Source organism: Pempheris klunzingeri, chromosome 5, assembly GCF_042242105.1.
Source record: "Pempheris klunzingeri isolate RE-2024b chromosome 5, fPemKlu1.hap1, whole genome shotgun sequence".
Lineage (NCBI taxonomy): Eukaryota > Metazoa > Chordata > Actinopteri > Acropomatiformes > Pempheridae > Pempheris > Pempheris klunzingeri.
Window position 1 is genome coordinate 7,407,469 of NC_092016.1, and position 52,718 is coordinate 7,460,186.

Below are 52,718 nucleotides of genomic sequence, written 5' to 3' on the forward strand. Positions count from 1 at the left end.
AATGAAAGCCCACTAATGGAAAGGCTGTTTTTTTTTTTTTCTTGAATCATATTCAGTTATCAAGCAGAATTTACCTACATTTGATTGATTTTGCCAACTTTAATCCACTAGAGGTGAGGCGATATACATCACCTCTAGTGGATTAAAGTCAGCAGCATAGCTCACTTCTAGTGAGTGGCCCAGCCCTTTGGATGTTTTTCTGTATGTGGCCCTCAGTGAAAAAAGTTTGGACGCCCCTGTGCTAAAGCATCAGTTATATCTTAGCTGGAGAGTATTTGTTGTTTGAAAAAAGACCAAGGAACACTTCTCCCGAATGGCTTCAGCAAAGGTTTTTAAAAGCTTGACAAACAAAAACTCACTTTCTTGCAAAGAGTTAGAGTTTGAAGATTAATACCACTCATATTAATGCGATGAATATGAAGCAGCTTAGCTTAGCTTAGCACAAAGACAAAGTGCTATGCTAAGCTAAGCTACCCGCCTGCAGGCTGTAGCCTCATCATACAGACATGTGGCAGTGGTATCAATCCTCTCAAAGCAAATAACTCTCTTTTCCAAAATGTTTAAGTTTTTCTTTGAAGATAAGTATGGGACGCTGGATATGTCCTACGATCAACCTTTACTTCAAAGCTACACACACTCACAGTAACCTACAGATTGCAAAATACTGGTTCAGCTCTGATTAATTAATACAAGTATTCTGGATGTTGGTTCATTGGTCCAGTCATTTACAATAAAAGTCTAATTGTGCAACTATCCCCTTGCTTCTGAACGTTATGCTGGTAGCTCTTCCAGAGCCATTGTCATGCTTGCAAATTTCCATGGGACACAGATTAAGGCGACAGAAGACAAAACAGCAGAAGGGGGCTCCCTAATGAAGTACATTTCTTCATTCTCTCTGCAGCTTCCTGTTGTTCTGTGGCTGCTGTGCGGCTACAGGTCACTGCTCAGATTGCAGTCTGTTTGCTCCAAAGGGTCCTTCCTGTCTCTTCACATCAAACTCAGATGTGCTGGTTAAATTAAATGTGCGAAAGCATCTGGTTTATGGTCCTCTGGCAAGAAAAGTTAAAATGTAATCCACTGCTGGTCAGACATTCTGTGGGCTCAGTCACAGGGCTTGTTAATGATTCATACTGGACCCTTTTTTTATCCTAAAGGCTGCATACATTAAATTACATCGGCTAACTTGTGGTCAGTGGAGGAAAACTACATTAGATATTTTCATTTTTTTGCATGCTTGGAAAATCAAACTTCATGTTATACAGAACGTGAATTAATGACCATTAATATGCATCCACTCTTAACCTCCTTTTTTTTTTTTTTAGGTTTCTGCGAAATCAAATCATCAACTGGAACATATACAAATATTTACTCAAAGAGGTCTTGACAAATCCTAACAAACTTAAAGTTTCTTACATGACTGCTCATATCTGGAGAGACATTAAGTCACTAATAACAAACTACTAACATTCGTAAAATGCTCCTTCCTTTCGTTTTGTGGTGGAAAACTTTGGCCTTTGTCAAACGACCAAGGAGAAAACTGGCCATGGTGCTAAAAGTAGGTAATAGGTGTGTACACAAAGATTACACAGTGTGTCAACACTGTGATGACAGATTTGATCGGATCAAACTCGTATAACCTTTCAGACTAAAGAGAGCTCAGAGTTCACCAGACAATTCATGTTACAGTCTGCCAGTATTCAGCTGTCCGTTCTTTTAAAGGTGAAATCAGCAGAGATTCAGCTGTCACATTAAAGTTTCAGTTATTTACAAGAATAACCATGACATAATTAAAGAGGGCTTTGCTGCAGTTGTATTTTGCTTTAATTTTTTTTTTTTGCATGAAATATGTTCTGATATGTGTGATCATGCTTGTTGAAATGTGTTATTTATCATGCAACTGATCTTTAAGTTCATAAAGTGAATAAATGTAGTGCAGTAAAAAATATAGAATTTCCCTCTGAAATGTAGTGGAGTAAAAAATATCATCAAATGGAAGCACACATGTGAAGATGGTCTGGACAGTTTTACGTAGAAACGTGTAGCTTTGTGGAAGCTTACAACTCTAATGCAACTTTTAAGATAATGAAGCCATAAAATTAATGACTAATTATTTCAACCAACCAAAACTGACTTGGTTATGATTGTTCTACTGTTTTCATACTTCTTTTTCACACGCATGTGGGACATGTCAGTGAGAGAGTTTTTCTTTGTCATTCCCAGATTTGAGGCGCCCATTTCTGAGAATTTATCTTATAGCTCTTTATCAGAGTAAATAACAAAACCCGCCCCTCTGTTAGGTTATCACAAAGATGCCTTAATGCCTGCAATGCCCATTAACAACGTCCCATTTATGTAAACAGTTTGGCTTATATTCAATCTGACCTCTTCATTCTTGACACAGTGTTTTGGTTGAATTTTGCTGGTACATGCTATACATACAGCACACATTTGCTCATTAGAATTACACTGAAATGGCAGTATGTTGCGTTTATTCCCTCATGGGCAGTATGTTTTTCATGTACTCACAAGATTGATTCTTACTTATTGACTGTCTTAGTTAATTTGATAAACATAACAAATCACAACAGATGCTGAGTCCATCCAAGCATTGGCGTGCAGCATAATCCATACTGATTACTGTTCTCATGTACTCCTTTGCAGTTACAGCTGTCAAAGATGTTAAACCTCACCTCCAAACAACATACGGTATGTAGATATGTACACGTAGATGTAATTCAAACTTTATTTATGGAAACAGTTACATTAATCAATTTCAAAACAGTAGTAACGAAGGATGGATGAATGAAATATTCAGCTTCACACATTTGAGCTGTACAGCATAAGAACCTATTTGTCTTTTTCATTTACTGTGAACTAGAGCCCTCTAGTGTTTAGTATGGAAATGCACCAGTGTAGCCCAATGCTGAAAAGAGTCCATGTCATAAAAAAAATGTAAAAATTAATAATCATCATGAAATGGGTACTCTGGATGGTCACTCCACCTGTGTTAAAACAAAACAAGAGAGTTTCTGAGCATGATGATGAGAATTTGATTGTCTTAAAAAAAAAAAATCACACAATAAAAACAACACAACACAATAGATTATATTATTATAATACAAACTACATCAGTGCAAATGTGCACTAACTTTAGGTACATAATTAGGTTCAACTCAGATTGGATCACTATCAAACTTTATACTTACATCAGCAGCTCCACAAAACGAATATTTTTGTTCAGCGCTTCAATGGCCCTCATCTCTTCCTCAGTGAGTGAAAAGTCAAATATCTGGAGCCAAATATGTTTTGAATTGATATCATTGAAATGAATGTATAAATACAAACGTGTAAATACAAATGCATTTACTGTGTACACTACATCATGTGCCTTATGATGAAACAAGCGTTTTGGTAAACCCACCTGGAAGTTGTGTTTGATCCTCTCGGGGCTGAAGCTCTTGGGGATCACTACAACTCCTCTCTGGACATTGAAGCGCAGAGCCACCTGGGCAGGACTCTTGTGGTACTTTTTCCCAATGGAAACAAGCAGCTCGTCCTCCAGCAGGGGAGGACATTTTAAATTCACCCTGAGCCAGAGACAGAAGGAAATACAAATGATGCCAGGACAGAGACTCTTATTAAAGCCTTTATATTTAACACCCTCGTGTGTTGAGGGTTTGGTAACAATAGTAATGCTAGGCTGACATGTTTTTACTTCATTTTGGACATTGCCAAATGATAACGCCAGAGGTTATGTGTCATGCTACCTTCGTTGCAGTGCTCATATTCACTTGTCTGTTCGATTTTGTTACTGAACATTAATTCCTCATCTTAAAGCCTAATGAATCCCTGCTTTTGTGTCACAGAGCTTTTAGATTTTAGTGTCACATGATGTCTAAAATGCTTTTTTTTTTTTTTCAGCCTTCCCTGACTGAAACATTTCAAAACACCAGCTGTCAGCGACATCTGTTCAAAGAATATCACATCGGTTATTCAAAAAGTGCACATCTATTAAAACCAACATACCAGGATGCATCTCTGGAGGAGCCAATTGGACAGTAGCCAACAATCACGATGTCATTCTGACGACAGAACTCCAGAAGCTTGGGTTGTGTGAAATATGGGTGACATTCAACCTACAGGTACAAGTAAGAAGAAAACACACAGTTGGTCCAAAGCGGCCAGACATTATATTGGCACTCTGTACTCTCATTAGCTAGAATAAAATCCAGTTGGAATGGACAGGAAAGATCCATTTCAGGTCCTTTCAGGTCACCTGGTTGGATACAGGTTTGTGTTTGAGGCCGGGTTTATTCAGCAGCAGCTCCAGCTGTCTGCGGTTAAAGTTGGAGACTCCCAGAGATTTGACCAGCCCTGCGTCTTTGCAGGCCTCTAAAGCCTGTTGAGAAAAGATTTCCTGTCAAGGACTGATAGCGATTGTCTTTACAGAGTGACAGAGATAGGAGAGGCAAGTATAACGCACGGTGGAGTGGAAAAAAACACTTCTTTGAACACAGCTCGGCTCTTTGTGAAGCTTAGTTCAATCAGGAAGACTGTCTTTATGCTGCAGTCATTCACATCTCTCTCTCTCTCTCTACCTACTTTCTTCTTAATCAGCTGACGCCACCAGTGTGTCGACTCCATCAAGGGGTTATCCTACACTACTCATGGCTTTACGACCCCCTTATTATATGATGACATCACACTCACTCCTAAGACTCTTCACATTTCTCATCTTTGTCGTGCACATATCACAATATATCACAATATATGTCAATTGGTTCACTTTTACTGAATGATTTCCTGATTGAAATGACACTGTCCTTGACAGTGTCCTTGAGCTGCAGCAGAGAATGCTCTTTCAACATTCAAGTATGATTATATTCTGGTAGGAAAATGAATACATGCCAGTTTCAGAGTAGTTTCTCTTGGTTCGTTATTTCATTGCTTTCGCTTTCATATTTTCTTGGATGAAAAGTACATTACAAGCACCACGAAAATGCACAGAAAAAAAATAGCAGAACCTTCAAGTTGGAGATTATATTTAATTTGGTAAGACTGTGTCTAAGCAGCGACACAGATTCACCTCTATTGTAGTGTTGAAATGCATTTCATCGTATTGAAAAGTGTTTTTAATATTTTTTCTGTCCTCACTAACATGCATGTACATGTGGTCTATAACTGTTTGATGTAATCAATGTTTCTAATTATACTTGTATGAGGGGATGATGCAGAAGTGATTCAAACAATTAATGAATATATATGTCATGCAAAGTCATCAAACAGCTGGACCATCCAGGCCAGTAACTCACCTCCCATGTTGCACAGAGGTCTGTGTGGTGATAGATGTATTTTCCATCCTGGTCTTTTGGGTAGAAGTCATTTCCAGGCTGACATTTAAGAAAGAATTCAACAATTTGTATTAACAGTTGTCAGTTAGATAGACGCCTGCTGTGGTGGCAGGATCATGGTAATAAGGAAATAGTGTGATGGTGTGCAGGTGCAGTTCCCTCCAACTAGACTGTGTTGGTTAAGCTGAGTATTGGCCACATTTGTCGACAGATATGTTCTTCATTTACTTTCTTTTGTTCAAAATAGTTTTAAATCAGCACATTTAATTTAATCACCTTCTTATTTCAAACCATCTTGTTTAACGGGACATCGATAAGAGCGTTATCCAAATTAAATGCCATGCTGCTAAAGTATCTAAAGGTCAATGTCCAAGCTCTTCATGGCTACCTGATAAGTAAACTGCCATCTACCGTGTGTGTGTATGTGTGTGTGTGTGTGTGTGTATATGATTATAGAAACCTTGAAGGCCATAGGAAGCTCAACAATGTAGAGATCCACATAGTCTAGTTTCAAGGCTTTCAGTGTCCTCTCCAAGGTCGGTCTCACCAATTCTGGTGGATGGAAGGTATTCCAGAGCTGTGGGAGATGACATGGAGCTGCTTACACATCAAAATAAACATTACAATGAATTTAACATGGAGCACAGCACACGTTTCTGCATTTCGAAACTGTTTACAGAGTTAAAATATCCAATGAATAGAAAAGCAGAAAAACATAAATTCTTAAACTATAGGACATGACATATGACATATGACAAAATGTATTACCTTTCCACAGTAAAAGATGTCCTCTCTTCTTACGGTTCCATCAGCAATCTTCTCTCTGATGGCTTGACCCACTTCGTGCTCATTGTAATACACCAATGCCCCATCAAAGTGCCTGTAGCCCACATCTATGGCCATCTTGACACACTCAAGCGCTGTGCCTTTGGATGTCTATTGGAAATAAACAGAAAATGCAAACACTAGTTGACCTAGTTTTGATCCAGTTGTACTGTAGTTTGTGCAAATATCCATTCCCATTCGAAAGACACGTCCACATTTTGCACTGACATTTAAAACACCTATTAATGTTTATTCACTCACTGCAAGCAATAAACGCGAAGTCCACCTGCTAATGCGATCCTTATCGAGCCTAGGTCACATTAAAATCTAGAAACACACACATTACAGTCTTCTCACCGTTCGAGGGTCCCCATAGGTGCCCAATCCCAGCAAGGGAATATGGTTCCCATCGCTGAGGGTGATACTGTGGCTCTTTGCGGTCAGATTCATGTGTGAAAATGTGGATAAACCGAGCTGCTCTCCACTCTGCCAAATAGGTTATTCATAGAACGAACGTGAACCTTGAACCTTGCAACTTTATCTCGCATGCACTTACGTTCGTGGCCTCTTTCTGCGAGCATTTGCAGACAGTCAAACCCAAACAGGCGAACCTAATGATGATGATAAGTGTTGTAGTGACTATTACTGCTGCACATTGTGACAGGCTGCGCTCTTTCACAGGTTTTTACCTGTGTTTTCCTCACATGAGAGAAACTTGTGAAGTCAAAGGGTTAACTGCACTAGTGGGCTGTTGTTATTGTAGCAGTTCAAATTTATGCATGATTCAACTAGCACATAAATAATTGGACTCATGCATGTTGTTTTTTTAAGGAACAAAAGAGATAAATCAATAATTTTAACAAAGTGAGCGATGATCACATTTCACATAACAAAAATACATCCAATCAACAAAAATGATAGTAGCTATGCCATTACAATGCATTTGTAATAAATGGAATTTAAGTAGATTTTTGCAGGCTGATATAAATCATTACTTTTTAAGAGAATAATTTACGTATTTTAACTTTTTGAAACTGATTATTGTCTGAGCAGATTGCTGTGAACGATCACCAGCAGTAACGTTAACGTGAACACAGGTGCACTGCGGTCTGCTGCTTCCTTCAGTAACTGGTCGGTGGCACAAACTTTCACGGTCACAAACATCAGTCTAACATCAGTCTCCTCTCCTGCAGACCGACTCTGTCCATCACGCAGCCAGCGGCCACGATCGGCACGCGCACACCGTTTGACCCCACCCCTCTCGTGCCGCAACGAGCGCGTGCGGAGCAAACTGAGCAACATCTGCGGCACGCGAGCGTACGACAGCCTCACGCGGGGAGCTATTGTGTTGCGTGTTTGTGCGCCAGTCGTTTTACGGTTTTTCTATCATGTGAGCAGACGTGACAGAAGGAGCCAGCTGAGAGCGCGAAGAGGGAAAATGCAGGTGTGAGAAGATGCTCGTTGACTCTCGGTCCGCTCACCTGAGTGGAAAACAGCGCGTGGACACAGACGGAATCTAGCAGTGAAGGATAGAAAAGTGCTGCAAATGGACGGACGCGTGGAGAAACAGGAGACGGAGGACGCCGCTGTCATCGTCGTTGAGAACGAAGCAGAGAGCATGCCGGTAGAAGAGGAAGAGTCCCGGGCAACCGACGGCCAAAATGACCTGGACACCTGCCCCGTTTGCCACCTAAACTTTCACAGTCGAGAGCCCCAACTTCTGCCGTGTCTGCACTCTTTCTGCAAGAAATGCTTGCCTCCGCCTTCGAGGAATTTGGCCATGGTGGAGCCGCCAAACTCGCAGGTTGACAGGGCGACCAAACCACGTGAGTCTGTTTACAAACAATGACAATTCCTCCATTTAAGTGTTTCACCTTCCCAGCATGCAAGAGGGTGAAAATCCATTGTGTGTCTGTAAGGCTGATGTGTGTTTAAGATCCTGCATCTTACACGCGTCTTCTGTCATGTGTCAGTCTTTTTTTCTTTTTTTTTTTCTTCCCAAAAAGCACTCAGAAACCCAATTTTACTAATTTAGACCAATGTGTGTGTGATTCTCTTTGGTTCCAGTGAATGTGATCCGCTGTCCGGTGTGCAGGCAGGAGTGTATGGAGGTGGATGTGATGGAAAACGTCTTTGTGAAGGACTCAGTTGAGGCTCCCAGCAGCACAGTGGAGAGGACGGTCCAGGTTAGTGACAGAGTGCATCACCATGTGGGGGCAGCCTTGTTACTAGTTTTTAGTGTTATGGCTTTGATATTCCTGACATCATTTTTACATGTTAGATTTTATTTAATTTGCTTGTTCAAACGAGAATCAGCATGTGTCCTACACTTTCACCCCTTGTGGATGTATCGGCCTCTGATGCCTGTCTCATCTCCCTGTAGCTCTGTATGACCTGTGACGACAACACTGAAGCTGCAGGGTTTTGTGTGAACTGTGTGGAGTACCTCTGTGCCACCTGTGTGGAGGCCCATCAAAGAGTCAAATTCACCAGAGACCACACCATCAGACAGAAGGCAGAAGTATCTCAGGGTACTCTAATCTCGTTTGTTTTGTTTCCATAACAAAGTAAAAAGCCATAATGGGATCAGTGCTGCAGATGTCACAGGTTCTGTGTGCAATTTACGACCTTCTCACTCAGTTACATAATGGAACATGTGTGGAAATCCTCATAAAGTGCAGCAGAATTCAAATTAGATTAAAACATTTAAATGTATAGTTTACCAAAGGCTTATTATCTTAGGCGTCAGAAGTTGCTTAGTAGCAGGAACCTGCAAGAGAAAGATTGTAAAACATACAAAAAAAAATGTCATTTCTCATTTCTTTGCAAGCCTGTGTCTTGGAAATGCACATTCTATGCTGCACTTATGCATCCATTGTTTGCTAGTTTATATTCAAGTCTTTTCCATTCCACTCAGTGAAATCAGTAAAATTCAGTCACATGGAAAAAAAAAAATGCCATGTACCCAGAACGAAGGGACCAAATGATGAACCTTCTGATGCTTTCCAGAGGTCCACGGTGTGCCGACTCGCAGGCAGATGTTCTGTGACATCCACAAACAAGAGCCGCTGAAGCTGTTCTGCGAGACCTGTGACCTCTTAACCTGTCGCGACTGCCAGCTAGTCAAGCACAAGGACCACAAGTAGAGTCACATTTTACGATATAACATAATGCAGTATCATTATATCATATAAAGTTTTATGCACCTGTGTGTAAATGTCAGTGTTGTTTGATGCTACACTAAACAATACAACAGTGCAGCTACATATGTCATAAATGTAGCTATCTGACATTTCCTTTTGCATGCAAAACCATATATTGATTGTATGAAACAATCCTTTTGTTTCTCAGGATGTTGCTCTTATTCAATCTGCAGAAATGTAACTGAACGACTGTTATTTTTGAACTGTTGCATTATATCCTGTCAGTCGAATCACTGAGTTGACGAGAGAAAGGGATTAAATTACAGTAGTGGAGCACTACTACTATGTAATCAACGTTTACTTTTTATGTTGTATGCACTGACTTAATGTTCTTTTTGGATCAGTTACCAGTTCCTTGAAGATGCTTATAAAAACCACAAACAGCACATGGAGAACATGACCCGTCAGCTGCAGGAGAAAAAGAAAGTGATTGAGGAGGTTTCAAACTCCATAAACAATGGGTATGTACTTCCACATACCGCAAGATTACATATATCTTGTGTGCAAAATGTAAGCAAAAGCTGAATGCACTCATAGTTTATTGAACTGTTAAGGGAAAAGTCCATCTTGTTCCTCAATATGACTTCTAACTCTCATAAACAAGATTGGTTAATGGTTTGAGGATAAAACAATGCATACACTCACAATGTGTTTTGAAATAGGCACTGTTTGATTGAGCATATCATTTGTCAAATTTGAATTGTTATTGATAGTTGCAGCTTATGTTTTTCAGCCTTCTTCAGGCTGATCAGAACCGCACATCCGTCCATAATGAGATAAAGAAATCCATCTGCAGTTTGATTCTCGAGATAAACAAGAAGGGCAAGATGCTAGTTAATCAGCTTGAGGTATGCCAAAAGCTTTTGAATATGTTACAAATATAGCAATACGACATCATTTATTCGTTTCACCATATGCCGTAGACCTGTAGCTTGCTGTGGTGTTGTCTGCTGAACATTACATGCTTGCAAGCTCGGTTGACTGTTTTACCCCGAGGCCCAGAGCGCATACCCGCAAGCTGTTTGAACGCTGCAGATGTTCACTTATTCATGTTTTCCAGGCTGCAACAAAGGATCATGAGAGCGTCTTGCGTAAACAACAGGAGGACATCGGCTATCTCTCCAGACACCTGGATCATGTCATCAACTTCACCAAATGGGCCGTAGCCAGGAATGGGGGCACGGCCCTCTTGTACTGTAAACGTTTGGTGAGGTTTCTCTGATCATTTATCCACTCAGCAGTAACTCACCACAATCTTGCTTTCCCAACATGAAACTCGGCTCAGCTCTGAAAGCTGCTCAGGAGTTTGATCTGTGTTGATGAAGTGGGAACATATGCCTTTTGTAACACATAAATGTCCTTATCTAAGAATTATTAATAACACCCCTTCTGTTGCAGATTCTGTTCCAGATTGGAAACCTCCTGCGGGCAAAATGTAGTACCTCGTTTATACCACAGAGCACTGTACGCTTCCAGTGTCGGTCCTCCTACTGGGCTTCAAATGTTGATCTGGGTAAGACAAAAAAAAACATCTCTGCTACAAAAGCCAATCTAGAAACCTGGGTACGAATTTCTTTTAGTCAGGACACTGTTTTTATTGTCATTGTCTGGCTGGCTGATTTTAAGAATATTGTTCAACTGTTATATCTGCCAAAATATAAAGGCCACACTGATGATTTCCACAAATGTTTCAACTAAGGTGACTCTTTATGGAAACAAGGATGACTATAAAGATTGCAGACTATATTAATATGGCAAACCTTGCAGAAACTGCAAAAAGCTTGTACCATCAGTCACACACCCTGTTAAGATTATCTATTCCTCAAGAGTCTTCAGTTTTATTTTCAAAGCTCAGTTCTGATTCAGTAGTCACTCTCTGAACAACATCAAAATGAAATAGTAATCACCTTTGTTCCTTTTTTATCTCACCGTTTTCCAAAAATCCCTTTTTTGTTATTAATGCTTGCATACAGAGGGTTGTCATCTCATCCACGGAGTGGGTAATGGATGATTGATTCTGAGATGGAATAAATCTGAAATATCACTTGGCTGCCATTTTCTTCACGCAAATCACACCACTTACCAGAGATTTGCTGGTTCTCCCTCATTGTTTGGAGGAAAGATGCTGAACTGGGAAGAAAGCTCCGAAGGATTTAGGGGATCCAGAGCTTAACAGAGGCCCAAAATACTGGGCATTTGCAACTCATGCGAACCTGACAGTTGAGCTGAAATATGAGATGAATTGATTTTTTTTCCCCGAACATTCAGCCAACAGAAAATTCAAAACAATGAATGTTTAAGTCAAACAGATTTTGGTTTTACCAAGCAGAAATCCCAATATTCAGGGTCCAGCCTCTTCATTGTGAGGATCTGCAATATTTTTGCCAGGATGCTTAATCTAAAACATTCAACAGATTAATTGTTAACTTAACCGGTGTCTTTATCGTTAGTTACATCCCTTTTTTTTTCACACAGTTCTCTGCAGAAGTTTTGTCTATATTGTGTATTTTTCCTCACCACTTGTTATGCTCATCTTGTTTCTGTGTCTATGTTCCCGCAGGCTCTTTAGTGGTGGAGAGTGTACCAGGCCACCAGCTGGGTGGTTTTCAGGGTATACCTCATCAGCTCTCGCACCCTGGGCAGGGCCCCTCAGGCTCACCCCACAGCTTTGCCCTGGGAGCACCCCATAATACTCTGGCTCAGCTCCAGATGCAGGTGGACAAGCTAAACCCACAGGCCCACTGGCAGCCCCAACCACATCCTGCACCCTGGACGTGGTATCAGAGCGTCCGACTACAGCGAACCGTCCCAGGGCCCCTGCAAGGAGGCTCTCCCTCCCACAGTTTGCCACCCCAACCAAGCCGCAGATTAATGGTGCCTCCTACCAACCACGTCAGCCCAACCAGCAGCTTACCGAGCCCTGGGTTTTTGCCCCAGGTTAGTGTGTGTTCCTGTGTGTGAGTGTGCACGTGTGCCCGTGCCAGTTTGACTGACAAGCCCTCTTAACAAGCACCGACAGCAGATGGCATTGTCCTAAATAGAGCTGACAGCCTTCACATCCGGGGCAATTTGTGTCTGTCCTTGTCAAGATAGATTTTTAAGTGTTGAACAAGCTTATGACTCAAAAACGTAAAATAAAACCGTGCAACCGCAGCCAACATGTGACAGAGGGCGGACCTAAGTTTCCATAAGAAAAGGTTGATAATATCTCATCATCCAAGTTGTTTAGTCTAGTTCACAGGGTGTTTTGGTTCCAACTCTGAAGTATAGGCTTATTCAGGACAATACTAGTGTGTTAAGTACACACATGAGTTGTGTCATACTGATGTGAGCAAGCTGTTATAGTTGTATAAGGAACCCTCAAATGTTTGCCATAGTAAAGAAATATATCAGTACTTTTGCATATTTTTCTATAAATCGTGTAGATACATGTATAAATGTACTGCTGAGTATTTTTTTTCAAAGCATGCTGTTGTAGGTTTTTAGATTGTGTTCTGGGCACTGCAGCTGCTGTTTTTCTTTATACTCCACTATGGCTCAAAGAGATTTAAGGATAGCTGACAAGTCTACAATTTTATGTTTACAGCATGTCTGCTTCTATTTTTCTCAAGAGTTATTTTGTTATGTTGTAACGCAGCTTTAAGTGCAGATTAATTTGTGAAATTACCTCATAGCGCTCTCATAGCCCTCATAGCAACTTGATGAATAGCAATGCTGACATGATGAGGCAAGTTTCAAGTCTTTACATACTCATGGTTTTGTGGAAAGATTGCAAAAACAGTTGTATTTTATAAAAATGGTTAGTATTAAAACCAACACACTTTTTTCAAATCAGCACTTAACGGTAACATTAAATAACATTAAACATCCGTGACTCTACTTAACACTAAAAAAATCATTACATTACATTTCATTGACATGTTAAGTCAAATAGAGTAATGAAAAATGTTCTAACTCTGGTGGACAATGATCTTATCATCCATAAAAGGCTTTCTGGGCCTAAAAAGAAAGTGTATGTTATTGGAAGAGGTGTATTTTATAGTGTAGTGTGTGTTAAAACATAGAAAATATGGGTATGGTCCTTTAAGTGTACCTGAGCTGAACTGAATTAGCCACATGTATTTAAATATTTTATAGAACTGCTGTCTTTTCATACATCTTGTAGGAGGTGAAAGATTAGCTGCACCTGCTATCTTAAATCTGCAATAGATCAAAAAAAGGTCTGAGGCAGATCAGCATGGAACTTCTGAATGTTTTGCTTATGCTTTATTCCTCTCTGTTCTGGTTGCTGCAAGGGAGCGTCGACCCACACAGCCAGGGACAGTAATGGAAGCGCACCGTTTAATCTCCACCTCCATCATCACATGCTTATAGTCGCTGACAGGAATGTAGCATGAAAATGATTGCAGCATTTCTCTCCATCTGTCATTTGCAGCCTCTGAGGGGGATGGGAAGCAACTCCAGTTACCAACTCAGACACACGGACGTATTTTCCTCTTCACCCTTCTACACCCATATGACACCACTACCAATCAATGGTGGCGTCAGCTTGCCTCAGTCACAACACACGGTAAGTGACTCCATCCATTAATGTAAACTAGAGCCGCATCATGTTTGCAGTGTAGTTAACAACATGCAATGTTGTGTTTAGAATGAGCCCACATATCTGAATAGGAGGAATGATTCAGATGGTCCAATATACATGCTGAAACCAAACTATCCCCAGAGCCTGCCGCCTTCTTTGCCACACAGAAATGGTATGTCTGTGCCACCAGTGTCATTTGTATGTTTGCAGAGCGGTTGTATTGCTGTAATTTTGATAAAGCAAAGCATTTTTATTTCCCGCAAGTGCAAGGACAGCAGAATTCACCAGGGTACGCCACTGTATCCCATGAGGAGAAACCAGGGTGAGAGACATCTGCGCACACACTGATTCTTTCTCTCCCCCTCTGAATGTTGTGTAGCTTTCAACCGTACTGCCTTCATATGTCCCTTTGTGCCATTGCTTTCTCCAGTGACTTCTGCTTCATTCTAATTGGTTCCTTCTTTGCTCCAAAGGACGGTTTCTTGCAAACCTCCGGATGCACAGCAGGCTACTGGAGCAGTGGGCTCAGCTGTCAAGAAAAGACGAAGGTCGTCCCCAGGGCCCATCATAGTCATCAAAGATGAACCAGATGAAGACAGTAGCTTTGTAAGGAGACAATGAATTATTATTACTGTCCAAGGAGGATTCCATATATAGTGTATATTTGAATTTTGGTAGATTTTTTAATCTAAAACTTCATGACTACATTTTACAGTGCACTGGACTAACACAGGAGGAATGTTGAATGTGTATATAATGGATAGAATTTAAAGGAACATTACTGAAAGTTTGGTCAGACGATGAGACAGGTTGTAAACAAGCCAACAGCATGGCTAGATTCTCTAAACCTCTATATTTGGAGGTAAAACCATAAGTGAGGACAGAATCCATTCATACATATCAGTCGCAATATTTTCAGGACTAATTTTTCTCTCTCTTCATGGATTTTAGATACAAGCCAACCAAAGAGCCAGCCTCCCTGACAGCACAGGTGACCAGCCCCAAATCAGAGCTCAAGGTGAGGGGAACAAAGCCCTAACTCCTCTTCAAAGCACAGACGACAAACCCCACAGCCTTTCACCGCCTCCAAGAAGCCCATGGGACCGGAGTAAGCCTCCTGCTCACATCCATCCACTGGGAGGAGAACAGCAGGTAGACCAGCACCAAGCTCCGCTGGAAGACTCTAATGAAGTCTTGTGCACTGTGTGTCAAACTGGGGGAGAGCTGCTGTGCTGTGATAAGTGTCCCAAGGTTTTTCACCTTTCGTGCCACGTTCCAACTCTCCACAAATCTCCCAGGCAAGCTCTGTCAGGGGATATTTATTTATGGCTGGTCTCAGATGGAACCCCCATAACTCAGGTCTTTGTTAAAATTTCATGATTATACTGGAATTAAGGAATTATGGTCCTCTGTGGATTGAAAAAAAACAACCTTGAGCCTTTAAGAATGAGGCTGTTTTTGACAAGTTGTTTTCGCATTGTGGAGGTATGAGGTTTTCATCTGACAGCAGCATAATGCACTTTTTAATGTATGGTCCTGCTCACTGGCTTTTGTATTGAGTCTCTGGGTTGTCTCTTTTCAGTGGGAAGTGGTTTTGCTCTTTCTGCCGTGACCTGTTAGTGCCTGAGATGGAATATGAAAGCAAACTAGAAGCCAAAACAGTAAAGAAGGAGCCAGATTCTGATGGAGGATTTTCCCCTGTGGACAAACGAGTCAGTGCTCTTTTTTTTTTTTTTTTTTTAACTATAACAATGTATAGTTATAGAATTATAGTAATTATAACAGGTTTTTAGATCTCTTTTTATTGTTTTATATAGCAAACACCTGACCTCTGTACATTTGAAAGTCTGTAGTTTAATCTGTGGCAAACATATTTCCTCATGATTCGGCTAAATTCTGTCACTATATTTATATGTACAACCTTTTGGAGGTTGTTCGTAGGTGTGCACTATAGTTAGCACATGTTTAAGAATCTGTAGTACATGGAGTAAAGCAAAAAAGTGTCTTTGTAAGTTTCTTTGCATGATTTCTTCACTGTTTGCCTAGCAGCCACATTGTTTTTACTATTGTCCGGCAACTATATTGTGTAGTAGTAGTAGGAGAATATATTTTCTCTTTTTAATGCAATGGCGTGTTAAGCGAGCTGCTTGATGTCGTGATTTAACACCAGCTAAGAATCTGTGTTAGGGTTGAGACAAAGCTGATCAGTGTCAGTGTTCTGTGAGGCAAACATCACCTGTACGGTACTTGTGTCAGGTTCACAGGATTCACCAGGCAGATGCAATAGACTTGACTGGAGATCTGTGTTTAGTTTCACAGTTGTCAGCTGACATGTAATGTGCCTGATTTCTTCTTCTGCAGAAGTGTGAGAGGCTGCTGCTGCACTTGTTTTGCAGTGACCAGAGTTCAGACTTTCAAAAGGCTGTGTCCCCCTCGGTGAGTCTGGAAGCACTGCTGACCACAGATGGAAAGGGATTAATGTCACATGGAGTTAATGTAACTGTAACTTTAATTATGTTTAATATGTAGTATTTATCAGTAAAGACAGAGAAATTATGAATCTTTCATTAGGCACTATAAATAGGCTATGTGTATTTGTCTTGCTGACACAGGTCTTACAGTATTTGTTGTTGCATTAATGGATGAACAGTAACAATTATGACTATAAACTGTCATGTAATACTACATAAGTATGATATATTAATCGTGATTTACCGCAAGGTCTTCCCATGAACTTTTATTGTTTGATTATCACTCCCTTTCTAAATACTGTAGGTATGTGCTAATAACAGGCTGACTATAAAGGGACCAAAGCTTTCCACAGTGAAAAAACGACTGGAGTCTAAGCAGAGTCTGTGCTACCAAAGCCCTGCAGAGTTTGTATCAGACATCAGGCTTCTGCTTGGGAACTGTGCAGTCCTCAGTGAGGTACTACAGCAAGAATTGTTTACAAGAAGCCTGTTTTTCAGTTTTATTCACTTCATGACTTCCTGGTTATAAAATGTTTAACCCTCATCCTCGCTTTTGCTTGCACGGCAGGCTGACGCAGAGGTCATCGTGGCAAGCAGGATGTTTGAAGATCACCTGAGGATCATCTTCCCTGATCAGACCTTTCCAGAAATCAAACAGGAGATGATAGCCACTACCCCGCCGGATTCTCAACTCTCATCTCTTGACTATATTTCCCAGCCTACAAAGCGCCAGCGCACATGTTCTGACTCCAAAGATGCACCAAGCTGTCCCAGTGGAGTGGAGGGAGGAGTATGAAAGTATAAATCATCTCAATCACTTAGATATTTGAACACTGCCATCACCAGTGTGTTACACTTTATTACAAACATTGATGATGCACAATTACCTTCAGGTCAGTTAACAATCTTTTATATGTTTAATGATTAAGTTGTACTGCAAGGAAAACAGCTAGGGCACCAAATTATTTCTATTCTCTGACCTAAACTGCATTATAGCTGTTTGCATTTACTCTAACTCTTAAGAACTGGCTTCTTTCTCTGACTAAAGATTGTGTGTGACTTAAGATTGAAGAAGTAGGATTCATGCAAAAAGTACTTACATGCAGGACATTTAGGCATTTACAGGGTAACGCTAAGTGGCTATTCTGGTGAGCAGTCTTTTGTTTTGGTTAAGTTCTCAGTGATCAGTTTGGTCTCAGTCTGCTCACAGTGGATACACCGACTCTGAGCTAAGACATGGTGTGTTCTTCCTGTCTACCTTCCCATATGTAAATATAGCAGTGATCGGAGGAAGGATGATAATCATGGGCTTTGATGTTTGCGGTCTGTCTTGTGTGGAATAAGGTGTGTTACGTTCGAGGCCAGTGAAACGAAAACATCAAAGCCATTGGAGAAAACCACAGACTGTCTATTTTAACATAGTGCAGAACTGCAGATTTAATGTTGTAAAGGTAAATATTATGTGTGATGTTATTTGTCTATTTAATTATGTTGAGATTTTCAGATTTGATTGTGAAGAGCTGAAGACAGTGCCAATGTTGTGTGAGACTATTTTTCTAAGATAATTCTAATTTGGAAACATTTCTTCTACACACTCACCATTGTGCACTGTTTTCTTATGATATCCAATATCCAAGAACGTTCAGCCTTAAACCTGCGTGCATGAAAGTCAACTTGCAGGTGTTTACAGGGTACAATAAAACATGAGAGCATAATTCTGGGTAATGGTCAATGTTATATTCCTTCTGCAACCTCTATCTGCATGTTTATGGAGTCTATTACTGCCCTTTTTAATGAATTGCAAAGCATTATTACTCTCATTACAACTTACTGTACTTTAACTTGAAGTGAAGCAAAGCCACTCTCCCCTTTAACAAGTTCCTACAGCTGTGTTGACTAATAATGAACAAGTCCTCTGACTGCCTGGCTGTGTTAGTGACCCTCTGCTGATTGACACAGACGTGGCAAGACAAGCTTTGTTGAGCTTCAAAGGAACTGTACTTCACCCCCCACAACAAGATTAACACTGTTTGAATGCGACCTCAGCCACTCCAATTTCCTCCACCTATGAGCTGAAGGTCAGCTCCCGCTGCTGTTTCTTGTTAAAGTAAAATGTAGATTTGAGGTGGAGAGGAGGGCTGGTAGTTTCTGGAAGGCTAGCAGGCACGAGAAGCTGCCCACAGATGTTCAGTGTGCTCAAGCCAGCTGTGGTCTGGCTCTCATTTTGGGCATTCTTCATTCCTTATATGGCTTCTGAAGGCGTATTATCTCTTTTCTACATTTCACCAAGGCAAAGATAAGATTAAGGACAGGCCAGCAGTAAAGGGGTGCTCTTTGTTGTTCTGATGGCTGTTGCATTACAAAGGGGTTGCCACATCCTTGACTGATAGATTTCTGTATTTACAGTATTTGCTGCTGCTTGTGTTTGCTACAGCAGCACATAGTGTATATGCAGTCTACTCTTTACTCTTTTGCACAGTTTAAATATGTTTCCAGGAGCGTAAAAGTGTTTTGCATGTTGTGCTTTATGTACCTCAGCACTTAGTATCACCTTTCAAGGTACGCTGCAGCGTTGTCGATCTTCCCTACCTTCCACACACAGGTTTTCATTTATTTTGCTAAGGTATCAACATCAACTTGCAGAGAACCTGAAATCAGGTAATACATTACAATAAACACCAAGTCTGCTTTTGTTGTTGCCAAGGTTAAATCGCTCGACTGTAGCGTCACAACATGAGTGCAGATTGATTCAAAATAATCTTTGAATCAATCTGCAACCGCAGAAAGACAAAAATAAAAGACTAAGCTAATTTTTACACCAAAGTTGGAAGTTTTTCAAGTAGGTTTTATTAGAAAAAGTGGAATGCAGGATACCAATACTCAAGATAAATAACCACAAGCCACCTCTTTAGTAGAAGCACAATTCAATGAATGGATACAAGTGACATACAAATAACATTTATAAATGTATATTGTGCATTTTAATGGCCCAAAACATTCAAAACACTGGTGTGGTCTATTAAAGTGTGGTCTTTTGTTAACAGTGTACAATTACCAACAGAAAACGTGGACTGTGGTGGACTGAAGAGCACAGACTGAGACAGGATTTGTCACACACTACGCTCAAACAGTGCAGTTACCCTTTTATAACTGCCATATACTTGCGGGGTTTCCTGTATGCCTGTGGTATCCTGATATCAAGTCCTTGGTGATGTTTCTAGACTGGCTAGACTGGTGGTGGAGACATGTGGCTCTGATTAGACGATCATTTAACCTCTCTCTGTCACCATGCCCAGAGTCAGTAGACTGATTGAATTTGCAGAGGGCCTTAGTTGGTACAAAATGTTTATAATGCAGTCTAGCAATTATTTCTCCGCTTCTTGCCAATTCTGCCAGACTGTGTCTGTGTGTGTGTGTGTGTGTGTGGCTTGTTTATACCCAGCTCCCTTCAACAGTTCCTGATCACTTTGGCTGAGAGTGAGCCCACATCTGTGGCACTGATACAAAAGCTTTAATTCGTAAACTTTAAGGGGAAAATGCCTCATTTTCTTTGGTTCAGCTGTGAATTGAAAGTAGTCTCTAAAGAGAGAACTGGGCTCAGCAGTGGGCCTGCAGGGCCCTTTAATACCTCTGTGCATGCACTCTCAATGGGAATAAAACATACTGGAGGATGCAACAACACAGAGCCAGGCTCCATAAGGTAGCAGTGAATAAATGCAGTTAATTGCAGATAGTGGCTGCGAAAATATTCAATTTTCGATTCCCCATATTTCCAAGAGCTTTCAAGACTTACAGTCAGGACACAGCCACAGCAGATTTTTAAAACACCCCCAAACCGGCTCCAGATGTTGAGTAATCAGTACAGTCATTAGTCACAGGCAGAAACAGCCTGCTCTGCCATTGATGGGGAGACAATTTCCATGTGTGCATACATATCTTACAGCACAGTAGCCTGAAGACACTTGCAATTCCTCCTGTGGGCGATATAAATTGTGGCAGCCCACGTCTCCCCAGGTAGTATTTCAGGTCTTATACTTTCCAACGCGCATAAATGCATCAATCAAATAAAGCATTTTTAGAGGGAGAGGCTTTTTCTACTGTCAGAAAATAGGAATAAATTACAAACTTAACTTTTGACTAACGTGATCACAGCCAATCTAAAACTCCCCAATAGACTTGTTCAACCAAATTCTACCTTTAATTGTAACACAATAGAAAAGGAGCTCACGTTTTAATGCTTTCATTTGGAGTTCATATTGAGAGAAAAACAGATTTGATTAGCAAATAAGTGTGCGTCCGCGGCCCCAGCCCGCCCCTCACGGTGCCATGATTAGACGCTCAGTCTAGTCACGCTGCAACTGCGACTCACTCAGCTCCATCACATCCTCTCCTTTGCCTCGGACTCAGCCTTTTTGTGTTTTTCTGAGGGAGCACTGCTGCCTACACACACACACAGGTCCTGCAGAGAAACCAGCATCGGCAGCCTCAGAGCTCACCCTCTTTTTTTTTTCACTTTTTGGTTGAATCTCTCTTCATTCAATGGGTCCGTGTGCTGTGCTGCTTTGCTCTCTGTTCGGAGTTCTGCTCGGTCAAGGTAAGTTACCTTTCTGTTCACATCACTGCCCACTTCTGACGACTTGTAAATCAGGAGACATCGAGCCGAACAACGGTATTGTCAGGCCTGTTTGATACCAGATGTGGCCGCATATTGTGATGGGAAACACCTTAAAACATGAATTTGTAAAGATATTTACAGTGACTCAAAGCGGTAATAGGCAAAGAGTGAGACGGGGAGGTGATGAATTTGTCATAGGACTAGTTGGGGCATGTGATGAAAGCACAGTTTACAGAGCTTCAAAGTGTTCAAAGTATCTATGTGCCAAAATGTCATTACTTATATGCAAAAAAACCCCATCATAATTACTGCTTTAGAAGGAAGACAGTTTTTTTTTTGGTGCCCTGCAATGTAGGTAATGATATGCAAAATCATCTCTAGTAGATATAAATTCTTTGCAAACTGCATTGTGAAAGACAAAATCCAGAAACTACCCATTTAAGTAACTTGAAAATGTCATACGAAAAATTAAACTGTGACTTAAACTCTCTTTTCATTCGCCGTTATTGTTATATTCCAAATCTTGGGTTTAACTTGAGTGATAACACTTCCAGTCACATGACACGGAGTGTGTTAAAATACAGTTTGAAGTAAGTTGTTCACATAAGAATTCTCACTGCCCTGGTTTCTTTACTTTCTGCCCTGCAAGTCAAAGGCCAAGTGCCTTGGTATGCTGTGACACTACGTCAGACCGACTGGTGTCTCACCAGGACACAACCATCCAGACAGACGGGTGATTTACACTTGAGCGTCCACAGCAAGGTCGCCCAGGTGTTGGATGAGCCATATCCAAATGCTCACGGTCCCCTGGTCACACATCGGGCAATTTTCACAGTCAGCAGGGCCACTTTTCTCTAAGCTGCCTTCCCAGTGGGGGGTCGTTTCACGGGTCAGTCTGGAGTAAAACTCAGTCTGCTATCTGCTGGACTAGTTAAATGACCAAACATACCTATTTGTGCCATGTAAAGACCTAATGGAAGAGTGTATTTTGCATTATTATTTTGATGTTTAACACAGACAGAGAGAGAGAGACTAAAAAAACATGTACCAAACAGCCTTTTCATATCACAAAGATTGACAAAAACCTCCAAATAAAAGCCTGGAGTGCAGCCTGGTAAAGAGATGCACACTGCCGCTGTGAAGGCGAACTACTCTGTCTGGGCGGAGCTCCGCCAGTGGGCTCATTAAGCCTTGTTTACATGAGGCGTCTAGAAGCAGGCAAGCCATGTGCTGCTCTGCCAAGACAGAATGGCCCTCACAACCAGCGCCGTCATCCAAGATGGAAATCAGCCGTCTCCAGACAGACAATGCATCACAGGAGACAGCAGACAGCAGGAGCAGACATCATCTAGACCGGAGCATGGCTGCGCCTGGTTTGCCTCTTTTGATAAAACAGCAGCACACAGTTTTAAGGCACTTCTGGTGTTTCGATTTAGGTTTGCAGAGCAGCAGACAGTGGTGGCGTTGGAATGACAATGTGATGCCTAGTGGGTTAGAGTTAGTTATCAGCAGAGAGCCACTGTGGGAGAGAAATATCTAGACCAGAGCAGTGGGAGCAGTTAGAGTGAGACCGACTATTCCTGCCATTTCAAATATACATACTGCTGCTCTGGAGACAAAAGATTATTAGATTAGTTATTTTGTGAATCTAGAAAAGGTGATGTTTGGATTCCTTTCCAGTTTCACTACAAATAGGGTGTTTTGGCAAGAGGATGTTAATTACTGGCAATGGTCAGACATAGAGAAAGAAAAAACTTGGAGAACTTCTACAGAGTTGGGAGAACTGCTCTATGAGGGTGTTTGACTTTGACACCTTTATATGAGGTGTTAAAGTTGCTTCTTGCAAATTTATATCCATATTATCATTTTTGTGCAAAATATTTTCTTATGGTCTTATTGCAACATCTTGGTGTTACTTTGCAAACAGATAGAGGTCTTTAAAATTTAAAGACAGAGAGAGTTTTAAAGGGCCTACTTGGTAGGCTCGAAGTGAAAAACTTTTAAAATGCCATCTCATTTCATCCAGCTGCTACAAGGTTTATTGGCCAGAGGACTCTGGGATGTGCCAGACTTCCAGAAGTCAAGTAGTGAATCAGCTAATGTGGCTGCCTACTAATAAATCGTCTGCCCATATTCATTCTTTTATGCCGGGTTAATCATCCATTGTGTAGCAGCAGTGGTCACAATGCTTTGATTCTGTGCTTTGTTTTTTCTGTAGCTTACACTGGAGAAATGACTTCCTTTCTTCAGAAAAACACAAATGTTGATTTTTAATAAACTCACTGTTATACTTTGCCCAGGTCTGGGCAGCAGAACTGGGTTCATAGAAGCAAAATATTCTTAGAGAGTTTTATTGCAATGCTTACACTGTGTTGATACAAAGATTGTCACCACAAAAAAAAAACTGTTTGTGATGATGACTATTCCTGCTCGTGCTTCATCTTTGATTTAATGGTTATAATAAAATTCCTCCTGCCCCTCCGGGAGAAAGGAGCAGATCTATAAAACTGAGGACTGCTATTCCAGACACTTGTCCTCCCTACCTAATCTAACTTATTATCTGAAGTTGCTGATTCTTGCCAGACTTCTCACGGCAGACGCTGTGTCTCAAGCAGATGGATTTGCTCAGTGCATTTCACAATCACGATTGCCTGTAATACAGAGCATTCAGTCACTAACCAGCAACAACTCGTATTCTGTTACAATGGATCAACAAAACTTATTTCACAGTGAGTTTGTTTTCTCTTTTTTCTCTCAGGGGACTTATAGCTAATAACAATTTGGAGCACTGATCCTGGTTTTAGCCGAATGCAGAAAAAGTCCAAGCAGCGATCTGCCAAAGCTATTTCACGTTTGGCAAATCACACAAACCACAGGCGAATGAATGTACTTGATGTGATTGCGACGGCTGATTGTTTACAGAGTCAAGGCATTCCACACTCTCTAATCCACATGAATAAACAACCAGATCACCACAGAGTTGGTTGTGCTCCAGTGAAAAAGCCTCTCTTGTGTCTGCAACAACATATCCATCATTCATTGTCTTTGGCAAAAAATTGCCTACAGGCAGTTTAAATTGCCAGACAGATTTTGAATTTTGTTTTTCCATCTTTTAGAGAACGCTAGGGAATTTCCCTCGAGGACAAAGGCAATATCCCTGTTTATTTGGGTTAGGTATCCAATATTGATTATCGTAACTCATTTAGCAAAAACAGTGCGTCAGTTAGCATGTTATATTTTAGCCAAAAGAAAGACATGATACTCAATATCATAAGACAACATGCTATTTGATTTTGCTTGTAATGAACAGCTTATGTACAAATACGAAAACCAGCCTCGAGGCGTGTGTTAACCACCTTGTGTGTAATCAGGCAGGTGTGTGAAGTGCAGATGCAGCTGTACTCCATCTGGGGTCTACACATCTGCAGTAATTATGTAGGTGGGGGTCCCCTCACTGCAGCAAACCACACAATGCCAGATATGAAAATGTCCTTCTGACGGTGCACAGTAAATGGAATGTGCGCAGATTTATCACCTTTTCATCCGCTCACATGTGCACAAACATACCTGGTGTTGACTTTAATGTTCGTAGGAGCGGAGCAGATCTCCAAAGAGGACTGCTGTGCTGATGGCCAGAAGCGTGGCGGTGATAAGGAAGACTGTGCGTCCCTCCCTCTCATCTCAGGGTCAGCCACATGCAGGTAAGCAGGTGCTATCTGCTACTTTGCTCTCGCTCATTGCAAATATATTCCCCACAAGGCTTAAGGGAGCTGGTGAGACGACTTGCCTGCACGAGGATTACTCAGATTTACAAGTCATTAACTGCTGCACCTTTTGTCACAATCTTACATTTTCAATCTGTACCACAGAAGCCCTTGCAGGATTGGACCCAAGGGATTTGGCCCGTACCACGTATGGGAGAAACGACTGCTGGCCCTTAATATGAAATTGCTTTACCTTACTCCCATAAATCTCCAGGCACATTATTCACTTCACGTGAGAGCAGGAAACGCTAATAGTGATGGGATAATAACAGGTCTGCCAGTAACCCAAGAAGGTGTGCTGCCACAGGTTCAGGGCCCATAAGCCAGGGAGGTCTGCTGCTGTGAACACTGATGGCAAACACATTTACCGTAGCCACCCTAAGTGATCCCAAATTTGTCTAAATTATAGTGCGAGGGGGAGAGAGGAAAAGGGCAGAGGTTTGTGGGGGAAACAGGGTGGAAAAGGGTGAGGGGGGTCAGAAGAGGGACTGTTTCAAAACCCAGGAAATACCTTAGAGGTGAAACGCGACATAGAGGGACGATGGGGAGAGGCAATAACAGGAAATCTGAACGATTACTTCAGACACCAAAGGGAGAAAAGTATGAGAGAAAAAGAAGGGAGCGAGGAGAAGAGAAAAGAAAAACAGTGCGACTGTGCCCTTAAAAGGTTCTGTAGAGGAGGTGTGCGCCTTGACGTGAATTTGAGATCTACAGTAGTTTATGTGGAAAGAGACTTCTGGTAAGAGTTGATAAAGAGGCTTGTTGGGAATGAAAGAGGAGAGGTGAGGGGGCGGCGTTTTATGCGTTCTGTCTTGTAAAACTGCAGTGAGACGGAGATCACAGACAGACAGAAACAGTCAGCAATACAATGAAATCTGATCAAACAGGAACATCAAGTAACTGATATTTTGACACTAATGTTCAAATGTGAGGGGATGTGCTTGTTCCAAATATTGCTTTTGGCATTTGAACAGTCCTCATAGTATTTGGCTGTATTTCATCGATCCCTTCAGAGATATTTTATGATCTCCGTGTGCCGAGAGCTCGGAGGTCAAGGTCGGCCGCATGACTTCCTGTACAAACATGTTACTCACTCAATGCTTGTATCAATGTTTTGAATCACAAGTGCTGCAACAAGTCATCTCTGATTTCTAAGGAAAAACCAGGACGATTCTGCTCTAGTGACGTCAAACCAGGCGAAGTGTTCATGCTGGCAACTGTTAGTCACCAATTAGAGGCTAACTTTTCTCCCTTTTCACAGAATGAAGCATGCTTATCTTAAGGGAGTGGTTTGTTTTAGTGACATTATAATAAGAGCGATGCTGTCAAAAAGCCACAATCCCACAGTGAATAAGGAGATGTGGAGGTGGACAGATGTTCCACTTGGGCTGAAATGTTGGTTTAACTCATGTCTAACACAACAAAACAAAGGTCTCAGGGAGTGATGTCAGCATTGCAAAACTCAATAAACCCCTCATGCCTTTCTCTGAATTCACATTGGACTTACTCAACCCACTCAACCGAACATTTATATCGTGACAATGCTGAGATCCCCATCAGGCATGCCTAAGGCTGATTTTAATGGGCTACACTTTAGGGCAGAGGTGTATTGCACCAAGGAGATTATTAATAGAGCTGAGAATAAATCCACCTATGTTTTGTGTTTTTTTTCTTGCTGACAGGATAGTACAGGAGCAGTGCTGCGTAGCAGTACTTGAGGACAGCATGTGCACCAGTGGTATCAACGTGGCCAAAGAGCAAGGAGCCTGCGATTCTTTATTCACCAGCACCTGCGAGACCAAGACTACAAAGGTGTGTTTGCACCTGCACGCGCACATACATATGCATATGTTTGTGAATGTGTGCCTGAAAATACTGTAAATAGACACAAAAAGAAACAATTAATTCACTGTCTGCACCAAAAATCTCCCTTTATTCAATCATTGTACAGTACATCACTCTGCTGGACAGCCAGTTTGGAAGCAAATGATTGATGGCGTGCATTTGTAAGTGTGTGTGCTGTGAGCAGGATGAGGCATGTCACTCCAGGGAGGAATGGAGCTTGTTGCTGTCAGACAGATTATAAATCCAGCTCTGACTCCAGGATCTTCTGCAGGCTCAGGTCCAAGCACTTTTGAGGCTCTCTGTCTTTTTTTTCTCTCTCAACTCAACCCTCAATGTGTGCCTTTATTTTCACAACATGCTGCAAATCAACATATCACAAAGATAATGCTTGGTAAAACGTAGAAAGGTGGCAAAGCAAATGGTGCACTTTCTTGGAAGGATGAGATAATTGTCAGAGAGACAGCTTGTCTTTACTTGATCAAAGGTGGTAGTGATTCACACTATGATATGCCCAGGTAATGTAAATAAGACAAAACCTCTAAAATCAAAGTGTGAAAACAGCAATTTGCGGTTTTGTGGGAGTTTGTGTGCTTGACTATGGTTGTGTCTGAAATCATTCACTCACTCACTACTCCCTACTTACTGTCTAGGGAGGACAATAAAGTGAGCTCATCCACAAAATGAATAAATACTTCAAACTTTTTTTTGCAATGCATGATGGTATGTAGTGCTTGGTTGGTGACCATCGATTGTGCACTACTTTTCCCAATGCATTTTGGGATACTTTGAGTCCCCTATGATAATTCTCACTATACATTCGGACAGCACTACAAAATGGTGAACCCGCTATGTAGTGGATAATATTGTAAACAGTGAGAGATTTTGGACACAGCTGGGTGTCTCGGCTGGGTGCGGTGACATTGGGAGTTCCCTGTGCCCGAGCCAAGAAACAGTTAAAAACACATAACCTCACTTAAAACCACAAACAAACAAGACATAACACGTTCATTAGAGATGGTGCAGAGATGCCAGTATCCAGATTTTGTTACCTTTTGACAGAGTCAGACTATTTGTTTTCCCATTTCTAGTCTTTATGCTAAGCTAAGCTAAGCTAAGCTAACTTGCCTGACTCCAGTCTGATGATCATTTTTGTGTGGAACAGATTCTTTAATGAGGTCAATTGCTTTTATAATGCACATTATTTATTATAACACACGTTTTTTAGAATGTCATTATAGTTTTGTTTTGAATTTTCCATGTACTCTGGTTGGAAACAGCTAGCTAAATGCTATGTTAACCGCACCGTTGCTAACTTTGTCTGTCTGCTGTTCTGTCTGCTATGTAGAGCTGAGGGGAACTGCAGAGTCGGGGGATAATTCCCTTTTGGCTCACGACTGCAAGTGATCCCTTTTAAACATTACAACACATTACACATTTGACTGGCATTATTAAAATACTTCAAATCAGTTTTATGCATTTCAACTACTTTTTTTGAGACTGACACACAGCAAAATGTGACCTTCCCTGATAATTCAGTTAACCTTGCTCATATGGACGGATTACACTGTCTCTAAAATGTTTCCTTTCATGAAATTTCCTATAAACTTAAACGTTTTTAGGACATTGTCAGTGCCACACAGACGTGCACCCATGCATACAAAACAAACACAGATGGACAGAGTAGAAGAAGTAATCTAATATTTGAAAGACGTGTTCAGCCATGCTATCACCATCACTGCACACACATATGCCAGACATGCTTACATTTCAGGTATATACCGTCATTGCCCCAACCTACCCATCCCCCACACTCGACACCTTTCATCTCTCTCCCCGACTGACATTACCTAACTGCCATAATGATTGATCGAGCGTGCTTCAGCTGGAGGCTATGATGTCATCTCATCACTGTCTGTCTGTCTGTCTGTCTTGCTCACTGACTTACTGCTTTTCTTCTGTCTGTGCGAAGCCCGTCAGTTGGCTCGTCTTCTCGATCAACCTTCTTTTCTGCCTGTCTGGCTGATTGAGAGGTTTCTGTCAGAATTGCCGCCCCCCCCTGTCCACCCATTTGTCACTGTAAAAGTCTGTCTCATCTGCATACAGTATTTTACCAACCAACATCATCCCACAATCCTTGCCTTCAGTTTTGGTTTCCATTCCCAGTCTGGTGATAGTTCTCTGCAGCATAGTGTTATATGTTGTTGTGTTTGTGAGGTCAGCCCCGTGCAGCAAAGGTTTCTATAATATATTCTGTTCCATGTTCAGATGTGCTGTGACTGCTGTCTTCTGGGGAAGGTGGCCCAGGAGCAGGGCCTACCCTGTGACCACAGCCTGTCTGTGGGCTACCAGTGTGCCCTGGTGTCCCGGGCCTGCTGTGCGGACGGAGCCCCAGACAATCAGACCGCACCCACGGGACAAACTGAATGTGGGTTAAAATAACAAAACAAGCATTAAGTCGATTAAATATTACATTTAGTCTGTTTGCATCAAAGCTGGCAAAGTAGCTTTACGGTAAGGGTTGAAAAACAGAATACACCGTGGGGACGCTTGTGCCCAACCACATTAAATAGGAGAAGCATGAAAGGGAGGAATAATGAAGTTTGGAAATCAAAGCTCTGCTGTGTGGTAAAACACAAGACCATACTGCCCCCTGCTGTATATATGTGGTCATTTGTTTTAAGTTTTCAATGAAGGTGATTACACCCACAGGTGAAATTCATCTGTGGGTCATTAACTCTGGAGCTGGTTGGGACTTAGTGTGTTGCTCATGGGCAAAAGATTTGCATGTTACAACTTCTCAGTTGTGAGGATTTGCAGCTTTGATCTGTCCTACTGAATAATAAATTGAATATCTGTGGCTTTTCGGACTAATGGATAGACAAAACATGACATTTGAAGATATCCCCTTGTCTTTTTGGAAATTGTAATGGACATTTTTCCTTGTTTTCTGACATTTAATAGACATTTCAGTCGATTATAGTTAAAATAAAATCTAAAAATAACAAATAAAAAATAACATGCATATAAACATATTAGCTGTTTCTTCTCTCACACAGTACCAAACAAGGATGGAGCCAATGACAATGGAGATAATTCAGTATTAAGTGATCTATGCAACGGTATAGTATAATCTGCCAATAAACAAGCTTTTCTACACTTCGACTTAATCGACTTAATCTCGCAAATGAAGCGATCATCTCTCAATATGTTTATACGTGTGTCTTTTTAGGGAAATGTGCTCATCACTGTGTGGGCAATGACACTTGCGCCTGCTTAAAAGGCTACAAACTCAAACCAGATGGAAAGAGCTGTGAGGGTAAGCAGTAATCCCCCCCTTTTCAATTTAATATTGTAATAGTGTCATTTGCCAACTATTCAATTTGTGTGGGGAAAGAAATTAGAGCACAGACAAAAGTTGTGCTTGTGAAAGTTTTTTTGATCCAAAAACTAAGTTTCAGTATCAGAGGGATCAGCACAATAAGAGAATCTCTGCTTTCAAACATTCAACTCAGATATTAACGAGTGTTTGCTGGGAGCCAGCAACTGTCGGGCAGGAGAGCGCTGTATCAACACAGAGGGCTCATTCCGTTGCCAGAGAGAGGTCAGCTGTGGGACTGGCTATGAACTCACTGACAACAACAACTGCAAAGGTCAGTCAAACTGCCCTCAGTTTGCCTCTGCCACTGTGTATCTGAGTCATTTTTATAGGTATTGACGGACGCACTTTTCCTGTGACTTCTTTACCCAGACATAGATGAGTGTGAGACTGGTATCCATAACTGTGGGCCAGAGTTCAAGTGCCAAAACACCCAGGGCTCGTTCCGTTGTCTCCCTAAGGTAAAATGTGGCATCGGCTTCATCCAGGATGCGCTCGGCAGTTGCATTGGTAAGCCCCATACCACAGCCCCTAACGACAACAGCCATTGGTGCAGAACACGGTATTGACCTAACTTTAATATCTATTTGTTGACATGAGAGACCCTGAGACCTTTTGTCAGGATGAAAGTTGCTGGGCAAGTCCAGATGAAGAGTAAATGCACATCAGTATATGAAATCTTAATGTTTTTTTGTGGCTCTCTGGCTTTTCTTCTTGCACCACCATTTGGCCCTACAATTTCACTCATACACAAGGAATAATACAATGTAACTGGCAAATTAGCCTGAAACATATTTACTGAGCACAATTATGTTCCCTAAAAGAATGGACCTTTTCCATTTCAGATACATCGATGCTCACAATGGAAAAGACTTTGACCTTATAAGACCTTTTTCCAGAGTCACCCACAGACCAAAGTTTACATTTAGAAATATGTATATTCAGTTAGATTATTTAAGATTAAGTGGAGCAATCTCTTTGTAATGTCATCTGTCTGTGTTTTCAGATATTAATGAATGTGTTACCGAGACAGGCGCTTGTCACAGAGGGCAGATGTGTATCAACACAGTTGGCTCCTACATCTGCCAGAGGAACTCTCTTAACTGTGGCCGAGGATACCACCTCAATGAAGAGGGCACACGCTGTGTTGGTATGGCTTAAAAACGTGACCGTTCTTAGATAACAAAGCATCCTACTAACCTACCTGAGGTGCATATCGTGGTGTCGTCTTTGGTGTTTGCAGATATTGATGAGTGTAAGGGCCAAGAAAAGGTCTGTTCAGGTCATGGTTGTATCAACCTGGTGGGCTCCTACCGCTGTGAGTGTGAGACTGGCTACATCTTCAACAGCATCAGTCGGACTTGTGAGGGTGAGTGGTTCATAGATCTCCCTTGATGTTCGATTGATGATCTAATTCTAAATCCAAGTTTATCTTCTGCATGTGAATAATGCATGCACACATACTAGAACTGTGTAAAAGAGAATTTTGTCAATTTACTGAGACATATTTCAACTTTGTGTTTAAGATGTTAATGAATGCAGGCACTACCCTGGCCGCTTGTGTGTTCATAAGTGTGAGAACACTCCGGGATCCTACAAGTGTAGCTGTACCACTGGCTTCAAGCTAGCCAGCGATGGCAGGAATTGTGATGGTAAGACAAACACAGAGATCAGGAGAAAACTGTATTTCCGACTGTTAGATTTCAGGCCATTCTCAGTAACCTGTTCACATGCAAACCAATTGGTAACTGTGCATGCAACTGTTTACATACTACATGTTCAAATGGACAGGGGGGGCATGCATGTGCATGTGAAGGGTCTTTGTTCTTCTTCTGAGGTGTACTTGTTAGTAAACTCATTAGTAGGATAGAGTTCATAATGGTCTGTAATATATATTTTTTTCTCTATGTAGATTTGAATGAATGTGAGAGCAACCCATGCAGTCAAGAGTGTGCCAATGTGTATGGCTCCTACCAGTGTTACTGTCGCCGAGGCTACCAGCTTAGCGACATAGATGGCATGACTTGTGAAGGTAAAATGGAACTATTTCAACAAGCACAAAGATCACGGTATTTTGGCCTGTATTCTGCAAGTTCCTGGTGTTGTGGTACTTTTAGAGAAAGCAAAGTGTAGTGTAATATATACAGTCAGCATTTGTAAAAGCATACAGTATAGCAGTATAACAGCATAATGATAATATTAATAATAAACTGTCTATATAGCTCATTTCTTAACAAGGTTACGGATTAAGGTTAAGGATCAACTAACAGAAAAACTCAGAAACACAAAGTGGAAAGATAAAATCCAACAATGTATTACGCTTTACCTCTATCTTCTTGTCTGCGGGCTCCAACAGCAAAGGCCTAGTCACCTTTAGTCGCAATCAGGGATCTAGAAACAATCAGTAGAACTGCATCTCCCAATCTCAGAGAGCAGCTGGGCACATAGGGATTCAGTAAATCCTTTATATACTTTGGACTGTGGCCATTTACTGCTTTAAAAGTGATCAATAAAATGTTTAAGACAACACAGGCATCCAGTGTAAATTGGCTAACACAGGAGTCATGTGCAGTAGCGTAGTCCAGGAAAAAAATATAGGCATTTATAACCTCGAGCAAAAATTCGAAAGGAGGCTAAAAGATCTGATTTAGAGATTTTTTGAGCTGAAAGAAGCTGAAACATCATTCTTCAAAAGCAGCATCAAAACCAGAGATTAGCCTAAAATATTATGCCACGATTTCTAGCTGCCTGCTTCAAATTTTGTGTAAAGGGGCAGAGCTTGCTGTGAAACAGGCTGGTAGAATTAGTTGGACCAATGGCTGTAATCTCAGATTTAGTTCCACGGCGTCCAGCATTTAACATCCTTGAGGCAGGCAAGGAGCTGCTTGTGTTACTGGACTTATGAGTGATATATAACTGTGTGTCGTCTGCATAACAGTGGTGACAGAGACCATGGTTTTGAGTGATCTGGCTGTGAGGAAGCATGTAAAATGAAAATAGAAGCAAAATCTGTTATTTGTCAATCATATGCAGTGTCTGGTTTGACTTGTTTTTATCTGTCTCTGACATTTTTAGATATAGATGAGTGTGCCCTGCCCACTGGAGGTCATATTTGTTCCTATCGTTGTCACAACACCCCTGGCAGCTTCCACTGTTCCTGTCCCGTCAACGGCTACACCTTGTCAACCAATGGGCGTAGCTGCCAGGGTAAGCTGCCGTTACTGTAATGTTACATATGATTATTGCATGCTTGGTTCAGTTACAAGTTGTTTTTGTAAATGTTTTGAAATCACATTTTTCCTCTTTTCATTGTTTTGCTCACAGATATTGACGAATGCTTGACGGGAACGCACACATGCACAGAGAATCAGAGCTGCTTTAATGTGCAGGGAGGATTCAGATGCCTGGCCTTCGATTGCCCGAGCAACTACCGGCGCGTTGGAGAGACGTGAGTGTTGTGTCTCAGTCGCATACACCGGCAATGTGAGAGTCAATAGACCGACATTATTAATACAAAAATAGTCATAAAAGACCCCAAACACATAAACACTCACAGAGTAAGTTCCATGTTCCTCACAGTCAAGTCTGAATTCTCATCCTATATGCTCGGAGTACAGCTGTAAACAACGTCAGGCCTTTTTAAACTGACCCTTATTCACATGTATGGATCAAGGCTCTGCATGTCCAGTATGCTCAGTGCTGGAATGACTTCAGAAAAGAATTGGCTGTAGCATGTTCTGTTGTTTTATGATGAAAATGCATATATATTTTCTCATTGGCTCAATGACAGTAGAGGCTGTGTATGATCACCCTGTTATGGAGGTAGCAGTGACAGAACTTCTTGCATGACCCAACAGAGGGCACCATGACTGGCCTATAAAGTTTTATGCTGCAGACTGATGTTCCTCCTACTGCATGTCATGCACGGCAAATGAAATTTACACCTGGTCTCTTTCTCTCTTTCTCTATGTGCCTGTTTTGTTCTGTCTTGTCCCGTCCTGCCCCCACCCACCACCCTCTCCTCCCCACCCCACCCTACCCCTCCCCACTCTCTTTGCAGTCGATGTGAACGCTTGCTTTGCAATGAGTCTGTCGAGTGCCTGGCCATGCCCCTGAGAATAACCTACTACTACCTCACCTTCCCCACCAACATCCCCGTCTTCACCAACATCTTCCGCATGGGCCCCTCCCACACCGTGGTCGGCGATGACATCCAGATTGCTATCATCGATGGCAATGAGGGCGGTTTCTTCATGACGGAGCTGGTGCCCACCGGCGGCGTGATGTCGGTGGCAAAGCTCATCAACAAGCCACAGGACTTTGAGCTGTCTCTGGAGCTAAGGCTGCACCGCCTCAGCACACTGAGCAAATACATGGCTAAAGTGCTGGTGTTTGTTACCCAGGAGGAGCCCAGAGTACCTTACAATCCCCTACTAGAATAACATTTTCAAGTATAGTTCCTAAAATGTCAAACTATTCCTTTAAACTAATTTTCAGCTCATCAAGGTTCTACAAACCAATAGACATAGTGAGTCTGGGCCTCTCAGGGTCAGCTGCCCCCTTGGTACATCAATTATGAAGCCTTGTTTCTATATCGTATTTTTTTTTGTATTAAATGAACACAACTATGACTGGCGATACTAAATGCATGTTAAAGAAGAGTGGATATGAAAAAACAATATAACATACACAGTTAGAGAAAAGAAGCACAGTTTTGTAGCATTTAACAAACGTTTTAACACTAGTATTAAAGATAATTATTCAGCAATATAAATTAGGTCCAATTGAATGTAACTTCTTGGAGGTAAGACACTGTGATAGCCGCTAGGTGGCGTTCTAGGTCAGGGTAAATAATAAAATGGTACTGACCCAAGTCTGCCTACAACTGAGTGTAATTTGATGATGGTTGCATGATAAAGTCTGTGTGTTTATGTGTTGGATGAACAGTTTTCTATTAAGATTGAAATAGAAATAACACATGTTCAAGTCAAATCCAGTTCTTGATAATGGTGCATTGTGGGGCTTAATCAAATACAGCGGAGGGAGCAGCTGTAATGTGAGGCCAAATCACAGATGGAGGCACGAAGACTCCCTTGCATCGTTTCATATTACTATTATTCAACAGCTCCAGTGAAGAGGAAATCCAATGATACACGCAAATCTCTATCTCTCTGTATATATTTAGTTAAGTTGAAGGTCCATCCTGTGATCTGATTGAAGAAAGGGCCACCTGACTACAAAAATCTGTACACTAGGTCTTTGAAAACACTTACTAATACTCGAAAACCACTGATTTCATTAATAAGAGTAAACCTGGCATATTTACAATACACTAAGAAACACACAAGTCACATCTTGCATAATTCAAACCCTCCAGTTATATACTGTATGTGCATATACCTCAAATCCTTTTATTACGTTCATAAAGTAATTCTCCACAGCCAGATTCCAGTCAAAAATAAGCCAGATTGGGACCATTTAGTGCATTGTTACTCCCCCTTCGCATCAGTTACCTTGCACCGCAAATACATCTTTCTGTGGCAGTTATTTTCTTGCACCTCTCTTTAGCTCCCATTACATTTTGGGCTTAATGTGAAATACACAGATTTCCACTGCATACTGCGGGTGTAAACCCCAAAGCAGACAGATAATCCAAATGAAGGCTGAGTAAGTGACACGCGATGGGATACAGTGGCAAAGAAGAGGGAAATGTGCACCAGCAGGAAAGAGTATAAATAGTTTGACATGCTGTGAGGCTGCTGCCCGAGGGCTGTGGCTTATAATAACTGTAAATTCAGATGTCCTAGGTTCCTCCTGTCCTGAGCTGTCAGGCTAGTAAGGATGCACTTGGTCCCTAGTGGGGATATCCTTAAAATAAGAACATAGTGGCGCGCAGAAGGTTTTTTCCTCCCCTTTGACATTGAGTTATGGGGCTCTGGGCTCTGGCCGGTGGTCTGAACAATTTGTGGTACAGCAACATCACCGCGCACAGAATGAATGATGCCCTGCAGTGTTTGTGTTGGGGCGTTATCAATGTGCCGACTATAAATAATAATTACCAAAAAAATAAAAGGCCCTACGCTTGACCAAAGGACTTTCATCCAAAAAGTCTGTTTTTCTTTCTGGTCTGAAAGTATTGGGGTTTTTCTCCTGGGCTGGGCCACGTGAGGCATGGGGAGATGAAGAAGACATACATTCGTGCATGCACGCGCACACACACTCACACACATACAGAGGCATGTTTGCATGCACGAAGGCATACATGCACAAATGAACATGAACACGCGTAGGCCTTTTGGTGGAGATAAACACATGCATTTACACACACACACACACACGGAGCTGTAATTAGCTCCACTTGCTGCCCCTGCTTTGAAGTGCCCGACTGTGTGGAAGGGGGCAGTTCACCCTGGGTCATTATCTTCTCGTAAATTTACTCTTACCCCAACAGAGCTTTCACCTCGTCCTCCAGAGCCCCGCTCGGGTCTTTCTGCAGCTCAGGCCGTGGTATTATAAACTAGGAGAACATTTTGTGGGTTTGGCCTGGGCCAAAGCAAAACTTGGACCCACCCGCTAATTGCTAATTACAAGCCCCTACCCAGTGGTGGCTTGAGTTTTTGTCAGGGGCTTCTCTCCTCACTCTCCATAGATGGAGCCCTGCAACCCAAGCCAGGCTTGGGCTTTGAGCTGCAGCCTATAGGTCCCTCGAGGAACGCCAGAGATCCACGGCCCATGACTCACAATGTGGCTATATGGCTGCCATGCACATTAACTGGACTTAAACATGGCAACTTGGCTGTTTTCATAACCCAATATAACCGTGTACTGACTTGTGTCCTTTGTGAAGACCAAACCTAAATTTAACATCTTAGATGTCAAAGTCAAGGCTTTTATTTCGTTTCAATAGCTCTCTCATGATCACAACTTCCTCATCGTTTCAAAGCGAAACTCTTGATTTATGAGGTTGTTAATGCCTTAGAAACCTCTTTCAAAGTCTTATGTAGCAGACAGGTAGTGAATAGCGATACTTCAGGTGGCGTTAGCTTTAGGAGCCAGCAGAGGCCCACCATTCCCTCCGACCTGTCACTGATTAGTCTGTGGAATAAACAAAGCCCTAAATAATAGGATGAGAGCTGCCCTGGGGAAAGGCTGGGGAGTTGTCTAGTCATGTTGCTCACAATTTAGGAGTCTTTTAGAACACTCCCTTGCCCCATAAATCCTCCTCAAGAGATTATCTGATGTGAAGCCGGGGATGCTCAGCAAATCCAAATATTTTCCTGAGCAGGTTGTGGATCATTCTCTGTGAGTGTAGTAATTCATTTCCCACACAGCTTGAAATAGTGCATCAGAAAAGCATCAATGGCAGGGCTAGTCTCCACAAGCTACAAAGTTTGGCTTCGACATGAGTTTTGGCCATTGTTGGTTTATTATTCTTCCAAACCACATAGAATTTGATTGTTTTTGATGTTGACTGCTATATCCAGTATCCCTGCTGTCTTGTTCAGATATTGTTTGTGTAGCGGCCATTGGAGTTGTCCCACTGAGTTCTTGATTACGCAGTGGGCTGCTCCCAAGGATGCCCTGTTATTGTGAGCTTTAGAAACCAAAGGCGGTTGACTCTGAAGTCTTTATATAGACATTACCTAAAGGTCAGAGGCCATGTGTGTGTTTGTGTTTTCTTTTTTTGTGGGTGTGTGTGTTTGTTTTCTCCTTTAGAACGGCAAGGCTTGAGCGCTCTGACACCATCCGCTGTATGAAGACCTGTCAGCCCAATGACGTCGCCTGTGTTCTGGACCCCACGCACTCTGTCTCCCACACCTTCATCTCCTTGCCCACTTTCAGAGAGTTCACAAGGCCAGAGGGTAGATATAAGTCAACTTTTCTGTGAATACTGATGACAACGTTTTTGGAGTAATCCACATGGGCAAACATATAGAAAAGTGTAAAAATCAGACAGAATTAGACAAAATAAAATAATGGTTTATTGAAAAAAAGTTGTTTACAGAATAAACAAATCTTAATGGCCTGTAATTTTGGGAAACACTTTTTCACCAAGAATTAGGTGAGAAGAACAACACCACTCATCACTAATATGTGTAGGGTAGGTATGAAGCTTAAGCCAGCTGCTGGTTAGCGTAGCTTAGCATAAGGAAACTGGAAACTAGGTAGGTCTATAAAGGTAAGAGAACCCACCTATTGGCACCTCTAAGGCTCACTACTAAATATTAATATTAATCAAAAATTTGAATGTGTAGATTACTGTGATTACACTCCCCCTCCATCCAGTCCTTATGCTAAGTTTAAGATAGAGTGAGTAGGATTTCGCCCCCAAGAAAACAATGTACACATATAAAAATAATCAATCATCACATATGACCCACTATTTTGTCACTTGGTATTTGCAGAGACGCTGCCCTCTGTCTGTATTTTCTCATATTTTTGTGTTTGGGACCTCTGTGGGCATCAACCTTTTGACAGTGGTTGTGTTGCCTCAAACCAATAGCAGCACACAGGCCAAGTGGACAACGCTCAGAGTGAATCTGGGGTTGGCTTCCCCCTGCTGGCAAGTACCCAACCCTAATCGGTGGGAGGGGCCAGTGACTTTAAAAGTTGTGTTTACAAACCCAGTCATTTTGCCTTTAAACTAACCAGCTGGCTGTAGATTCATATTTATTATACAGAATGGCGTTGATATTCCCATCCAACTATCGTCAAGAAAGCAAACAATTGTTGAACTACTGCTTTAACACAATGCTTCAAAAATCACTGATCGTCTAAGCTCCCCTAAAATTTCAAGTCAGTGCATCCCTCTATATTTTAACAAACCCATTAAGGCACATTTTTAAGCGTCATTTTCCTTTTCAAAATCTCTGGAAACAATGAATTTGAGAACAATTTGAGGTCTTGGCATTGTCACTGTGGTCTTCAGCCTTTTCTTCTCTTAAACTCTATATTATCTCCCATAATCTCTGAGCTCCCATCAAATGCATATCCCTGCAGTTGTCAGAATCCATATCCTGTATCATAATCCTCTGACCTCCAAATTAGCTACTCCACGATGTTCTCCATGCAGTCCAGGCTTGGCTGGCCCACAGCAGAGAGTAAGTGCCATGCTGGTTGGATATGAGTAACCACGGTAATCACTCGCAGACAGTGACAGCTGACAAGCATCTATTGGCTGGCGTGCAGTGCAAGTTTCAGACGCACTCATGCTCAACGTCACGGGGAGTTAAGCTCTTGTCATTTCTCATAAGCTCTGAGATGGGGTGTAAAGAACTTGAGGCCCTTCAACTGAACAACAGTATTGAAAAGCCTCAACCTTCCTGTGACCTTCTCAGTGTACGATAAACACAGACCTTCCCATCACCAGTTTTATTGTCTTATTGTAAAGAAAAGAAAAGCAACAGTTGGCACAGGATTGGCGGCACAATCCCAGTATGATTATGAGGCTTTAGGCCCCAAAAGCTTTTTGTGTCTAATTGTTATCTTCCAACAGAGATTGTTTTCCTGAGAACCACGGTGCCGGCTTATGGGTCCTATCACTTAGGCAGTTACGACGTCAAGTTTGACATCCTGGAGGGCAATGTGGAGAACGCCTTCGACATCATCAAGCGGGTAGAGAATGGAATGTATGTGGGTGAGTACAGGGATTTTACTTTGCTTTGTGTGTTGTAAAGTTTGGATGAACCAACCTAGTGCAAACGTTTGACAATAGCAGCATTAACATGCAGCTTGTACCACCGGAATGGAAATTAAATTTTTTTTTTGTAGTTCGGAGGTGTTTTTTCTTACCTAATTTCTCATTTTGAAATATATGTGTACTTTTTTTTTTTTTTTTTTATAATAATCAATCTCACATGTGCACATTGAGAAGGGATGAAAATCTCCCATGAGGAATGTCTGGACCCCCTCGTATAAGTACATCTGACACAGCCTGTTATGGTCTTTGCAGTGTGGTGGCATCATGTAGCTGTCATCATCTTCATGGATCTTGGTGTCTGTGTTTTTGGAAAGTTGTCCTCTGAGTGGCTCTTTGAGACAGATACAGCCCTGTGTCTGTCTAACCAAATATTTGGCATCAATTTTCAGTCTTGTGGTTAAACAAAGTACCATTTAATTCACTTATCTACGGCTATGCCTATCCCAAGCCGATCATTACTTTCCACAACAACTTATTGCGCTCTGAATGTACAGGGACACAGCATATAAATCTGCATATGTGTATTCACATGCAGAAATACACAAGTGATTGCAGCTGACAAGCAGCTCATCATAACTACCTGTTCTGTGATAACCGCATGAAAAATAGGCTCTGCACTAGTTTAAGTAGGAGCAGCAGATACCATCTGCAATAGCATGTAACAACAACATATGTTTGGGTAGAAGCCATTCCCATCCTTTAGTCTGGTGGTGACCCAAAACTGCTGCATGCCTGTGGGGGAGCTGAACTGAGCCTTGGCCTTGGGTGGATGAGGGTGTTGTTAGCCCGAGGATGACACATTGTTGGGCCCGTCTAGGTGTTTTTGTTTTGGTTTTGTGCTCAGATGCAGGCAGGGTGCTAGTGGAAGGACGTTTTCTTCTTCTTCTCTCAATGATGGATGAAGGGATGGCCTATTAGTATGCACATCTGTCTTCACAGAATGAAAAGGAGAGAGGGAGGAGGTGAGAGTGTGTGACTGTCACTGGTTCAGGCTGGACTGCAGGCGTACACAAGTGTTCCCCTCTTGTGCACTTGTGCAGAAACAGATGTGTGCTTATCAAACATAACCCAAATTCACACACAAGTCATGAGAGAAAAATGTTTATAACCAGCAATAATTCACATAATTCACCGTTGAAGCAGTTATAATTATATTGTACTGTATGATAATGGTATGTTTTTGTTGGAATTCACAGCGGTGTAATTCTGGGTGAATGATAAGCCTTATTTTGTAATATATCGTCTACTGAGTGTCTCTGTGTGCATGTGTGTAAAGAGGATTTAGGAGAAATTCCCTGTTTATAGTGGTGCTCATTTGCAGGGGCAAGTATGTATGTGTGTGTGCAAGGGAGGGAGAGCGAATAAAATTGCACAGAGAGAGAGAGAGAAAGACAAAGTGAGAGACTGTGATTCAATGAAAGAGGAAAGAGAGAGAGAAAAAATATGTGCAGAAGTAATCCTGGGTGCTTTGCTTCATGTGGTTAAATGTATTGTTCCATTTCCCCACGCTAGGCCTCAGTGTCTCGCCGAGCATTAGAGTACTTAAACTGACGACCACATGAAAGGCCTGTTTGTGAGGAGCCACTTCTCTCCCAAACCCATTGGATGCTTATTGGATGCAGCTCTTGCATGTTAGCACCAGTTGCCCATCACATATCCAAATTGAGGCCCTGTGCAATGGAGCATTTGGTCACTGACTGCTCGCTGTGAAGTGTGGCGTCCACGGTGCGATGAAGGTCCTCTTGGTTTTATTTAGTGGGTTGTGCTGCTTGTGCTTTGGCCCACAAATGTTGCTGTTGCGTAACCATTGTATGAGGCTCGCTGACGTGTCACTTAAGGAAGCTTAGTTTCCAGTATCTCCAGTGTCTCCAACAGTGGTATTACAGCTTGGTGGGATGTGAGGAGTAGCAGACATTGAGGCTCCACTAATGAACAAGTGCGTGAACTCAAACTAACTTTGGCCATTATTTTTGGCCACTTTTTGTGTTTTTGAAGGGGACAAAAGAGGCAATTTGGAATCCTCAGAATCCGTAGGTTACTTGAAAAAGTGATTCTTAAAAGGTTTGATTGGCTAACACTCTTTTCCGTTCTGCTCACTTACTCACTATTGTAAAACCAGCACACACAGGCATGCACTGTTTGTACAGACATACTCTCATACGCACACACACACTGACACACATATGGGTACACACAGATAGAGGCTGACAGTACACCAAATAGTGCAAGAACAGCACAACTCTTTCCTAGTTCCTGGTCATCCATCACTGGCTTTCCCAGCACTGTCACATCTGGAAGACAACCCTGACAGCCTTACGCATCTGTGCAAACACAACCAGCCCTCAGCACTTGGAAAACATGATCAGAACCAATCAAACACTTACAGATTCCCATGACGACCACAGTAGCACATTGGCGACCACACAAAATCCCTACAGGTATGTAGACACACAGCAGGTCCATCAAAGTGATATATATTATCCTCATAACAAAGACAACATTTGTGACACATCACAGACACATTTAGAAACACAAGCAGTGGAGGAATGCATTACTCATGCAAACGCTGTCATCTACTTTTGATTAGGGACAGGTTGTTTGAATAGGGTTGATAATGGGATGATTGATTTTGGCAGTCAGCAGGTGGATGGATGAGTCCTCCCTTTGAAAACACTAGAAACAGTGTGGTCTCTGCTGGAAGCATGGGCTGAGTTAGGAGCTCTCTTACCTCTGTTTGATTGTCTTTCAGTGACATACATCATTCTGGGGATCAATATTATGTTTGACCACTCCCAGTGAGGTTATCATAAGCTCGTGTAACTTTTTATGCTTGCATGCTTTCTTTCTTTCAGCATTGCTATAGCTGTTACTTGGTAAAAAAAATTTAGGGAAAAGATGCAACAACCCACCAATCCAATTTCATCTAAGTTCACAAAGCAGCATGCAAATCAGTATCTATATGTCTAGACAAAATTTTATGACTTTTTCATAACTAAATGTGTGTTAATCGAATGTACAATACAATCAGTGGCCAACAGTTGAATCAAGCAGTCAGCGCAAGTTTAGTCATCCCATGAATGTATCCAAATGACTCCTCTTCATGTGAGTAATTATTTGTCATGGAAGGACTTTACTGTACCATTAATCACTGCTGTCTAATCCTTTTTCGTAGGAAAAACTATGCAGTATTTTTGTTTATCTAACTGGAGAGCAACAGATAATACAGCGTCCTCTCTTCGTGAGTCGTATTCATCCTCAGTTGAAACTGTAAGTTTAAGACGCCCCAGATAAATTCCATTCGTTTTTGAAATGCAGGTGGAAAAATGCCATTGCGGTTTATATCCTGTGATGAGAATAAATACCTTCTGCATTGCCATTGGCACAGGGCTGGCAGCCAGCGAGGCAGACAGTAAGATGAATGGAAAAGGAAATGGACAGTTTGTCTCTGTGCAGGTAGTCATGGTCGTCAGTGCAGCCGTCCACAGTGGCCGGTGGAATGTGAGCCTACTGTGTGAGACATGACTACTTCAGAGCCAGCGGAGCTTGTGGCTCTGGCTTGTGGCTGTGCTGGTGAGGAGTTGAAGACAGCAGTGGAGATAAGCAGACAACTAGCTCATCAACTTTGAGTGGCTGTCATCTGGATGAATCATGACACTGGCGGCAGCTGGCCCAGCAGAGTGCGCCAAGCCCATAAGGAATCCTTGTCTGACCCACAAGAGATTCACACAGTACAACTAATGAAAACAGGGTCTTCTCCACCCAACAACTACACAGTCAAACACACAATGTTCCCCTCGGGTGGTCCTCCGCCATCAATGCACTGATGAATAGATAGTGATGCACATATGTCTCGCTCGCAGTGATATACCATGTACACAGTCAGAAACACACTGGTATGTACACATAAAGTACATTTTACTTGCAATAAAAGTGTCTTAATATCTAATCAGTTATCCTTATCTCCCTCGGTTTGGTGATCCATAAAATTTATACTCACCATTACTCTTTGCTGTTTGGCACTTTGATTTTAAGAAAATGTAACTTTGTTTATGTAACAGCTCAATTCACAAAATGAATGCTGTTTTTTTACATGTTCGTGTACTAACATGCCAAAGTAGATAGCAAAGTACTTACACAGCTTATGAAGATGTTGGATACTTTCTTTTATTTATAATGTACATGTAGAATCTCATATGAAATCTTAAAAGTATCTTTAAAGTGCAAACAAGGCAAGCAGGTTTTCATCTCATATCATTTTCTTTGAATCTTCATTGTCAGGTCTATTTTCTGCTCCTTAGTTATGGGTCTCAGCTTTGAAAGGTCACTTGTAATATAGTGCAAAGGTTGTGGTGAAGATAATGGTGCATGTTATGTCATCTCAGCTGCTCTGGCCCACAACTGCTAAAACAGAAAGTTCAAGAAAAGAACCAACCAATTCCCAATGGCTACTCTTCAATGATGTCACTACCCCCGCGAGTGACGCTGTCCAACAATGACCCATGGGCCATTGGAGGGATCTGTAACTATGACTTGCTGTTAATTGACCTTAAAATATCAAGCCACATATGCTGGTCCTTCAGAGCAGGGGTGAGCAGAGCTCCCACTCCCTCTTTGGAGTGGTCAGAGTTGTGTTTGGACAGCCTGACCTGACTGGCTTTTCTTGTACTAGTTGCCAGTGACCAGGCTGTGAACACAGGATCCGATCCCTCAGGGGCCCGTACACCCAGTTTTCGTACAGTGGGTTATGTTGGCATTTTAAATGGATTATATTTCAACCATGCTGACGGGTTATCAAAATTGAAATTGGTTGTTTTGCAAATTGTGGAACAAGGGAGCTAGTTAGCAATTTCTTTGGCAGGTCTCCTAGCTTTTATGGACTTTTTGGAGAAAATGTTTCAGGCACTAAAAACCTTTGAATGAGAAACTGCTCTTTGCTGTGATTCTATTTATGCCAACAGTGCTCAGCCTCACATTAGTGAGATGGTAAGATACGAAACACATCACAGTTATAGCCATAATGATGCTGAAAAATGCCCTCCAGTACCCTTTTTGCATACTGGAGCTTTGTTGGTTTCACTGCAGTGAGCTTGCTGAGCGCCACAACCAGCGTGTCATTATACAATACTGTGGTGAGGCCAACGCATATTTTTCATTTGTCTCTGGTGTTAAACCCGTTCATTTTGGATTTTGTCATACACTTCCTCGCTGAGTTGTAGAAACCAGAAAACCCCGAAATTGTACTGTTTACATGTAACCCTTCAATATTGCAGGCCTCATGGCCATGAAGGATGACAAATGCCTCCTGGCATTCGTTTCACTTTGTTTTGTGGCAGTGTCTCAGCTACTAGCATGCATTTATTTAAGGCTATTTTCTACTTAAGGGGCTACTTTATGGTGTGGCGGAACATTTTGGATAGCGGACAGATTGTACAGCTGTCTGTTTGATGGTGGCTGTTAAAGCCAGCGCAGTCACCTTTGCACCCTGTGGCAGACACATCAGTGAGATGGAAAGACACCACAAACCTTCCCAGCTCTACAACTGGATCTCCTGCTCGGGAACTTCAGGCCTCATCTGACATGACCTTGCAACCCAGTCACAGGGCAAATTGTCAGCTGTAGGGTTTTGAAAACCTCCCCATGTTTATTTATATGAATCTCAGGTGGTATGGTAACCAATCAAAGTCAACCTGTATTGTGGCTGTTGGCTTTTTGCCTCACAGCCCGGATGAAATGTTAAAGATGAGTATGCGGTTGTGGTTTCACCTCAGGTTCACTGTGAGTATGTTGAGGCCCAGCTGCTAGCTGATGCTTTCCCCTCACTGAGGATACCACTATGCTTTTGATGGAAAGGTTAAGGAAACACAGAATAGTCATGGTCACATACACTGACTTTAGTATGAAGCTCCTTTGTGCAAAATTGGACACATGAGCCCACATTGTAATAACATAATTACCCTTTTCTCGCCCTCAAGGCTGTGCAAGAAATAAGTTAAACAAGAGCTAGAAGTTGAATAAAACACGTTTCGACGTTTGTGATGTTTCTCACTATGCCACAAATCACTACAGTAACCATGATACATCTTACAGGTTAAGGTACGATCCATGCCCCAATAGCATCCCAGATATTCCAATTTTGGTAAATTCTGTTTTTTGTTAAATTTCAAATCATCAACAGTCAACTAAGAGGGAAATGTGGGGATTTGGAGGTTTCATTGGGCATTATAACAGAATTTCTGTTATGAGCACAGTTGCGCCCTCTGCATGTGCTAATTAGACCACAAACAAATTTACAAAACACTAATGGGCCTCAGACACATTCCACATATTGCACTATTTAGTAAATTTTCAGTTTAGACACGATATGTGTCTGTGTTTGCGTTATTTATTCATGTGGTAAGATTGTTTAGCGTCTTTTCATAAAAACAATCCTCAGAATTTTCAGTGGAAAACTTACCCTCAGTTGACCCTCATTATAGAGTGTGTAGTCCTTGTTAGATATCAGGCACACTTACTGCAATCAAAATAATCCTTAATGGAGACTAAAACCCATCTGTTTTTAGGTAGGTCCATATTGTGCTCATAATCTTACTCATCTTCAGTGTGTGCTTGCTCAACACAACACTGAAGCCTTTGAACTGATTTTGTTTGATTTAAGTACACTGACAAATCATGAACCTTCTGAACTCAAGTGAGTTTGCATTGGTCAATCCAGAGTTGCGTGCCATCTCAATTGGCATATGTCTGAAAACATTTTCGTGCTCAAAATTCAATCTCTTTTTCCATGTCAGTTATTCAGTTAATGTTATGTCTGTTGTTAGGTTTAAATAAAGGTTAGCTCTTTCTGATGGCGCAGATGCTTTGGAAACAATAAAATCTCAGGCCCACTCCCCTCCATCTAGTGTCACTATGCAACAGAGTCTCAAAACACCAAAACAAAGGGGCAACCCTGGTAGAAGTGGGCCCCATTCCACACTCCTCCAAGTGCTTATCGCCGGAATCTGTTGGAATCTGTTGTGTGTCCATAGATTCGACTCGTAGATGGATGAGAGAGCAAAAGAAAGTGACAGAGAGAGGGAGACAGCAGTTCAGACTCCTATTGCTTGCCCCTCCCAGAGTTAAAGATGGATTCCTGGAGGAATGCCTCCATGGCTGTATCGCGTGACTGCGACTGCTCCACTCCATCAAACACATGGGACTCATTTACCCTTGTGGGCCATAGTGATGGTGCCACAAACACCAGGCCCCCTCAGGAAGGGAAGAGAGAGGAGGAAGAGAAGGAGGAGAATGAGTGGATGGGGGTGGTCTACCATCATACAATGCCAATGTCCCAGAGGACAAAGTAGATGGAGCATAATGGATCATCATTTGTCCTGTGGTGAACAACAACCAAATGGGGTTTACTGCTTTATTAAAAGTACCACAGAAAGGAGCCTCATAAGTCAGACCGATGGAGGCACTGATCTGTCGTCATTTTGATCCACGTTGAGTTGAAGTCTTGAGTCATCTTACTAAAAGCTTGAACACTTTACTGACTCATTTATGAAACACAAGAAGAGTCAATGGGAAAACGATGGAGGATGGTTGAAGGTGTCATAGGAGGACAGTGTGGTGATTGTGCTGCCTGACTGCACTCCGGCGATGACTGTTCAAACAGGCCAGAGCTGAAATGTCACCAGCCCTCTGCAGAGAAAAGGCCTGCTGACAGCCTGTATAAACACTGGCATTTTTTTCCCTCTGTAATCGCATGTTCACTTAAAAAGAGCACCCAATGAATTCCATGGGCATTCAGTAATGCTCCGTTGCAGTATGTTTATTCTCCCATCTGTTTTACGCTGATAGAGGGTGTCTCTTGTCCATGGAGAGGGTGGAAGAGAGGAATAAAATCCAGGTTGTCTTGGACAGTCTTGACATCACTGGACTTTGTTTAGCTTGTCAACCACACACTTCACTTGAGTACCCATCCGCATGTACCAGCTGATACCATGGCACATCTGAAGACAGGGGGGTTTTGTAGTAAGGCCCCTTGTTTTATCTTCGGACCACTTTGAATCCTCAACTTCCATGGGGAATGGAACTTTTTCTGATTGGGAAGTCTTAGGGTTTGTATTGAATGGAACAAGTCTTTAGTCTTTATGAAAACTGCCTGTGGACACCGACAGTGTAGCAGCTTCAGTCCTCTGATGGTATACAGTATACAGACACAGTACTACTGTGCACTCAGAAGGGTTTTAAAAGCTCTCACAGCCTGATACACAGCCAATGTAGTCAGAAGAAAATAGACTTGAAACATAAAAATACACTTTGGGTCTATAAATGTAGACAGCTGTACTGAATAAAACTGAATTATATATGAAATTGACAAAGCTGTCAGATGTGTGTGAGATGGACAATTGAAGAATACTGCTGTGCTGTATAACACGTCTGGTTTAGACAGCCTGTGATCAGGACATTGTTTTGAAAAGATACTTTACTGCTGTTGAATGACAAATGTAATATTTCAATGAACTGAGCACCACAAACAAAATTCCACTGGCCTCAATTGGGTGGCAGCAGAATTTCCTCGTTAAAATCTCAGCTTTTAAAAACCAAAACTATCTGCATTTAGATACCATATCCGATACCACTAGGGGCAAATGAGAAAACATGTTTTGGGGTGAACCTTTAAAGCAAATAACAATACACAGTTTCAAAATTGACGCAAAATGAACAAGCACAAAGACTATCTTTGACGGACTCCTTAATATTGACGACATACTGGTCTTTGAGTTTATAGCTTTAGATTTACATCCCAACCTTTCACAGGTGTTGTCCTTTTGTTGCTGTTGTTTTGCAGCTTCTTGTTTCATTTCCCTGTACTGACAGCATCCAATAACCAAAAAACTAAATGACTGAGTATTTTAAATATAACAGACCAAAAGTTGTTTTGGTTAATAGTCCATGTATTGTACCATTGACGGTCTATTGTACTGTTGTTTATCCATGGTACTGATTGCCACTGATGTTGCTCTTCTTCTTTGCCTCCTTCAGGTGTTGTTCGCCAGGTGAAGGTTCTGATTGGTCCATTGACGACAATACTGAAACTGTCCATGCGCAACCTGACAACTCAGGGCGATTCAGGCCAGAACATCATCAACGTTCATGTCTTCGTCTCCGAGTTCTGGTTCTGAGAGTTGGATGACAAAATTGACCACATGTATTATGACATCCACTGTCAACACTGCACACATTGGTTATGTTATATCAATGCATAGATCAGTGTCGAGGCTTTAGTGTCGTGTTTGATTACTTTTGACAGTTTCTGAGATGAAAGGCTACGAGCTGCCTCTGATGAGAGCGCTACACTTTTAATGACAAGCTCAACCTGAAGTGCACTCCTGTGCATCAGGCATAATGAAGCTGAATATGGAGAAACTTTATGTTATGAAAAAGAATCTCTTAAATCTCTTAAATGAGACATCCAGAACATTTTTTAGATTGAAAGTGCATGCATTTAGAAAGGGCATTAAGGAATATGGTGATTCAGTTCAACAATATTCTTTCTATGACATTATAAGCCTTTGTTTTTGTAACATTCACTTTTCCTTTCTTACTGTATGCATTGGATGAGGTATTTTTTCTATGGAATAAACACTATTTTAGTTACAGTATTTGTTTTTTGTTTCTCTTCCCAGGAATAAAGATCAATGCTTGATTTTCTTACTGAATTTACGTTACGTTCACGAAAATATCTGTATGTTAGAAATATGGACAGAAATATGGAGGGAAAATAGGGCCTTTTTAGCTGCATCCCTGTATAGCTCAAACTATTGAACTAATGAAACTTGATGGCTCAAAGTTAGAAGGCTGCAGTTCATTAAATGTGTATAAGTACCACATCAAGCTGAATGGGATCTGTCACTATGATTGCTGTACATGTCTCTGCTTGGTCCCTCTCCCCTATGTGACATAATATAGTAATACCATATGTATCTACTCAATATAGACTCTTCGATCTGTTGTACAAATTCCTGCATAGTTACAAAGGAACGAGTGAACAAATTTAGGAACTAATTGCTAATTAATGAAGCTAACAAGTAGTTGCTGAGTAACTGAGTCCAGGGTTACGTCCAAAATCATTCCCCATTTCCTATTTAATACACTACATTAAAATGCAAAGGATAACTGAGCTTTATGTTATACTTTTATTTGAATTTTAAGCACTACACAGTGCCCCAAAAAATTGCCATGTGTCCATGGCATGTATACTACTTCTTTCCTCACACAATTCACTGTCTTGCATTTGATGCGTACAAAAAATTCTTGTCATGTCACACTACAATTGTCACTGATGATGATTCACAATATAATGTCAATTTACTGATCATTTTAGATTTAGAATTTAGTGTCTGTCAGAAAGGAATAGTTAAGAAGTGAACTTTTGCAGACCTATAAAAGGTCCATTAAAATGTAAATGTATGTGCTTTCATTGCATTAGTAATGCAAGATAATTTTACTAGGTGTAACCCCGGACATGAAAACATCCTGACTTGTGCAATAACCTGGAGTCATAACCTAATGACAGCAAAACTTGATAATGATAATTTGGACATGTCAATATTAGCTAACAAACAGAGACATGTAAATATAGCTATCTCGGCCAGTTTACTTTTATTCATGGCGGTCTGTTGAACGTCACTCTCCATGATGACATTCAGAACATTGTGTTTATTTTGCACCCAATGATATCTGCTCTGGGGCAGCAAAGGCATATATTAACAGATTGTCCTCAGAATGCCCTCAGCTCAGTTAGGATGTACATAAGCTTCTACTCAGGGCATGCATGTAAACACGCTGACTGTGGCTTTCACTCGTGGTCTTTTTGTCATTCTGGGAGATTTTCAGAAAATCCTCTTTGGTAGTCACTGAGGAGGGGAACAAGGTGGCTGCAGTAGTTAAAGACCGTGGGCTTGGGTACCAACAACCACATTCCTAATTACATTCATCAGTGAACCAGAACTCCTCTCTCCATCAAACATGGGGGGGACATCAGACAGAATGTGAGCTGAGCACATGTCAGTATGGCCTAAGTATGAGACTGTAATCATCACTGTGGCCGGGAGCAGCCAAAACCTCCCAATGCTTCAAAGACAATAGAGGAGGAGGCGCATACATCAGGATCTCAAGTCGTCTGCCGTGATGGATTTTAAGGCTCTTCTGAAGGGGGATATCCTCTTCAGAGGAAATAGAGGCCAGCAGGTCAGCCTTGTGGTCGACATGAAAAGAGGGAAACATTGCTGTGTGAGTGTGTGTGTGTGTGTGTGTGTGTGTGTGTGTGTGTGTGTGTGTGTGAGTATGCTAACTCCAGACCCCCAAAACCACACTTTTAGCTAATGTTTGATATGGTACATGTTTTCTAATGCAACTTTGTAGCTTTATGCTAATATAAGAATGAGCAACCTGATTTATGTAATAATGAAAATAATTACAACGGCCTGATTCGGATGATAGGTGGTAAAAGGGTTCAAAACTTTCAAATGGACAAAGAAATAAATGAATTTAGGAAATAAACAGAACTTTGTTATGACATTCGGTACATCCATATATCTGTCAACAGCTATGTTAATAGGACGAAAAAATATCCATTTAGATCAGTTTTGAACAGGGAAAAGTACAATTACTGGAAAGAGCTGTACACACTTAGCGGCATAAAGGTCACTTCTCTTTGTGCAAGTTAAAAGAAGAAAAATAACAGTTCATTGTCTAACTCTTAACCCAAATCAAGTCTGTTTTGACTCTGATGAGAGACGGTGTCCATTTCAATCATATTGTATTTGAAAAAACAATTTAAATTGGCTCTGAGTAGCAAGACGAAGCAATGCCAACGTATTTGGCTCATCCATACTGCATACCAAAATCCACAGAAAATACATTGTAAGGACGTAAACAGCTGAGTACGGGCAACAAAAAGCCATATAGCCAGACTGTGTGGGAGGACATTACCCAGGAAAGGCCTGGCTGCCTCTGAATCTGGACAGTAAGAAAGGCTGGGGCAGCAGTCCCTAGCAGCGTTACCAAACCACATACATGTGTGGGGACAAATGAGCAAATATCTTCTGCCAGATTCTCTACTGAAAGCCAAGAAGGAGCTGCTTGCACTGGAAGCCTATGGTATGACTAAGCCGAGTGGGCTTGATGAGTCGACGTAATGGCAGGGGTGCAGACCTGTGTGTGTCTGCACTGTTTGTTTGTGTACTCTGTTGTGGCACAATGGTGGTCAGGTCTCTCAATACAAGTGGTCATGGTGGTGTCTGGCCCAGAGTAGACGGGGTATGGGGCTGATGGGAGTCTAGCCCAGGGGTTGGTGAGGCAGACTGATCCAGACAGAGACCAGAGGACCTCAGGAGGCACGTGCTCGGCCGACTCCTGCACTCACCCACTCCCTCTTTTTCCTGGCGTCCTACCCCGGCTCCCACCGCAACACATGTTATAGGATATAAGTGAGTTCTTTTAATAAATTTGGGGGTATTTATTTTTTTCCTCTATTTTACAAACCACTGTTCCTCATTACCATAAACACAAAAATGTTTCATTTCGATGGGCACTACCAACTTGCTGTGGTTTTACCCTCATTTCCCTGAGATTCTCATTTCTGCAGTATGTTTTATGTTAACAAAGATAACGGGTTGATTTATATCTTTTCAATATGAGAAGGTGGTACGTTTTTCCTTGATGCCCATTCATCGCAAACTTGACTCATGTGTTATCTCATACCATAAATCTGAATAAACTGCAAACAAATTGCCATTAACTATCTCCCCGGATGAGCACTTTCACCTGTGTCAAAACGTCTTTGCGTACCGTTCTTGTAAAGGGATTTTTAAAGTGATGTTTCATACAAGTCCAACAGATGGCAGACATATACAACACAACACTGCACAGCCACAGACTTTTAACAATGTATTTCCCTGAACAACTGTCACCACCTTACATTACAATGGCAGAAA

At 41.6% G+C, this 52,718-nt stretch overlaps 3 protein-coding genes across 4 annotated transcripts; 2 read left to right on the top strand and 1 right to left on the bottom strand.

The window, feature by feature from the left end:
* Positions 1-2,823: 2,823 nt before the first annotated feature.
* On the bottom strand, positions 2,824-6,654 carry LOC139201380 (aldo-keto reductase family 1 member D1-like). The gene is made up of 9 exons (XM_070830677.1): positions 6,534-6,654; positions 6,120-6,287; positions 5,812-5,928; positions 5,313-5,390; positions 4,277-4,399; positions 4,027-4,136; positions 3,422-3,587; positions 3,207-3,289; positions 2,824-3,002 (listed from the first exon to the last, which is right to left on the bottom strand). The coding sequence occupies exons 1-9, from the start codon at positions 6,624-6,626 to the stop codon at positions 2,960-2,962; spliced, it is 981 nt and encodes a 326-aa protein (XP_070686778.1). The 5' UTR covers positions 6,627-6,654; the 3' UTR covers positions 2,824-2,959.
* Positions 6,655-7,722: 1,068 nt separating this feature from the next.
* LOC139201624 (transcription intermediary factor 1-alpha-like) lies at positions 7,723-18,119 on the top strand. The gene is made up of 18 exons (XM_070830993.1): positions 7,723-8,002; positions 8,244-8,362; positions 8,560-8,707; positions 9,186-9,318; positions 9,724-9,840; positions 10,113-10,227; positions 10,440-10,586; positions 10,778-10,892; positions 11,940-12,316; positions 13,815-13,949; positions 14,031-14,136; positions 14,229-14,286; positions 14,438-14,570; positions 14,916-15,262; positions 15,547-15,676; positions 16,326-16,400; positions 16,740-16,892; positions 17,004-18,119. The coding sequence occupies exons 1-18, from the start codon at positions 7,723-7,725 to the stop codon at positions 17,229-17,231; spliced, it is 2,916 nt and encodes a 971-aa protein (XP_070687094.1). The 3' UTR covers positions 17,232-18,119.
* Positions 18,120-20,905: 2,786 nt separating this feature from the next.
* fbln1 (fibulin 1) lies at positions 20,906-49,358 on the top strand. 2 transcript variants are annotated; one of them, XM_070830680.1, is made up of 17 exons: positions 20,906-21,029; positions 24,643-24,751; positions 26,497-26,626; positions 28,925-29,084; positions 29,716-29,778; positions 29,889-29,975; positions 30,172-30,309; positions 30,408-30,545; positions 31,042-31,185; positions 31,279-31,404; positions 31,562-31,687; positions 31,948-32,067; positions 33,111-33,242; positions 33,360-33,483; positions 37,752-37,897; positions 39,532-39,672; positions 48,763-49,358. In XM_070830680.1, exons 1-17 carry the CDS (start codon positions 20,975-20,977, stop codon positions 48,900-48,902), a joined length of 2,079 nt encoding a protein of 692 aa, XP_070686781.1. In that variant the 5' UTR covers positions 20,906-20,974; the 3' UTR covers positions 48,903-49,358. The 2 variants fall into 2 exon arrangements, with proteins under 2 accessions (XP_070686781.1, XP_070686782.1); XM_070830681.1 differs by lacking the exons at positions 37,752-37,897; positions 39,532-39,672; positions 48,763-49,358 and adding an exon at positions 34,096-34,908.
* The last annotated feature ends 3,360 nt before the right edge of the window (positions 49,359-52,718 follow it).

Excerpts from the sequence above, each read along its gene's own strand:
- LOC139201624 (XM_070830993.1), top strand. The coding sequence starts at position 7,723 with ATGGACGGACGCGTGGAGAAACAGGAGACGGAGGACGCCGCTGTCATC. Across the intron at positions 15,677-16,325 it reads TTTCCCCTGTGGACAAACGA|AAGTGTGAGAGGCTGCTGCT; the intron begins GTCAGTGCTCTT and ends CTTCTTCTGCAG. Across the intron at positions 16,893-17,003 it reads ACTGTGCAGTCCTCAGTGAG|GCTGACGCAGAGGTCATCGT; the intron begins GTACTACAGCAA and ends CTTGCACGGCAG.
- fbln1 (XM_070830680.1), top strand. The coding sequence starts at position 20,975 with ATGGGTCCGTGTGCTGTGCTGCTTTGCTCTCTGTTCGGAGTTCTGCTC. Across the intron at positions 21,030-24,642 it reads CGGAGTTCTGCTCGGTCAAG|GAGCGGAGCAGATCTCCAAA; the intron begins GTAAGTTACCTT and ends TAATGTTCGTAG. Across the intron at positions 31,405-31,561 it reads CATCAGTCGGACTTGTGAGG|ATGTTAATGAATGCAGGCAC; the intron begins GTGAGTGGTTCA and ends TTTGTGTTTAAG.
- LOC139201380 (XM_070830677.1), bottom strand. The coding sequence starts at position 6,626 with ATGAATCTGACCGCAAAGAGCCACAGTATCACCCTCAGCGATGGGAAC. Across the intron at positions 3,290-3,421 it reads GGATCAAACACAACTTCCAG|ATATTTGACTTTTCACTCAC; the intron begins GTGGGTTTACCA and ends ATTTGGCTCCAG. Across the intron at positions 3,003-3,206 it reads CGTTTTGTGGAGCTGCTGAT|GTGGAGTGACCATCCAGAGT; the intron begins GTAAGTATAAAG and ends GTTTTAACACAG.